Source organism: Neovison vison, chromosome 2 (genome assembly GCF_020171115.1).
Source record: "Neovison vison isolate M4711 chromosome 2, ASM_NN_V1, whole genome shotgun sequence".
NCBI classification, from domain to species: domain Eukaryota; kingdom Metazoa; phylum Chordata; class Mammalia; order Carnivora; family Mustelidae; genus Neogale; species Neogale vison.
Window position 1 is genome coordinate 195,602,267 of NC_058092.1, and position 72,089 is coordinate 195,674,355.

Here is a 72,089-nt window from a genome sequence, read left to right on the forward strand (position 1 = left end):
ACACAGAGTGATGGGGATGGCTTCCCAGAGGAATTCTACCAAACATTTAAAGGAGAATTAATATTTATTCTTCCGAAGCTTGTCCAAAAACTAGAAATGGAAGTAAAACTTACAAATTTGTTCTACAAGTCCAGCATTACCTTGATTCCAAAACCAGACAAACACTCTGCTAAAACGGAGAATTACAGACCAATATCCCTGATGAACATGGATGCAAAAATTTTCAACAAGATACTAGCTAATTGAAGCCAACAGTACATTAAAAAGATCACTCACTATGATAAAGTAGGATTTATTCCTGAGCTTTAGGGGGTGATTCAATATCCACAAAACAATGACATGATACATCACATTAATAAAAGAAAGGATAAAAACATATGAACCCCTGAATAGATGCAGAAAAAGCACTTGACAAATACAGCATACTTTCTTGATAAAAACCCTCAAGAAAGTTAGGATAAAAGGAATATATTTCAACATCATAAAGACCATATATTAAGATCCACAACTAATATCATCCTCCATGGGGAAAAACTGAGAGCTTTTCTCCTAAGGGTAGGAACATAAAGGGATGTCCACATTCACCACTGTTGTTCCAACATAGTAGTGGAAGTCCTAGCCTTAACAATCAGACAACAAAAAGAAATAAAAGGCATTAAAATCAGTAAGGAGGAAGTCAAACTTTCACTCTTTGCAGATGATATGATACTCTATATAGAAAACCCAAAAAACTCCACCCCAAAATTGCTAGAATTCATACAGGAATTCAGCAAAGTTGCAAGATATAAAATTGGCATACAGAAATCTGTTGCATTTCTATACATCAATAATGAAGTAGCAGAAAGAGATATCAAGGAATTGATTCCATATAAAACTGCACCAAAAACCATAAACTACCTAAGAATAAACATAACCAGAGAGGTAAAAGACTGTACTCTGTAAACCATAAAACACTTATGAAAGAAATTGAAGAAGCCACAAAGAAATGGAAAAACATTCCATGCTCATGAATTGAAAGAACAAATATGGTTAAAATGTCTACACTACTCAAAGCAATCTACATGTTCAATGAAATCTTGATCAAAATAAAACTAGCATTTTTCACAGAGCTAGAGTAAACAATCCTAAAATTTGTATAGAACTAGAAAAGATCCCAAATAGCCAAAGTAATGTTGAAAAAGAAAAAGAAAAGCAAAGTGGGAAGCATCACAATCACAGAATTCAAGCTGTATTACAAATATTCAGTGAGGGGAAAAAAGACAGTCTCTTCAACAAATGGGGTTAGGTAAATTGGACAACCACATGCAGAAGAATGAAGTTGGACCACTTTCTTGCACTATACACAAAAATAAGTTCAAAGGGGATGAAAGACCTAAATGTGAGACAGGGATCCATCAAAATCCTAGAGGAAAAAACAGGCAGCAACCTCTTTGACCTCAGCCAAAGCAACTTCTTACTTGACATGTCTCTAGAAGGGAAGGGAAACAAAAGTGAAAATTATTAATGATGTGGTATGTATCATCTTCTTTATCCATTTATCACACACAATGAAATATTACTCATCCATCAAAAAATAAAATCTTGCCATTTGCAATGATGTGTATGAAGCTAGAGTTTTGATGAGCACTGAGTGTTATATTTAAGTGATGAATGACTAAATTCTACTCCTGGTACCAATACCACATTATGTGTTAATTAACTTGAATTTAAGTTAAATAAAATTAAAATAAAACCTGTAATCCCATTTTTAAAAAGGAAATTTAAAAAAAAGACACAGAGCAATAGAATAGATTAAACACACACAACACACACACACACACACACACAAGACCCATGTATATGCTGCCTACAACAGACTCATTTCAGACCTAATGACACCTAGTGATTGAATGTGAGGGGTTAGAGAAATATTTATAATGCAAAAGGATGTCAAAAGTAAGTCAGTATAGCAAGACTTACGTAGGACAAAACAGACTTTAAAACAAAGACTCCAGAAAGAGGTAAAGGACACTGAATAATAATAAAGGGGACTATCCAATAAGAGGATATAGCAATTGTAAATCCAACAGGGAAGCACCCAAATACATAAAACAGTTAATAACAAACATAAAGGAACTAATTGATAGTAATACAAAAATAGTAGTTTAAAACCCTACTTATATCAATGGACAGATCATCCAAACAGAAAATCAACAAGGAAACCAGCTTTGAATGTCAAGCTGAACCACATAGATTTAACAGCTATGTTCAGAGCATTCTATCCTAAAAGAGCAGAACACACCTTCTTTTCAATTGCTCATGGTAAATCCTCCAAAAAAGTTCACCTATTAGGCTACAAAACAAAGCTCAACAAATTAACAAAGATCAAAGTCATATCATGTATCTTTTCTGGCCAAACAATATAAAACTAGAAATCAACATGAAAAAAAATCTGGAAACATCACAAACATATGTAGGTTAAATAACATGCTACTAAAGAATATACAGGTCAACCAAGAAATCAAAGACACAATCAAAAATTACATGGAGTGAAATGAAAATGAAAACACAACAGTCCAAAACCTTTGGGATGCAGCAAAAGTAGTTCTAAGAGGAAAGTTTATAGCAATACAAGCCTACCTCAAAAAGTAAGAAAAAATCTCAGCTAAACAACCTTACACCTAAAGGATCTGGGGGGGAACGAACAAACAAAAAAGAAAACCAGCAGAAAAAGGAAATAATAAAGATTAGAGCAGCAATAAATGATATAGAAATGAAAAAAAACAGTAGAACAGATCAATGAAACCAGGAGCTGGTTCTTTGAAAAGATAAACCTGTAGCAAGACTCATGGAAGAGAGAGAGAGAGAGGACTCCAACAAGATCACAATTGAAAGAGAAAAGCATCCCCCAACACCATAGAAATACAAATGATAATATTATGAAGAATTATATGCCAATAAATTGGGCTACTTAGAGGAAATGGATAAATTCTTAGAAATACAACCTCCCAAAACTGAAGCAGGAATAAAAAATTTGAGCAGAGTAATTATCAGCAAAAAAATTGAATCAGTAATCAAAAAACACTGAAAAAACAAGAGTTCAGGACCAGAAGACTTCACACCCTCTTGTACTGTTAGTGAGAATGCAAACTCACTCCAAAGAATGGAGGTTCCTCAAAAAATGAAAACTAGAACTACCCTACAATCCAGTAATTGCATTGTTTTTCATTCAAGCAATACAAAAGCACTAATTCAAAGAGATTACCCCTAGGCTTATTGCAGCATTATTTACAATAGGCAAATTTGTGGAACCAGTTCAAATGTCCATCAATAGATGGATAAAGAAGATATGGTATGTATATACAATGGAATATTACTCAGCCATAAAAAGGAATGAAATCCTGCCAATTATAATATAGATGGAGTTACAAAATATAATGCTAAGCAAAATAAACCAGTCAGGGAAAGATAAATACCACATGATTTCACTCATATGTGAAATATTGGACCTTCATGGCCCAGTGGGTTAAGTGCCCAACTCCTGAATTCAGATCAGGTCATGATCTCAGGGTCGAGAGATCAAGCCTGCTGTGGTACTTAGCAGGGAATCTGCTTGGGATTCTTTCTCCCTCTCCTTCTGACCCTCTCCATGTTCAAGTTCTCTCTCTCAAATAAATAAATCTTTAAAAATAGAAATAAAAATTAAACAGAGAGAGAGAGAGAGAAAGAGGGAACTTCCCCCCTCCAAAAAAAGACTTTTAACTATTGAGAACAAATGGATGGTTACCAGAGGGGAGGTGGGTGGGGAGACGGATGAAATTGGAGAAGGAGATTAAGAGTAGACTTATCACAATGAACACTAAGTATTAAAATTGTTGCATCACTATATTATACGCCAGCAACTAATATATGTTAACTATACTAGAATTAAAATTTTTAAAAAGCAATAAAATGAAAGATTGATTACTATGATCACATAAAAACAAATTTTAAATGGCAAAAATAAACATAAGCAAAGGCAAATGCCATCCTGCATAAACATATTTACTACCCATACCACACAAAAAAAAATCTGCTAAACCCAGTAAAAACTCTTAAAAATCAGGAAAAAAAAAAGAACAAAATGGAAAAGTCCATGATAGAAAAAAATGATTAAAATACATGATTAGATATTTTACAAAACAAAGATGTAAGCCAACAGCTCTTAATGACATGAAATTTGCTCAGTTTCTCTGATAATAAGGAAAAATAAATGAAAACTATGTGAAATAGAATTTCTTAACTGTAAGGTTGCCAAAAATCCAAAATACTGAGGGCAGACTCAGTTTTGGTTGAGTGTGGAAGAGCCTCTTTCCTATCCTGCTACTGGAATTGAAAAAGGAGATAAACTGCAATGGAGTAGTTTGAGAATATCTAGCAAGAGTACATATGAATTCACCCTTTGACAATGCAATCCACTCCTAAGCACACAGAATACATATCTCCTCAAATATGCCCAAGATTTATTTACTGATGCACTGAATATAAGCATAAGATTCAAAACTAAAATATCCACGAATAAAAGTCAGGTTGAATGAACTACGCTCATGCAATGAACTACTATGCAACTGTGGAAAACAAAGCAAAAGGTATTAACAATATGGACCAATTTCCAGGAAAAGTGAGGGGGGAAAACACCAAGTGGTTTTTATAGTGCACTGGATAGCATGTGGGTGATACAAGGAAAAGGAGTAATTTTTTTAAGTAGTTTAAGCAGTAAATATATGAACAGAAGGTAACATTTTCTCTTTACACCAAGAGAGAGGAACTGACATGGAAATTTGCTAAGGGTCTGAGCTACAGTGAGTAATAAGGCGCAAGTGTGTGGTTTTAAAAGAGGATGAAGAGCGATCCAATTTCCACTTCAGAGAGATGTCCCATACCATAAGGAATGATTCAGGGAGAGACATGAGTAGTCCTGAGAGACCAGTTGGAAACTGCGGCAACAATCTAGGATGCATGATTAAATGCAAGAATCTGAGGGAAATAGCTCCTAGAGAAAAATGTGAGAAAATGCCCCCCAAAAAGTCCTTGCCATGACTGGGAGGCCACACTGAAGGTGATGGCTTTACAGTTAGATTAGTAGGCAAATGCTCAAAATGATTCCAGATTTAAAAGAAGTTACTCTTTTTATGTCATCATGGCCAAACAGGGCTGCAGATGCTTAGCTTAAACCCAGGAAGTGGTTCCACATTCTGGAACCCTCTGACAAACCTTCTCAACCTAGAAAGCTCAGCCTACCCACCACACAGCTCTACCATTGGGGAAGATTTCTGGCCCACTGTCTCCTGGACCTCCTTCTGAAGGGTTCCATATTTCCTTGTGTATATTCCTACCACCGTACTTGCCACATAGTCATGAAATGTTCTGCTTATATACCACTCTTATCCACATAATATGGCCATCTTAATGGGAAACTTATTTTACCCATCGGTGTCTTCAGTGTTACAAGTCAAGCCCCCAGCATGTGGATAGCGCTCAGTAAGTATTGCTAAACGAATGAGGAAAAGACGGAGTTCAATTTGGAAAGGGAAAAAAATGTAAAATTTGCTTTTGTTGTTGTTGTTGTTGTTGTTAAAGAATGAACAAGTAGATTGAATTAAATCATCAAGCCTGGCTGAATGCTTTAGCCTGGAAAAGATGTGAACATTTTTTAGATTTATTTTCTCTGGAAAATGAAAATACTAATTATTGGTAGAAGTAGTCACTGAATCCTGTCTTCTAATTTTCTTACTGATAGCTTTCTTAATGATACTCATGAAGACAGTCCCCATAGAGCTGAGGAAATCATCCAAACTTCATCAATCCAAAATCCTAGTAAGGACGATTAACTAGATCAGACTGCTGCCTTCACTTTGGGTTCTGTCAGAATGAGTTAATAGTAGGCCCCCAAAATCTATGTGCTGAAATCTGTCCCACACATAATCTGTGCATTCCACTGATGGTGTCCATGCTTCAGTTTTAGGAACTGGAAGTTTTGTAAACCCAAATGCACTCATTTATACCCTAGACCTTTGCAGCATTTTTCAGCCAGACCATTATTGTAACATTTTTCTCTCCTAATTGAATTTTAACAAGTGAATTCATTCTTTAAAAAAAAAAATTAAAGAATGAGGAAGTACAATGTAGAAAATATTATTTTTTCTAATTCTGAGAATTTATCTTACAGAAATGGCCATAAATAGAACTATTTTGTTGCATACTATTCAACATCTCACTCTTTTAAATATCAGAAAATAGGGAAAACCCTAAGTGCCAAACAATGGAAGCATATTTAAGAGAACTATGGTAGGGACGCCTGGGTGGCGCAGTTGGTTGGACGACTGCCTTCGGCTCAGGGCGTGATCCTGGAGTCCCGGGATCGAGTCCCACGTCGGGCTCCCAGCTCCATGGGGAGTCTGCTTCGCTCTCTGACCTTCTCCTCGCTCATGCTCTCTCTCACTGTCTCTCTCTCTCAAATAAATAAATAAAATCTTTAAAAAAAAAAAAAAAAAAGAGAACTATGGTATACTCTGTGTAAGCTTTTCAAACCTCTGATTTCTTTTTCTTCTCTCCCTACCCCATCAACCCACTCTGCACTGACAGTGAATTTTTTTTGTAGTCCCTCATAAAGAAAAATAGAAGTTGTCAGAAGTAAGTAGCCCCTTTTCTCATCAAACTAACAAACTAATTGCATCTGCCATCTCCTTCATTTTTCTCAGAGTTACAAAAGAAGACACATCAAAAAACCAAATTCCCCAAATGGCCCTGAATTTTTCTAATTCCATTTTCTTAGGGGACTTTCTACTCTGTTCTTCTGGATTATTCTGCTGACTCAAGATTCTTTTTAAAAGGCAAACAAGGGTGCCTGGGTGGTTCAGTTGGTTAAGTCACTTCTTTTAGCTCAGGTCATGATCCCGGAGTGTCTGGATCAAGTCCCACATCGGGCTCCGAGCTCCATGGGGAATCTGCTTCTTTCTCCCTCTGATCTTCTTCCCTCTCACTCTCTCTCTCAAATAAATAAAATCTTAAAAAAAAAAAAAAAAAGGCAAAAATCTGCCTTTGGCTCAGGTCATGATCTCAGGGACCTGAGATTGAGCCCCGCATCAGGCTCTCTGCTCAGCAGGGAGCCTGCTTCCCCCTCTCTCTCTGCCTGCCTCTCTGCCTACTTGTGATCTCTGTCAAATAAATAAATAAAAATCTGTTAAAAAAAAAAAAAAGAGGCAAACAAATGCATACTCATTTTTGCTACTACCCTGTCTTACCCTAAAAATTAAATTTCATAGTAATAAATTCTAAGCTGCTTCCACTTCCTGCCTCCGATCCCCTCCTTAGTAGATATACCAATAGGGTCTTTGCCCCTAACAATTAACTGAAAATAATCTTCTTTTTATTTTATTTGAGAGAGAGAACAAACAGGGAGAGTGGCAGGTAGAAGGAGAGGGAGAGACAGGCTCCCTGGCATCTCAAACACAAATGTCCAGAACTGCACACTATTCCTCACCCACAACCCACCACACACACACACACACACACACACACACACACACACAGATCTATTTTCTCATACTGGAAACCTGGAAATTATACTGAATAAATTCTTCCTCAATTCAGTACTGTCAGTTTCACCCCTGGGATAGGTCTTGAATCTACTAAATCTTCTTTATATCGCTGCATCATTTCTCCAACCAATACTCCTCTGCTGAACCATTGTTCTACTAGCCTTCTAAATGAATACCTTATGTCTAGCCTCTGATCAGGCCATTCTCCATGAATCTTCCAGAGAACATGTTAGATATGGCCTGTGCTTCTCATTGTAGAGTTCTTCATAATCAGATTCCTGTCCACACCTCCTCTTCCATATCAGGACACTCTTCCATTTGTCCATTATGTACCACCCACACTGATTGTTAAGATCATAGGTGATACCAGAGATGCCTTCCTTGATCACCCAGTGGAAACCAGGTTCTTTGTTATAACTTCTCATTACACTCAAACTTTGTTTTGATAAAGTACCAAGTATGACTCAAAATCCACCAAGAAGAGTGCTCAAAAATTAGATTTATTTGGATGATATCAAATTAATTCTGCCTCTATCCAAACTCCCAGGCAAATGAGAAATTCAAATTTAATAATCCTTGGAAGTTCCCAACATGGGGTTATGACAAAATATTAGGGGAATCACACAGCAGCAGAAAGTATAGGAAGTTTTTTTTCAGTTATTGGTCATCTGTGTATACAGGTTAGTATTGAGATGCTCATTGCCCAAGTTCATATGGTCAATGCTTTCTAGATACAGAAAGGATTACTACTGTGCCATTCTGGGGCCAAAAGTCCCTGGGAGAGCATGTCTAGGTACACCACACTTTTCTCTGAGGACTTGCCATTCTCCTGAAGTCCTTGTGCTCCAGAACCCCACAGCCCTCTCTTCCTCCTATCAAGAATCTCAATTCACAACTTCTTTGCTTCTCAAGGTATTCTCTCATTTCTCCCCACATTTGGTTTCCCTCCTTAATCTCAAAGCTTTACTTTCTGGTCCTTGCTGGAGGAAATCTATCCAGTATGACTGAACCTCCCTTAAGCTCATGGACCTTAGAATGGCTCTCAGCACTGCTTAGGAAGCCAAGCAAGCTTCTCTAGTAAGCTGGCTTTCCTGTTGTCCAAAGTAACTCCTTGGTGCCTTTTTCTCTCTCCCCTAACTGCTCTCACATCCCTCCGGACTTCAACTAATGATTCTCATCATACATCATTAGGAAAAATAAACCAAGCACACAAACATCCTTAAATTCCCTTACCACATGTATAAACCTACTTGAAGCCAACTTCTTAATTCTTGTGACAAATAAGGAAATTTCCAAATTCCCATTAAATACCAATTTATCCACCTGCCCTGTGGATTCTTTTTCTGTCTTCAAGAATTTGCTTCTTCAGTTTCCCATTCTCTGTTGTATTACCAATCTCTCTTCTCATCTGCATTTTTAATTAGCATACAGACTTAGGACTTTTCATTTTAGAGTTAAAAATAACTCTCCTGTATTTTTCAGTCACTGTCCCATTTCTCTGATTCCTTTGATGGCCCCATCTAATTGTTCTATTTTCTATAAATACTACCTTTAGTTACTTACCTCACATTTGATACCTCCTCCTACATCATTCTGGGTTTTGTCTTTATCATTAAACAGAAATGCTGCTATCAAAATAACCAAAAAAGTACATGTTGCCAGATCTTATTGACATTTTTTTCCAATTTATTTATTTTCAGAAAAACAGTATTATTTTTTCACCACACCCAGTGCTCCATGCAAGCCGTGCCCTCTATAATACCCACCACCTGGTACCCCAACCTCCCACCCCCCCGCCACTTCAAACCCCTCAGACTGTTTTTCAGAGTCCATAGTCACTCATGGTTATTGACATTTTAAAACATTTTCAATCTCTCAAAACCCCTCTACATATTGTATCCTCCTCAAAACACTCTCCATTTTTGCTTTTATAACACACTTCCCCAATTTTCCTTTAATCAGCCTTAACCATATTCTTTCCATTACCTTTTCAGGTTTCCCCTCTACCAGATATATAAATACTTAAGCTGTTTACATTCTGAGAAGACAAGTATTATAGGACCCACCTCTTAGAACTGACTGACTTCCTGGACCCTCTTCTGTCTAGGCTAGAAAGGCATTGGTTGTTCTGGGGTTAGAACACCAGGTAATCCTAAAGCCAAATACTTTCAAGGATCTCTTTCTTCTGTTTTCCTCCTTCTGTGAGGTAATACTAATACTACTCCTCCACTGAACCATTGTTCTACTAACCTTCTAAATGAATACCTTATGTCTAGCCCATCTGCAACCTAGAGCAGACAAAATAAATGTTAAATTTAGTTCATTTCAGCACAGATGACCAACTTTATTGGATAGTTGACTTTTAATATGCTGACACTTCTAACCCCCAAGACTACTACGCAGACTCTTCTTGCTAAAGCCTGGATTCTAGTGTCCCATGTGTGGCAGTGCCCAGGTGATTATTCTTCTAGAAAATTTGACCAATTTAACACCACCTATAATAACAATGCTCTGTTGAATGCTGCAAATAGACACATGGGTCTCTGTGTTCACTTGTACTCCAGATATTTCCAAGGTCACCTGGTGGGAGGGCTGGGACAGGCACTATTTTGAGAAGTCATAGAAGGATAGGGGACTGTCCATCAAAGGGATCCAGGATCATTTTCTATAGCTGCCCAGTTAAAAATCTGCATGTGACCCTCAGACTCCTGACAGTCCCACATTAAAATCAAAAACACCTACAACACCTTTTCCATAGCTGCAATGTCTCCAGGGCTGTTAGAAACTTTCACAATTCCTTGAAACCACTAAGGAACAACTGCTGTGAAATGTATCTTTCACCTTTCTGTCTCGAAATAACAGATTCCAATTACATGATACTTACTGGCTTTCAGGGATTTTTAATGCTAGAATTGGCAAGAAAGTTTGAATGAATTTGCAACCCTATATTCTTTTTTCTTCTTTACATACTTAGAATCCTTCATTTAGTTTCAGGGAAAGACCTGAGGCAAGACTGACCTAGAAATTTCTACAGCTTAGTATAGTCTCTCTGTGGACCTCTGCACCATATATGTTCAAACTGATTCAGCGAACAATGTATAAACACTGAATGATGGCTGTGGATCACAGAGACTCAAAATGCAGGCTTAATCACAGTGAAAGAACAAATTGGCAATGGAAACGTGTTGTGAGTAGGGCTGAAAAAATCTCAGAAATAAAGTTAGAGTTTTCAAGATGTAGACTAAATGGTTAACTATCACTTGGGCTTTGGAACTGAAGATATCAGAAACTCAATAAAGAAAACACATAATTTAAAGAAAAAGGAAGGCTTTTCTTTGTGTACAAACCCTATGGGAAAGAGAAAAAAGACCATCCAACCCAATAAATATAAGTATTGGCCCTACATACAGGAGAGGAGGGAAAAATTTAATCTGTGAAGCAGTCTTGACTTGTGGGCTTAACTTACTTGAAAGAAGAAAGCTCTTGACAGAGAAGAATAAAAAGAGGACCTAGAGGGAGAAAGTGTTGCCACAAATATTGCTTGCAGAGAGTTTTGGCTACAGTGGAGTAACAAAACTTCCTCAGACCTTGTAAAGCAGGAGAGCTGAGGGAAGAACAAGTTCAGGGAAAGGAATAAACGGCAGAAATCACACCAGCTGTCACCAAGAACCTAAGGGTCCAGTCTTTGGAACAACAGAAATGTAAGAGAGAAGACACTTTTGTGCCTTAAGAAAGTATTTTCTCTCAGGAGGTGTGACTTATTCAATTAGACTTTAATTTCTCTCAGACAAATAAATAATTTTTACATGGAGTAGGGGATCAAATAATCTTAAAGTGTCACAGCAAATTCCAGGCGTTTAACATGGCCGACAGTTTATTATTTGGATGACATCATCTGGTACCCATTGTTCAAGTCTCTAATGAGCTTGTTTATGAAGAGGCTGCATCTAATTTTCAATGAGAGACAGAATCATGGCTGCATCTCAGTCTGATATACCTGTGGCCTTGTTGATATATGATGTCCTGAAGAGATCTATGTCAGATGTTTCCAGGGTAACAATTAGACAGACTTGTAATTGTCTTAAGAAGCTGAACCACACAGTCCTCCCTCCCAAGTGGAAAGTAACAAAGAAACAGGGGTAAGAATGACAGAAACAGATGAAATTCTCTGGCACCCAGGCTCTTTCTCTACAGCAATTAGCCATACCCTCAGGATGACTACAGAATGGGCTCTGAGGTCCATTACATTAACAAGAAGAAAAAGAAAGAAAATATTGGTCCTTCCAGGAGAGGCTCAAGACTTTTCTCAAACCTCAAGGACCACAGTGAAGGTTAGATTTTAGGATAACTATTGGCTATGTTCATGGTTAGAGCAAGATATTGGTACAATCTTACGTTCATAAGATAGAGATAAAACTTTGTTTCAGCTTCTTCTATCACCTTCTTGTAAATAGTTTGAGAAAGCAACATATAAAATTTTAGTAAGCTTACACAAAAGTGTAGTTTGAAGATGGGATTGTTGCGATCAGATGTACATTTTGAAGGTGTATCTGGGGCAACAGTATGAAGGGTGGATTGATCGGTAAGAACTAATTGGCAGGGAGGTCAAGTAATAGATAAGACAGGATAAGTCTCTGAGTCTGCAAGCTGACCATTCTTTGTAAGCATATGTATTTTAAGGATTTGCTTTAATGTTTTCTCAAACTCTTAAAAAAAAATTGTCCCTATATTTTCATGGAGCTAGGAGAACAAAATTCATACTACTCATTGTTTCTGTAGACTTCAGTCACATGTATTGGGCTCCTCTGCTCTCTTAACCTAGACCAAAGTCCTATTCTGTATGGTTTGATTTCTCACACAGTGTCTCCATCCTCTGGTTCCTGTAGCTTATGTATTCTCTCTCAATCTCCACCACCCCCACTTTCTGTCTCTCTCAGCTTTCTACACCTCACTGCAATCTTTCTTTCTTCAGATACAGAAACCAGTGTAGCACATAGAGAAGAGCCATGGGGAAAGGGTTTTTGCTGGGTTTCCAATACATTTTGTAATACTGCTCAGAGATTAGTGGATCTTTGAGGCTGCCTAACTACATTCTTGAGCTGTCCATGGTCATTTGTCCCATAAATGTATTAATCAGGGTCTTCCAGAGAAACAAATGCATTAGGATAGAGATTTACACAAGAAGAAATTTATTGTAGAAATTGACTCATACAATCATGGAGGCCAACAAGTCCCACAATCTGCCATGTACAAATTGAAGAATCGGGAAAGTCAGTGGTGTAATTCATCTGAGTTCAAAAACCTGAGAACCAGGAGTGCCAGTCTGCAAGAGCAGGAGAAGATGAATGTCTCGTCTGAAGCAAGGACAGAAAGTTTGCCCATTTCCCACCTTTTTATTTCAATTCAGACCCTCTACAGATTGGATTATGCTCAGCCACATTGTGAGGACAACCTTTTTTACTCAGTCTACTGATTCAAAGGCTAATCTCTGGAGACATCCTCACAGACACACTCAGAAAATATGTTTTAGCAGCGACTTGGTCATCCCTTCACCCAGTCAGACTGACACATAAAATTAGCCATCGCAATGAGAGCAGCAGAATAACTCATTTACTTCCTCCATGTACAAAGACCACCTACTTCCTTCCTCTAAAGGAAGACTTGCTTTAGATTGGTTTCTGTTAGTATTGATTTCACACACATCAAAAGTAGAAAGTTAAGAGCAACAGTAATGACACTTATATTAACTTCTCCTATTTCTGATGTTCTTTACAAATTACATAGCATTTTCAAATGAATTATATTATTTGTTGACCAAAACAACCATCTGTAAGTAGTTTCACCGATCTAGAGACTGGGACTCAAGAGAAGTTATCTGCCTCATGTAAGACAACTAAAGGTGACAGAGCTGGGGTTGTCCAGTGTCTCCTGCTTCCCATCCCAGTTTTCCTACTTCTTCACCCTGGGAAATATGTAAATATGAAGTCAACTGGCCCTGCTTTATCATTTTGAAAGGTAAAGAATCATTCACTTTGTCTTACCACCTTAGGTTTTCCTAAATAGTTTTATCACCAAGCACCCTGCTTTACAGAATTTTCCAGTCTTCCAAAGCTTGTTACACTCCTCAGTATTCATGCATCATTATGATTTTCCTGTAAAACTGAATCATCTGTGTATTTAGTGTCCTCATCTATGCTGAATTGGAGAGAAAAGGGCCTCTTTTGATGTGTCACATTTCTGTAATTCTCACAGGTCATGGCTATTTAAGCCCTCCCATCTCTCCATCAGCTATCTCATAACTGTCTCCAGGGATCTTTGACTTAAAAAAATTGCATCTTAACTTTTATTTTCATATCCAGCATCCAAAAGGAGAAGGGGATAGATAATTTCCATCATTCAACTGCTGCCACAAAATAAGCCAGTTCACTGGAAATGTTTACATTCTGTGGGGTTTTGTTTCCTGTAGGGAAAAATATTTCTGAAATCCATACTTGCCCAGAACGCTATTATAGAAACAGCTGTACCATCCTGCAGCCTTGCTTTTCTATGCCTGCCCTTCCAGGGACAGAAGTGGCTCTAGAGCCGTTCATCCAGCTGCTCCCTCCCTGCATCTCCAACCAAGCAATGTGACTGGGAACATCTGAATTTCTTTCCTTGGCTCTTGCCTTGTTCACTGGATTTTTTTTTTAATTCATTTTTGGCATAACAGTATTCATTATTTTTTCACCACACCCAGTGCTCCATGCAATCCGTGCCCTCTATAATATCCACCACCTGGTACCCCGACCTCCCACCCACCCGCCAATTCAAACCCCTCAGGTTGTTTTTTAGAGTCCATAGTCTCTCATGGTTCACCTCCCCTTCCAATTTCCCCCAACTCCCTTTTCCTCTCTAACTCCCCATGTCCTCCATGCTATTTGTTATGCTCCACAAATAAGTGAAGCTATATGATAATTGACTCTCTCTTCACTCAGCATAATCTCTTCCAGTCCCATCCATGTTGCTACAAAAGCTGGGTATTCATCTTTTCTGATGGAAGCATAATACTGTATAGTGTATATGGACCACATCTTCCTTATCCATTCATCCGTTGAAGGGCATCTTGGTTCTTTCCACAGTTTGATGACCATGGCCATTGCTGCTATAAACATTGGGGTACAGATGGTCCTTCTTTTCACTACATCTGTATCTTTGGGGTAAATACCCAGGAGTGCAATGGCAGGGTCATAGGGAAGCTCTATTTTTAATTTCTTGAGGACTCTCCACACTGTTTTCCAAAGTGGCTGCACCAACTTGCATTCCCACCAACAGTGGAAGAGGGTTCCCCTTTCTCCACATCCTCTCCAACACATGTTGTTTCCTGTCTTGTTAATTTTGGCCATTCTAACTGGTATAAGGTGATATCTCAATGTGGTTTTAATTTGAATCTCCCTGATGGCTTATGATGATGAACATTTTTTCATGTGTCTGATAGCCATTTGTAGGTCTTCACTGGAGAAGTCTCTGTTCATATCTTCTGCCCATTTTTTGATATGCTTGTCTGTTTTGTGTGTGTTGAGTTTGAGGAGTTCATTATAGATCCTGGATATCAACCTTTTGTCTGTACTGTCATTTGCAAATATCTTCTCCCATTCCATGGGTTGCCTCTTTGTTTTTTTGACTGTTTCCTTTGCTGTGCAGAAGCTTTTGATTTTGATGAAGTCCCAAAAGTTTATTTTCGCTTTTGTTTCCTTTGCCTTTGGAGACATATCTTGGAAGAAGTTGCTGTGGCTGATATCGAAGAGATTACTGCCTATGTTCTCCTCTAGGATTCTGATGGATTCCTGTCTCACATTGAGGTCTTTTATCCATTTTGAGTTTATCTTTGTGTACGGTGTAAGAGAATGGTCGAGTGTCGAGTTTCACTCTTCTACATAAAGCTGCCCAGTTTTCCCAGCACCATTTATTGAAGAGACTGTCTTTTTTCCACTGTATATTTTTTCCTGCTTTGTCGAAGATTATTTGCCCATAGAGTTGAGGGTCCATATCTGGGCTCTCTACTCTGTTCCACTGGTCTAAGTGTCTGTTTTTATGCCAGTACCACGCTGTCTTGGTGACCACAGCTTTGTAATAAAGCTTGAAATCAGGTAACGTGATGCCCCCAGTTTTATTTTTGTTTTTCAACATTTCCTTAGCGATTCAGGGTCCCTTCTGATTCCATACAAATTTCTGGATTATTTGCTCCAGCTCTTTGAAGAATACCAGTGGAATTTTGATCGGAATGGCATTAAAAGTATAGATTGCTCTAGGCAGTATCCACATTTTAACAATGTTTATTCTTCCTTTCCAAGAGCATGGAATGGTCTTCCATCTTTTTGTGTCTTCTTCAATTTCTTTCATGAGTGTTCTGTAGTTCCTCGAATGCGGATCCTTTAACTCTTTGGTTAGGTTTATTCCCAGGTATCTTATGACTCTTGGTGCTATAGTAAATGGAATCGGTTCTCTAATTTCCCTCTCTGTATTTTCATTGTTAGTGTATAAGAAAGCCACTGATTTTTGTACATTGACTTTGTATCCTGCCACATTGTTGAACTGCTGTATGAGTTCTAGTAGTTTGGGAGTGGAGTCTTTTGGGTTTTCCATATAAAGAATCATGTCATCTGCGAAGAGAGAGAGTTTGACTTCTTCACTGCCAATTTGGATACCTTTTATTTCTCTTTGTTGTCTAATTGCTGTTGCTAGGACTTCTAATACTATGTTGAACAAGAGTGGTGAGAGTGGGCATCCTTGTCATGTTCCTGATCTCAACGGGAAGGCTGCAAGCTTTTTCCCATTGAGGATGATATTTGCTGTGTTCACTGGATTTTTAACAAAATCATGAGTCCTGTCTTGGGCTTTGGATTCCATACTCAGTCTTAATTTGAGCACGTCTGGGCCTTGTCACATAGTGAGAAAAACAAATGTTCGTAGACATACTGTTAGACAACAACATGACATTAGCCAAGTTAGTTAATTAAAGAAAAGTCTAAATTAACCAAGACTGAAAAACAAAATTATATAGTATTGATCTTCTCAACCTAGATGCAAAGTCATGTTCCTTACCCCTTCTTCTTGCAATTTCTCTTAGAGATCCCTACTACAGACAGTGGGGGCAGCCATGTTTGGAGGCTGTGAAGGATAAGAGTGTTCCATAGGTGAGCTAATTCTACAAGGATGTTTGCTTTCTACGGCTCTCTCAGCCATCTATTTCAGAAATCCTGAGCAAGTCTTTACACACATCTCTCAACAAAGTAAGCAGACAAAACAAAACCAGCTTTATCTGCTCTTTGTCTCACAACTTACCCTGCCAGATTCTGACTTAATAAGTGGGGTACTATGTTAAAAAAAAAAAAATCACAAAGGTCTACAGGAGATCTTACTAATTCAAATCTGCTACAGGATGTTTTTATTGCTTCTAACAGTTTAAATATTCTACATATTTCTTTAGCACTCTGATTTGGACATCAGAAGAATATACTGGGGAAGTAATGACTAACCACCTACAAAATCAAAGTCCAAGCTTCGGTTTAACCCAAAATATTCTTTGACACTTCCAAGTTTGTCCACCAAAAGAACAGAGAGAATTCTCTGGCTCTGAAATCAATGGAGACACTACTGTTTAGAGTATCAGGTACTCATTCTCTGATAGTTTCTCATGCTCTTAGGATGGCTTATGGGGGCCTTGCTGCCCAGGTACAAGTTACTTCTCATGGTACGGGAGATCAGGAAAAAGAGGAAGAGAAATAGGGACAAAGACTAAGGAAAATGCTATATCATGACATACTAAGCTACACTATGCTAGTGAGAAAAAAAAAAAAAACACAAAAATCTCAGTGGCTCAAAAGAACAAAGATTTACTTCTTGCCTGTACCACATGACCTCCTTTGACAGGATGGAGTCTATGGTTGTATCGTTGCATGTTCACTTGAGGATCCAAACTGAGGCAGAGGATACCATTTGGAACAATGTATTTTCCTATTGCCGTGAGAAATTGATACATGCTATAGTTAACACTTTCTCTGGGAAGTAACACATTTTATTGGCCACACAATAGTCCCATAATCACACCTAATTAGAAGCATGTTCCTACATCATGCCCAGAAGGAAAGAGCTAAATATTTATCATAATCCTAATGATTACCATAGTTGAAAAATAAAGAGGCAAGGTCAAGGAATATCCCTAGGTCTGAGCTGGGAGCATTGGGCCCTGGAGGGAAGTATGTGAGCTAAGAAAAGGCAGCGTCTACATTAAGTAGGGTGTTTATGTTTACAGTAGGGAATCCAACAGACAGAATAAGTAATTTCCCCAAAATTCTCTCAGGAAAGAAGTGGCAGAACAAGGCTCTTTGGTTTCCTGTGCCCATGTCTGCTGTCTCCATGCTCCAAACTGTCCCACTGAGTAATTAATTGACCATTTGATGTCTGTTCTAGGTACTTCCAAACAAGCAGAGTAAAAACCTAATATAGGGCACACAAGAAATTACTGAAACTACCAAATCAGTATAAATTAAAGTTTAAGTTGTGTTACAGCAAACCTAAGAACAAGTGCTTGATACAGACAGGGATCACCCTGGGAAGACTTCCCAAAGGAGATAGGATTCATAATTGCTCTCCAGGGATCAACAGGATTTGTTTAAGGGAAGGAAAAAGCAGAGAACTTTCAAAATCAGCAGAACAGCAGGAGAAAAAGCAAAAGGGAAGGAGAGAGCCCAGCACCTGTGAGAACCCCTGGGGGAGACTGAGCTAGGGAGGATGGAGACTGCAGGCAGGGACACAGGCTTAATGGGCACACCAGCAAGGATTCCTCCGCAGGAGAGCTGGCTTCATGCAGACAAAGACAGGGAATTATGAATGGCTCCTGAGCAGAGGCATCCTGGTGAGGCAGGTGCTTAAGAAGGTTGTGTAACAGCAAGATGATTTGGTGGTGGGCAAGAGAGAGCTTCCAGGAAAACCCCACTCTGAGAGGCTATCACAATCATCCTGGTAATAAGCAGATTTGGAGTTGGCTTTTAAGTTGTCTGAACTCGTGAGGTCAATACTTCAAGTCTTGATTTCAGTTCATTGACAAGGATTGGGTGCTCATTTTTAGGATAGAGTATGTGAGCCAGCATCTGGGAATGGATCCTCCCCTTGGTCTCCAGGGCAAGGAAGAGTTAGTGGGTGAACCTTTGGCATGGGGGTCAGGCGGGAGCCATGCGGCAAACCCCTGCAGCAGGGAGGTGAAGTCACAGCAACAGCATACTGAACTCACCCTTGAGCAAGCCTGGGGATGGCCTCTCGGAACTGAACAACCTGGACAATTCTGGCCTTGTCATTCTCTCTCTGAACCTGAAAATGAGCCTTGACCCAGACTCACTGCTCCTACTCCCTATCATTGACTCCACCAACCAGCACAGCTTTGCTAGAGCCAAGGAACCTTATACACAGGAACCTTGGGAGAGCTCAACGCCCTACTTATTGCTATTACTGTGATTAAGGGGGGCAAACCTGCTCCTAGCAATGCCTCATTAAAAGGACACCACCCATGAGAACACAGGAGCCAGTAACCACCTTCCAGTCAAGCATCAACACCTTACCCCCAAGAGACAGACAGACAGACAGACACACACACACACACACATCCATGAACATCACACACACTTATTTCCAGGGACCTCATGCACACACATCACTGGGACAGGGCCTGTTTCCCTCCCTTGCCTCCTCTCCCAGGCCCTCCCAGCCAATATAGCACCGCTGATGGTCCTCTCCTCAGTCTCCTGGAAGTCCAGCCACCAAAACAGCTGGAGGGGACAGAAGAGTCAGGCCATTTCCACCAAGGTGCAATAGCAAAACTGAGCTGGGACTCATTCACATTCAATTTACACTCTGCTTCCTTCTGATTTTATGGTGCTTTTACTTTCATGGCCCTGAAAAAGCATCTTTGTCAAAATACACATCATAGTATTAGGCCTGCGGAGGCGGCACTTTACAACACCCTCCCCTGCGAGGGCATAAATGGGGAGGGGTGTGACATAACTCCTATTTATCTGTTGGCGACTGGCTCCCACGGTAAGGCAGAAAAGATCTTGCTGCTTCCATTAGGAAGCTTTCTCTTCCTGAGGATGGTAATTAGCTAAATGCTCTTAAACCCCAGTATGGAAACAGCTGGGTATATTTCCAGGTGATGGTTCAAAGCTTTACTTGTAGGGATCTCTGCCTTTCAAGATGTTAATTGCAGTGTGGGAAGAAGAGGGAAAACATCCAGTAAATAACAAAGGTAAAGATTCAGGCAGGAACACATGCTGGGGGCAGAGGGGAGGGCAGTGAGGACAGTTCCTGATATAGGTCCTTCTCTGGCAGGATGGACCTTGGGGAACGTCTGTTGGCTCCAAGCTGAGCCCAGGCCAGAGCCACATAAGACTCTGGGAGAATGAATGGTGAGGTCCAATGCCTCATAGGCATGCCAAAAGAAAATTATTTTTTCAAAATGACATCAACTTTATATATAGGCTGGATTAAAATGCCTTTTATTTCTAGACTTTCTCATTACAAAGCTATGGGTTAATTTATTTAAGCTGACCATTCCCCCTTTTCTGGCAGAGGTGGTATTCTTCCTTTACCCTAAGCATTTGTTTGCTCAGTCTCTTGGACTGGCATTGAGCTTGACCCTGGACACAGTGTCTTGGTGATACATAACTGATCAGAAGGAGGAAGCCCATCAAGAGCCTGTAGCCCATGACAGGATTTCTGGACAGTGTAACAGGCTTCTCTCCAGGTAGGAAGCTAATGCTCATGAGGAGACCTCAGCCATGGGGCAATAGTTGAGGTACCCACCAGTCCTGGAGCCTCTGTACTCCAATGTCACCTCCCTAGACAGGTCTTCCCTGAAAAATCTCTCCCTATAAGAATTCCTCCCTCTCAGTCATTCCCTAGGTCACTACCATGATTTATTTCCCTTTATAGCACTTACCTAAACACATTATACTGCACCCTAATTCTTTTACTGTCTCCATTTACTGTATGAAGTTATATGGTAGGCTAAATAAAGCCTACAAACAATAAGGCTGATGCTGAACACATACTTTCCTTCTGAGAGTCTGAAATTTTTGATATATCCTAGGAAGAAGATGCCTATAAACAAGCCCCCAATCATACCATAGGCATTGAGTCTAATGAGCTCCCCAGCAGACAACAGCTCAGGTTGTCACGACTAGATGCTAGAAGATTGTGCATCATCTGAGTCCACAACAGAAAGACTCTTGGAAACTTACACCTAATTTCCTCTGGACTGCATCTTAGATACTTTCCCTTTGCTGATCCTGCTTTGTATCCTGTTGCTGTTATAAGTTTTAGTCATGAGTATAATTGCAGGCTGTGTCCTGTCAGTTTTCCTACAGAATCATCAAACCTGAGGTTGGTTTGCAAGCCAGAGCTGAGAAAAAAATATTTTCAAAGGCTTTATCTGATAAAAAATACTACTATCTAAAATAAATGAAGCACTTTCAAAAAAATAATAAATGAAAAAAATCAATTTTATAAAAAAATGAGGAAAATATATGAATAAACATTTCAGCAGAAAAAAGGTGTATGTATGATAAATAAGTATATGAAAAGATGGTACATATTACTGATTGTTAATATCATTAAGAGAACGCACATTTTTGGGACTCAGTGGGTTAAGCCTCTGCCTTCAGCTCAGGTCATGATCCAGGGTCCTGGGATCAAGCCCCGCATTCGGCTCTCTGCTCAGCAGGAAACCCGCTTCTCTCTCCCCCTCTGCTTGCCTCTCTACCTACTTGTGATCTCTCTCTCTCTCTTTCTCTCTCTCAAATAAATAAATAATCTTTGAAAAAGAGAGAGAGAGAGAATGTACATTTTTACCAATGAGATATCACTACATACATATTAGGATGGCAAAAACGAACTGGGTATTGATTAGCATGTGGAGAAGCTGGGAATGTATAATAGTACAACGACTTTGGATAACTATTTAGTAGTTTCTTAAAAAATTAAACATATACCTACCGTATATCTATCCATTCCACTCCTATGTGTTTACCCAAAATAAATGAAAGCATATGTCCATATGAATGCTGGTACACACACACTCATGGAAGTTTTTTTTTTTTTTCAATAGCTAAAAACCTGGAAGCACGCCAAATGTCCAACAACAGAATGCAATATAATTACACTGACCAGAACACAAGTGTAATTTTATTTAAAATTTAATTCAGTATTCATTGTAGATGGGATGGACTCAGTAGGATACAAGCTCTAAAAACTGCATACTCTGTATTCTATACATGTATTCTATGTATTTGTGACTATAAGCGTAATCACAGTCGTGGTGTCAAGTCTAAATCTGAACTCCTTCACAAACATGAAGTTCCTGTCCAAATGGACTTCCTAACCAGCCACACAGCACCATCCCCATCTGCCCCACAGATGTGGCTTGTAGCAGAACTGCTGTCATGCCCAGGCCTAAGGCTCCCCATTTCTTACCTTTGCTTCCGAGTCCTCTCAATACCCATATTTACTAAATCTCTACTTCATCAAAGTTCTACACGAGACATAGTGAAAGATTCTAGACTGTCTCAGTGGAATCTTCCTCTAGTTTGAAATATAAAGTTCAAAACATAGCAAATACAACAACAAAAGTACAAATGATGGCAGTGTATACCATACGAGGCCCCAGCAGGTAACATTTGATACAATTTTTGATGCCCTTGATGACATTTGAGGTGATGAATGACTCTCTTGCTTGTCAAATGTTGAAAGTCACCAAAGAGGATAACAAAATGCAATAGTGGGGTGGGGGAATGGGTATCAAGATGGTCCAAATGGCAGTGAACATTTTTTTAAAAAGTCAACACTGAGAATATAATAGGAAAATAATGTGGCTGGCTTATCTCGCCTTTTCAAGAAGACTCTTGGAGCACCACTCTTGCTGACATTTTTTGCCATAATACTTTTTTCCTTCAGAAAACACATCCAGAATCTGAAATGAAAAATCTGTCAAGCATGTGGTTGTACCACAGAGGATGGTCCGCTGGGGAATGGAAGAGCTGGCATACTGAGAGAAGCATCAATTTCCGGAGTCCTAAAGCCTAATTTTTGCTATAGGCTGCCCTCCATTAAAAGGAACTTGGAAAGAAAATCAGCAGAAACTGGTTTCAGTATTCCACAAATACAAAGTGGTATTTTTCAGGCACTCCCAACTTAATGGAAAGCTAAGTGTTTTTAGTTATTGCAAACTTTTTTAAAGTTTACTTTTATTAATAATGTAAAAATATCACATTGTTTTCTCTCCCAGTCCAGTTTCTATTTTTTGACTGAAATATATTCCTCTTCAACCAGGAAATGTCACTCGATAGATACCCATGCCCTGTCAGTCCTCCTCAGAGGCATATCCCTGGTTCTTAGACAAAGAAGTCATAGGATAAATGAGGCCCCCTTACATCTGAGACAAAGGCATAATATCAGAGAGGGGACTTGGTCATTAATCATGGACCCATTTATTGATTGTCTATATGAGGTTAATCAGGCAAAAAGTTTCCTGTGTGCCTCTCAGGCTACACCTGTTTCCCAACCCCCTTAGCATCTCTGTTCCCATGTGATTCCCACCTTCAAACCCAAGCCATTCCTAGGCTAGAATCAGGTAGGATCTTGTACAGAAGAGACCAAAGATGCAAACTGGTACAGCCACTCTAGAAACCAATATGGAGTTCCTCAAAAAGTTAAAAATAGGAGTGCTTGGTGGTGCAGTCATTTAAGTATTCAACTCTTGGTTTTCAGCTCAGGTCGTGATCTCAGCATCATGAGATTGAGCTCTGCATCAGACTCAGTGCTCAGCATGGAGATGCTTGAGATTCTCTCTCTCTCCCTCTACCTCTCAAGTTCATTCACACTCTCCAAAATAAATGTCTTTTTTTTTTTAAGTTAAAAATTGAACTACCCTATGACCCAACAATTGCACTACTAGGTATTTAACTAAAGAACACAAAAATCCTAATTAAAAGGGATAAATGTTGGGATGCCTGCATGGCTCGGTGGGTTAAAGCCTCTGCCTTCAGCTCATGTCATGATCTCAGGGTCAAGGGAATCAAGTCCTGCATTGGGCTCTCTGCTCATCAGGGAGCCTGCTTCCCCCACTCTCTCTCTCTACCTGCCTCTCTGCCTACTTGTGATCTCTGTCAAATAAATAAATAAAATCTTTTTAAAAGGGGGGGAGGATAAATGCACCTGAATGTTTATAGTAGCACTATCTATATGGCCAAATTACGAAAACAGTCCAAGTATCCACTACTGATGGATGGATAAAGAAGAGGTGGTGTGTGTGTGTGCTCCTCTGCCTGCTGCTGTCAAATATATAAATAACATCTTCAAAACAAAGCAAATATTACTGCTAGCTAGAAGAAAACTCTATTTTTAACTGTCTACTTATGCTCAGATACAGTTAGCCCTGACGTTACCACTTACATATTTGTCTGGATTCCGCATAAGCTCATTAGATCACTGGACTGCCTATTCTTTGACTATTTCTTTCCCTTTGGACAACCCCCTAAATTGGCCACCATTCCATGTTCCAAAGGTGGGTCAGTTTTCAGAGGTCCTCCACCAAGGAGCAGATCTGGCTCCAAGTTCGGATCCCTTCCAGCCTACTCCAACCCTACTGCAACAAACTAGGTTATCTACCCTTGAACTGAGAAAGTGATACCCATAAGATGTTTTATGAAATCCCCAAAATACCTGACTTTTCCACTATTGTTTTATGGTGATTTACATTTTTCTGAATTTTTTTATCCAACTTATTCACCTGAAATGAAAACACATCACCATGTAATAGTCTACAAGGACCTTTGCTCCCTTCTGGCCTTGCTCTGTGGTTCTTCCTGCTCAAAAAAGTCATCTTCCCTTTGATTCTTTGTTCATAAACAGAAATCTATGAGATTGTACCTTTGGTACTCGTCCCCAAAGAGACTCTACAGAGCCCATGGTTCACCCTATTCTTTGCAACCTAAATACCCACAACAATGAAAGTGCATTGCTGGAAAGGTTGTGACTCTAGGAAAGATTTAGAATATATTGTCCAAGATTAAAGAGCCAAGTACAGATTCAAAAGAGTGTGTGTGTATGTGTGTGTGTGTGTGTGTAATAATAATACTTTTTAGGATCCTGCCCAAACTATTTTGTATATTACATGTTCCATTTAACAGAAGTCAGCTATTATTTACTAGAAAATTCATACATAAAAAAAAAATCAAGCCATGGCATCTATAAACATAGCTAGATTGGAGTGAGTGAGCAATTACATTTCAGATAAGTTCAGGGATCTAGGAACTTCTGAATCTTGCTCTCAGACCACTCTTCTTTAAGATATGTGACAAAATGTTCTGATCAGAGAATAACACAAAGAATATTTTATAATTGTTGGAGCTTAGGTCCTGAGGCATAAGGGAGGAGCCTATCTGACACAGGCCACAAAAAGGAAAGGTCATCTTCTGCCTAAGCTAAAGAACCCCACAGGCCCTGGAAAGATTTGCTTCATCTACTTTTGCTGCAAGTTCCATAGCTGAGTTACATGATTCACTGCTACAAGGAGGGAAACACTTTTGCCAACAAGAAGCAAGAGACCCAGTGAAGACCCAGAGTGTTTGTGGCAGGCCTCAGTCAACTGGCCCTTGGCCTTTTTCAATTCAAAAGTCATACATATTGATTAGTTATTGGGGGGGGGGAGGATTCTTCAGAATGAGGCTATACAGAGAAAAATGCAGATGGCTGGGGTTTCTCTCAGAGAATCAGTAACTGAAAGGCTGTCTCCTCCCAGTTAACAGAGAAAAAAGTGTCCAAAAGTCCATCTCAAAACCACACAGGTCTCCATTCCTCTGAGAGCTGCAACCCTTGGAATTGAGGCCTAGTAGAATGTCCCAGAACCTGACCCATTCAGAAAAACAGCATTTAAGGGAAGAAGGAAGTGGACAGTAGTAGCTAGATGCTTCTCTTGACTAATAGTGTGCTTAATTTCATTTCCAGTTATTCCCCCATAACTAATCAGACACAAGAGCTCTATACCACAATATGAGACACTGTGCCATATCAGTAGATCATTATGGACTCTGTCTCTTCAACTATCACCAGCACAGGGGTCATCTCTATTCTCAGCACCAGGCTAGATCTGCTAAAACAACCAAAAACAGAATGTGTGTCTCTGAACCAAATAATATTTTTCGTATTTCCTTTCCCTCTGACAGTAGATGCATAATCACATGGTCAAATCACTTTTACCAAGAACATTCCTCGACCATGAACTCTCATACTGAAGGACGCCAAAGGTCACATGATCTAACCTGAAATAATGATATGAGAGATAAGAACTCTAAGAAAAGTTAAGATTTCAGTTGGTTTGAGGGTTTTTCCCCCCATTAGGTAAACTCCTAAGAAATTTAAAGAAGGGGGAAAATGCTTAAATTGTAGGTGTTTTTAAAATCACAAATACAGCAAAAAGCAAAATAGTCTCCCTGCTGAAATGTATTTCCAAGGAGCAACACTGCCTCAAGTCAAAGGTGAGAGTATAACTCAATAGGGACCTTTCGAAAGGAAGGAAGGGCCCCAGCCATGCACACCAGTGAGCTCCACTACTCTTCAGCCTGCTAACTCAACCATAACAATGTTCAAGCCAATCCTACAAAATGCTGTCATAGGGATAGGAAGTACTCCCCATCCCTAGGAAAACTCTGCAACAGTGCAACTGCCCTAAATCAGGAAGCAAATGCCCTTCAGGATGCTCTGGGTGACTATGCACTGGCCAAGCTACAGCCTACATGCAAGCTTCATCTTTTCCAGATTTTCCCTACATTGTGAATGGGAGTACTACTTTATCTGTCTCTACTATTCCACCACACTGAACTTCTTCTAGGTCCCCAAAGACAACCCCAAGGGCCTCCTTCCCACATACTGTTGTCTGTGTGTTCTAACCTGATTTTCAACAAAAGTACTTCCTAAGGGATACTTTTCCTGTGTCCCCAGACAACTTAGTTCCTGCTGTCACATTTCCAAGGCACTTCTCTTCACTGCAATGGAAACTTGTGTTTAATATTGGACTTCCCACTGAACCATGCATTCTACAAAACCCAGGGACCATGCCTGTCTTGATCATCTCTTTATCCCAGACTTCTAGCACAGGGCCAAGCACATGGTATTTGTTTAAGAGTTTTCCAAATGAACAAATGAATTCATAATTAACCAAGAAAATATATTCTAATAGAAAGTACATGTGAGACAGGAAAGTTCTCCAACTTCCAGAGAACTGCATCTCAGCTGGAAAAAGGTCTTAAGTCAAAAATAAAAAAAAAAATAAAAAATCTTATCAGTTTTAAATGATTCTCCAGTCATACCATCTCTGTGCAATTTCTGCCTTGGGGTCTAGGTAGGCTTTGTCGGGAAGATTCAAATCCATAAATGAATGCTATAATAGAGCAATAGATGTGAAAAAAAAAAATTCAGCTCTCATTTCTTGGCAGTGTGACCTTGAGGAAGCCATCTGACCTCTCTGAATTCAGTTATTCACCTATAAAAAGATAACAATGATTCCTGAGGTATCCTATATGAAAGAATTTGCCAAATTACAAAAGGCCAGACATGTAAAAAACTATTGTAATGTTGAAAACACATCAGAATTTCAAATAGAAAAATACAGAATTGCAGGATCGGAGAGTCCAAACAAATTTCCCTTGCAACCCGATGAATAAATGACAAGGCCAGAGACTGTGAACATGTGGTCTGGGAGGACTCCAGTCACCTGGCCCACCAGATAGCACCACTATTCCGGCCAAAGGAGAGGCTGGATGCTGATTTTATTTAAATGGATTCCTTTCCATCAGATTGTCTCATGATAAAAATATTTTCCCATATTCTCCATGAATTCACAATGAAGTTCAAGAATGTATAAAAGCCACTGAAGCAAGAACACAAGCTAACTGAATCTGGGCTTATGAGTGAGGATGGCCTCACACTTGTAATTCAAGCACTGCCTTCTGAGAGGCTAAGTAGATAGGTTTTAATATTAAGAGAAAATTGTCACATTAGGAAAACCTAAGAAGGTAGTATTATAGTCTCTGGAGATGTCCCAGTTCTGATGGAATCAAGGACATTTTACTACCAATGAGAACCCTGATAGCAGCACCCCATCTCACCCCATCCTATGCCAGAGTGGGACAGTAGAATGGGGAGCTGAAGATTCAACACATTGTAACTTATTTACCTTGAATCACTCAATCTCTGAGATTTAGCAGTGGTCATAAGCATGCATAAAAGAGCCATGTGGAGACATAACTAGAAGTTCCAACCTGGAGAAGGCACTGCTGGGGACCCAAGGCACCAAGTACTGGAGGAGAAGCAGAGATAGAAGCTGGTGGCTGTAGTCTAGTGGAACTGGCTCAGAAAAGGGCTGCTTCTCATTTGCTACAACAAGGACCCTCATGGTGGGAGCAAAGAGTCTAGGCTTAGCTATCTTAGGTCACTGCAGAACAAAAGCTGGCCCACAGGGCTAACTTTCCATTGGTAACAGCTCCTTCAGGGACTTTGTAGAAAAGCTGCCAGTAGAAATCCAGAGGCTTCCCACTGTGAGCTGTTCTCCCAAGTGATAAGTCAGATGTAAACCAAGAGACCTATGGATTCCTCATTAAAGTGTACTGTGACAGGGTGTCCCTGACTCCAAGTTCTTGCTCACTGCTAATCATTTCCTATATTTCTTGCCCCCGTCATGGAGTTAGCCAGAAAAGAAACCCAAAGCCCACTCAAATCTGGCATCTTGCCTTTGAAGAGATTAAAGTTTAAGTGAGGCACTAATGATACACCTATTACCAAATACACAAAGTGAATGCAAATGTTCACAATCCTATACCTCTGAGCCACCCCAAGAACTCCAGAGAAATTCACTCTGCTGCCTGTACATTTGTTTAGTGAAGAAACATCAGAGGAAGAAGCTGTTTAGCTTTCAGAAACAAATCCTCTAATAATCATGGGAACTGTCAGCTTTGAAAAATGGAAATTCCGTGAAACTCCTGTGGGGTCCCCCCAGTGTTTTGCATATGGTTTCAGAAGGGGAATCTTTATTGATATTCTGCAGAGATTCCAGCAAAATCTACCCAGGGTCCCCAACTTCCTGCAAATCCTCCTAATGAATCCCGAGGCAAAGTGAACAGTTATGATATTCCCAGAGTAGAGTAGGCTTCAGACCAAAACATCAACTGTCTCTGTGGAAAAGAGAAATAAATCCTATTATCTCCATGTGCTATACACACTTCTTATTTTTCTGCCTTGCCTAGGAGGATTCATCCGTCTAGATTAGGCGACTTGAGTTTTGGGATTCTTTCAAGAAGCTTCTTCTGCCTGTCTGATACTCAAGCCCTAAGATAGCATATAAGAATGAAATGGCCCAACTGAAAGGGGCTTTGGGTTTTCTTCTGAACTACGCACAGAGACCTGTTTTATTATGAGGGCTCTGAGCCCCCATGTAAGGCTTGAAGCTTAGGAAGCAAGAACAGGTTATGGATAGGAGAAGGCTGCAAGCCTGAGTACTTCTAACTCCCTATTCTAGTTCACTAACATACAACAGCAAAAATCATTCTGTCCTCTGCAGCTTGTTTTGATAGTCCTTACATTATGTATCTTGTATCTACATCCATATTCTACAAATTGGTCCCATAATTTCCCCACCTGAAGTTCTTCTCACTAGGAGAAAAAAAAAGGGGGGGGAAGCAAATGGACCTGACATATACAGAACATTCTACCCAAAACAACAGAATTCATATTCTTCTCAAGCTCACCTATAATGGTCTCTGGGACTGGTCACATGCTAGATAACAAAACAGGTCCTAGTAAAGATAAGAAGACTGAAATCACACTATTTGATCTGACCACCATGGAATGAAACTAGAAATTAATTACAGAAGGAAAACTGGAAAATTCATAAATATGTGAAATTTAATTACACACTCTGGAACAACCAATAGGTCAACAAAGAAATCAGGAGAAGAATTAGAAAATATCTTGACAAAAGTGAAAACACCATTCAACAGACATATCAAAACTTATGGGAGGTCTCAAAAGCAGTACTAAGAGGGAGGTTTAGAGCACTAAACATCTAGATTAAAAAAGAGGAAAGATCTCAAATTACCACTTTACTTTCCACCTTAAGGAACTAGAAAAAGAAGAGCAAAGCCTAATGTTAGCAGAAGGAAAGAAAAAATAAAAATTAGAGCATTAGAGAAGAAATAAATGAGATAATTAAAAAATGAACAGAGTTCATTTTTTGAAAATATCAACAAAATTGAAAAACTATTAGCCAAGAAAAACAGAGAAGATTCAAATAAATAAAACAAAAAATGAAAGAAGAGCCATTATAATGGATAACACAGAAATACATAGGATTGCAAGAAACTACTGTGAACAATTATATGCCAACCAATGGGCCAACCTAGAAGAAATGGGTAAACTCCTAAACACCTACAACCTATAAAGACTGAATCATGAAGAAACAGAAAATCTGAACATACCAAAAATGAGTACAGAGATTGAAGCAGTAATCAAAAACCTCCCAACAGGGGAAGCCCCAGACCAGACAGCTTCACTGGCAAATCCTACCAAACATTTAAAGAATAATTAACACCAATTCTTCTCAAAGTTTCCAACAATATTGAAGAGGAGAGAACATTTTCAAATTCATTTTATGAGGCCAGCATTATCATGATACCAAAGACAGAAAAAGACCCTAAAGACAGAAAAAAAAAAAAAAAAAACAAAAAAAAACTACAGGCCAATAATCTTGATGCATTGAGCAAATCAGATTCAACAAGATCATACACCTTGACCAAGTAGGAGTTATACAAGTAGGACGCAAGGATGGTTCAACATATAAAAATCAATCCAGGGGGCACCTGGGTGGCTCAGTGGACTAAAGCCTCTGACTTTGGCTCAGGTCATGATCCCAGGGTCCTAGGATGGAGTCCCATATCAGGCTCTTTGCTCAGTGGAGAGCCTACTTCCTCCTCTCTCTACCTACTTGTGATCTCTGTCAAATAAATAAATAAAATCTTTTAAAAATTTCAATCCAGGGGCTACACCACACTAAAAGGACAAAGAATCAAAGCATATGACTATTTCAATACAATGAAATAGGAATGAAATGGCCCAACTGAAAGGGGCTTTGGGTTTTCTTCTGAACTACGCACAGAGACCTGTTTTATTATGAGGGCTCTGGGCCCCCATGTAAGGGGGCTCATGATGTTTTCATGATAAAACATCAACAAACTAGGTATAGCAGAAATTTAGCTCAACCATAATGAAAGCCACATACAAAAGTCCCACAGCTAATTGTATACTCAATGGTGAAAACTTGAATGCTCTTCTTCTAAGATCAAGAACAGGGTAATAAAATAAATTGTAATTCAATATACTACTGGAAGTCCTAGGCAGAGTTTTCTATTTTCCAAATAGAAAAGGAAGATGTAAAATGACTTCTTAGCAGATGACATAATCACATATAGGAAATCCTAAAGATTTCACGGAGGAAATAATCAGAACTGAGAAATTCGGGAAAGTGCAGTTACAAAATCAACATAGGAAAATCATCTGTGGTTTCTACATGATAACAATAAACAAAAAATACAAAAAGGAACTTAAGAAAGCAATCCCATTCACAGCAGCATTTAAAAAGAATAAAATAGGAGTAAACTTAACCAAGGAGACCAAAGACCCTAGACTAAAAAATACAAAACATTGCTGAAAGTCATTGATGAAGTAGCAATTAAATGGAAAGCCATCTGATGTTCATGAATTGGAAGACTGAATATTTTTTAAAATATCCATACTACTCAAAGTGATCTGTAGATTCAAGGCTATCCACATTGAAATCCCAACAGCATATTTTGTAGAAATAGGAAAAACAGTCCAAACATTCATATGGAACCACAAAAGACCCCAAATAGTTAAAAACATCTTGAGAAAGAATAAGGCTGGAGGTCTCACACCAATTGGCTTCAAAACATATTACAAAGCTACAATAATCAAAACAGTATGGTATTGGCATTACAACATAGAGACTAATGAAACAGACCCAGAAAGAAACCTACTCATACACAGTCAAATTATCTTCAATAAATGTGCCAAGATACACAATGGGGAAAAGATAGTCTGTCAACAAATGGTGCTGGGGAAAACTGGCTATCTACATGCGAAAAAAAAAAAAGAAAGAAAGAAAGAAAAAGAAAAGGAAATTGTATGCTTATCTTACACCATAAACAAAAATAGAAGTATTTAAGCCTTAAATGTAAGACCTGAAACTATAAAACTTCTAGAGGAAAACATAGGGAGAAACCTTCTTAGCACTGGTCTAGGCAATGATCTCTTAGAAATGATACCAAAAGCATAAGCAACAAAAGCAAAAATAGACAAGTAGAACTATATCAAACTAAACATTTCCTGTACAGCAGAGGAAGTCAAAGAATTAGCAGAGTAAAAATGCAACTTACAGAATGGAAGAAAATATTTGCAAACTCTGTATTTGATAAGGGTTTCATATCCAAAATATATAAGGAACTTCTACAACTCAATAGCAAAACAACAGACAACCATATTAAACAGATGTGCAAAGGACTTGAGTAGATATTTTTACACAGGAGACATAACAAATGACCAGTAGGTATTTGAAAAGATACTCAACATCAATACAAACCCAAAGCACAATGAGTTATCACCTCACATCTGTTAGGATAGTCATTATCAAAAAATAAATAATAAAAATAACAGAAAAATAAATAATAAAAATAACAGAAAAATAATGTCAGTGAGGATATGGAGAAACTGGAACTCTTGTACACCACTGGTGAAAATGTAAAATGATGCAGCCAGTACATAAAACAGTATGCAGTTTCCTAAAAAAAAAAAAAAATTAAAATTAAACATAAAAATAGCAATCCCACTTCTGAATGTTCATCCAAAAGAATTGAAATCAGAATCTCAAGAGATATGTGCACTCTCGTGTTCATTGCACCATTATTCACAAACAGCCAAGAGGTGGAAACAACCCAAATACCCATCAAAAGATAAATGAATAAACACCTTAGTAGAAAATGTGGTATATATTATTTCGCCTTTAAAAGATCCAATCACCCCTAAGGCTAATAATACATTATATGTTAATTTTTTAAAAATTTTAAATAAAGATACTATCATATGCTACAACATGGATAAATCATGAGCACATTATACTAAGCAAAATGAGTCAGCCACAGAAGGAAAATATTGCATGATTCCACTTATAGGAAGTATCTAAAGTACCATATTCATAGAAGCAAAAAGAGAATTGTGTTTGGCAGAGGCTGGGAATAAGGGGAAATGGGTAGTAGGTATTCAATGGGCGTCCAGTTCAGTCACATAAGAAGAAAGAACAAGAAATGAAAAAAGACCATTATTTTAACAGATTTAGTCTTGAATCCAGTGAGAATCACAGCGCTCCACAACTTCGCGAGCAGTCAGGCCTAGAATTCTAAACAGAATTCAGGTAACTGCCCTTGCTTTTCCCAGCCTCACTCAACCAAAATTTCATGCCTCTCATCATGCATTTGATCTTACCCCGTGTCCAAGCCATTTGCAATCAAGGCTACCATATCTTGGCATCAGAAGGCTCAGGAGTCTGGTATTGCTGCCCTGAGCTTCCTGTCAATGATATCTGAAATGAATTTGGGGTACATGTTTGCACACTTAGCCTAGTTCAGCTCTTATAGTTGTTAAACCATTCTTCCAATGTTAGACTTCCAGTTTGCTTGCATTTTTCATTTATTATAGTTCATTAAGTAATAAGCATGCTAACAAAGTTACTGTGCATATCTCTGCTAATATTCTTAGAAAACATTTCTACAAGAGAAATTACTGTGAAGACAGATACTATCAAAATTGTTTCTAGAAGTGTTACTATCAATTTACACTCTCACCAATTATTTATGAGTGCCCAATTCATCTTGTCCCTGTCAAAACTGAGGATTATAGATTTTTAAATTACTCTCAAATTTCAGAGGTGAAAGTGCTTTCTACCTTGAACGTATTTTTTTATTATTATTATTGGAGAGGTTGAACTTTTTTCCATAGTTCTTGGACTAACGTAATTCATCTTAGATCATCAAAGATGAAATATGGTTATTTACTATTGATATAATCTACATTCCCTCATTTACATGATGATAGAGAACTGTAACTGGTACCATTGTGATTGAATATATTTTATATAATCTTTATATTTGTGCTGTGCTACGATGATACATACAAATCAAAAGCTGCTTATAATTTATTATAAATTGCAACTTTAATCAATATAAAACCAGGTTGCCATGTAATAGTCCCTTCCATTCTTTGTGTTCATTTGATTTGTAAATGTTGATATGTACTTTTAACATTTTAATATTATTCCAAAGTAACAAATCTTGATTATAACTTTAACCAAATTGTAGAATCTGAGTTCTTAGTAGGAGACTGAATTAATCCCTTCATAACTGTTATAATAACTGATATGTACATTCTTATTTTTGCTACTTTGTTTCAAGCTGTATGCTAATGTTTGTCACTTCTTTTATGCTCCATCTTTGGTGTTATAGAATGCTATTTTTATATTCTATAGGGATTGGGAGATAGAAATCATGCTTTTAGTTATTAATAGTCTGAATACTATAAATACATAATTAAACTTCCATTTAATAATGAAGAATGAATTACAACTTCCAAATTCTCACAAGCACAGCAAGAATTTTTGTGCACACATCTTTCCTATTCATTCTGTCCCTCTATTTGTAGCAGTTAATAATTTTTTCCTGAATAATATAATGGGCTGATATTTGGCCACAGGCTTCCATATATCAAATGGCAGGTGTCCATTCTGAACATTCAGTTTTCCTCAATTACTGGCTATAAATATCACCAGCTGTGGACCTAGGTTATTACTATACAATGATTACATTTAGAATAAAAATCATCTTTGTTAAGCAATAGTTAAGGTTTTATAATGCAAATAGCTAATGACGCTTTTTTAAAAATCCTAATACATAGATTAGATACTCTATGTTTTTCTTTCATGTTATATGTTGTCATTCTTATAAAAATTGAAAAACATGGATTACACCATTAAATTACTTGTTTGTATTATAACAGTTTGATAGTAGTTGGTTATCCTCTAAGATAAAGGAGAGTATCTTATAGTTGCCTTCTGACACAAGGAACAATGTGACTTGGCATGGAATTCTTTTTCTGTTTAAGAAATATTTGAAAAGACAAGCATTTGGGAGAAAAATAAGCCTGATTATAGTTCACTTTATAAAACTGATTTATTTTGCCATTCTATGCTGCTTCTTTCTCCTTACAATGAAAAACCTTGACAGTCCTGACTAGTAGTTGGCCTCTCTCATTAATTTTATCCACTACTCAATAAGTTCATTTGAATTATAGAGTCAGACTTTTTCAGTTCAAGGACAACTTCTGTGTTGCCTTTGGTAATTATTACTCTTAACAGAGTTCAACTTGATTCCTTTGGAACAACTAAAAGCTAAGGTTGTATCTCCAATACCTGCCTTCTGTACTTATCATTTTCTTTATCTCTTTGCCTTTTCCTCTATTCTGAGAAAGGTGTTTTTTTCTTTTTAGTTTATTATTCACATTGCTGAGTCTATTTTGTATACTGTCAGTTCAGCACTCTAAGAATCCCAATGTTGATTTATTTCCAGTGTAGCATTTTGGCTTCTTGAACTATTTTTTTTTTAATTTAAACAAGTTTCCTTTACATTTACACCTCAATAGTAGTCTTTCATTGCATTATGATTTCTGTTATCTCTATTATAGACCAAACTCTTAAAACTCTTTGAAGACACCAAGAGTTGTTTTCAATGTTTTCTTTGTTGAAAAAGAAAACTCATCACTTTTAGAGATACTTTCTTCCTTTCAATCTGTAGGGTCATACTCTTTTTAATATTATGGTACGATATATTTTTACAGAGCCTATGATTTTTTTTTTCAGTTTTGAAGCACCATTTACAGATAATGAAATTCATCCATTGTAAGCATGAATGTGATGAATTTTGGTAACTGTATATAAGCAGCAATCCTCCACCACAATCAGGAAAAACAATATTTGTACGATCTACAGTGTTTTCTCTTGCTCTTTAATTGGCAGTCTTCTTTGCCATCCCTTGTTTCCAGGAAACTATGAACTGATTTCTGCACCTCTAGTTTTGCCTTTCCTGGACCTCCTTATCAATGGAATGATGTGGTATATTTTCATGTGTTTGACTTCTAACACTCAATATAATGTTTCTGGGAATTATCCATTTTGTTCTGTGTATTAATAGTGTGTGTCTTTTATTGTTGAATCTAGTCTATAATTCCACATTTTCTTCATCCATTCACAAGTTGATAAACAGTTGGGTTTCCAGTTTTGTCCTATTACAAATAATGAGACTATGTGCTTTCACATACACTGTGTAGACATACATTCTCATTTCTGTTGAGTGAATACCTGAGAATGGGGTTTCTGGTTGATGGAGTAAGTATATATTTAGTTTTATAGAATCCTTGCTGTCATCCTATTTTCTGAAGTGGCTGTACCATTTTATGTTACCACCACCAGTAAAGTATGAGAATTCCAACTGCTTCACAACCTTGCTAATGTTTGGTGTTCAGGCTTTTTAATTTTACCTATTTGAGTGGGTTTATAATGACATCTCATTTGTATTTCTCCTACCACTAGTGAAGTTGGCCACCTTTTCATGTACTTATTAGGATGGGTCTATCTTTTCTACAGTTTCTCTTAGGAACCCCCACCCTGCCCTTTTGTTTTTGTTTTGTTGCTTTTGCCTTTTGACCATTGAATGGAAGAGTACTTTTTATATTTTGGATACAAAGCAAGAATTTGTTTTGCAACTATGTTCTCTAAGTTCATGACTTGCTTTTTCATTTTCTTAATTATATCTTTCAAGGAGGTGAAGTCTTTAATTTTTATAAAATCAATGTTATTATTTTTATGCCTCATGCTTTTTGTCTTAACCTTACACAGTCACAGAAAATGTCTCCTATTGTTTGTTCTAGAGGTTTTATAGTTTTAACTCACATATTTGGGGTTTTGATTGATATCAAGTAATTTTTTACATGGTGTAATGTCGGGGTCAAAGTCTGTTTTTTCCATCCAAGTATTCAGCTTTCCCAAGACCTTTTTGAAAAGAGTATCTTTTCCCCATTAAATTACTTCAACACCTTAGGTGCAAGTCAATCAGTCACACATTTACTTCTAACCTCGCTATTCAGTTCCACTGATGAGTGTGTCTACCTTTACCACAGGACCACCCTGTTGTGGTATTGTGTGGTACTGTGTCCCCTTAGTGTAAATATTTATACCAGGTAGTCTTAAATTCTTCAATATATTTTGTTTTTCAAAATCATTTATGCTATTTTAGCTTTGGTATTCTTTGTTTTTTTCACTAAATTTTTAAAATAAACTTCTTGCTTTCTGCAAAAGCTGCTAGATTTTTGATGAAAATGGAATCAAACATATATGTTTGGAGTGAATTGATAGCCATTGATGCTTTAATTCATAAACACAATATATTCCCTTTATATTTTCTCTGCATTTTGCAATATTTTGAAGTTTTAGTGTCTATGTCCTAGTTATCTTTAACTTATTCCTAAGTATATTATTTTGGATGGATTATTTTGTTTGGATTATTCATTGCCAGTATATAGAAATATAATTGATTTTTGTGTCTTCAACTTTGATAAACTTATTCACTCTAACCTACTTATAAATACTTCACAGTTTTTAATGTACATAACTACACAGTCTGCAAATTAGGACTGCTACTTTTTCATCTTCAATCTTATTCACTTTATTTTCTTCCCTTATTTCACTGGTTAGGACTTTCAGTATAATATTAAATAGGAGAAGAGAGCAATTCCATTGTCGAGAAAAGAATTTTAAAACCTCTGACTATTATTATGGAATTTTTGCTTCAGGTATTTCGAAGCTCTGCCATTAGTTGCATACATGTTTATGATTATCATGCCTTCCTGAGGTGACCAATGTAAATTTTTAAATTTCCCCTTTATCTTTAGCAATATTTTAATGTTAAAACTATTTTATCTGATATAAATAAGCCATTCCAATCTTTTAATGTTCAGTTGGCATGTTATATCTTTTTTCTATCAATTTACTTTCAATTTTCCTGTGGTTAACAATATAACGCATCATTTCTAAACAGGATTGTGCCCTGGATTTTAAGAAAGTTAAGTTGTGGAGAATCTAGTTTCCATTGTTTTTCTTCCCTGGTGAGTGTTAGTTCTGTTTTAATAAGAAATTACCTTGGGTGAACTTGAATTGCAAAGTCTGTTTCTTATGTAGTATTCCGCTCTCAGTTCAGACCATTTATCTTTATCTGAGTCACTTTGAGTCTTAGAGAAGATTTGGGGATTTCCTATACTGGATCTTTCCCTCCGGGATCCACCCACTCTTTTCAGTGGTCACAGGATCCCTGGCTTAATTTTGTTCATTCTCCAGGCCAAAATACTGCAGATTTTCCCCCTAGCGTCCTTACAACATTGCTGGTGTGGCTCATTAAAGGTGTTGGACCCAAGCTAAAAACCATAAATACAGGAACACATTTCATCAAACTTCCCTCCTCTAAGTGTATACTCCATGCCACCTGGTCTACAGATGTTCACTCTCTAGTGCCTCATGGTGCTGTTTTTTAAATGACATATACTTCTTAGTTATTTTCTGGGAGAGATCCAGTCTAGTAGAATCTTAGACCATCATTATCTTCAGATCTCTATGTATGTTCCCATAATGACTGCTTTTTCCTTTAGCCTTAAATGGGGATATATTACAATAGATCTGACATTTGCTAAAATAGTAAGTATAGTGTTTCTAGATCATTCCTACTGTCCATTTAGGTTCTTGAAACATCTTACTTTCATATCCAATTAAAGAACAGTTTGAAGCAAGCAGTTCCTGGTTCACCAGAATGTCCAACCAGCCATTGATCCAAGGTCTCTTGTTCCAAAGATCAGGTTTACCGTCCAAACATGTCAGTTATTGTTCAGATATTGTAGCTCACGAAAGCACTGCTATGTCCTGCAATATTTTATGCTTCTATTCCTGTTTATCCTTCTTTTACCACCTGCTATGAAATTAGTGTGTGACATTGTTTGCTGCTCTATTCGATCCTAAAAATTTTGATCCCTCACAGACCCAAATAAAGAGAAGATGATGGTTTTAAAAATATCTCCTAGGCAACCAGGGACCTACATCCTTTTTTCTAATATGTAATGCCCCTGAACACCAGAGCTAGAGGTGAATCAACTTATTTCACTCATTCTTTGTAGTTTGTCCTGTTTTTCTTTAGAAGATGAAGTATGTAACATATACTAAAAATACAGTCTTCATAACCCGTACTGCCCCATGATTTAGTGAGTAAAAGTTCTACCCCATTGACCTTAAAAAAATAAAATAGTTATCTAACCAGCAAAATGAGTTTATTCAGGAATAGCAAAGAAATTGCAATGCAAAACAAGCAAACTGTGGTGAACCGTGGTCAAGTCCAGACAACAAAGGAGAAGAGTGTTCCTTTTATGAGGAAAAAGAAAGGGGCATACAGGAGGGGCTATTTTGGATGAAAGCTCTTTGGAGGAGAACCAGAGTTCAGGGTAGCAATGATTTCTCATGAACTGCATGTGTCAATTTCTCATTGGCTAGGTTGTTTTGTGATGGGCAAGGAGAAAAACCTTCCTTCTTCCTGATAGGATATGTAAAGTAAGTTTCTTTGTATTCAAAAATAAAAGGTATGATTCTTCCTGCTGAATTTGTGAATGGTTGCAAGTGGAGGTACATGAGAACTTCCTGACTCCATCTTAAGGTGTCCTTTATTCATTTTCACAACCCAATGTTAACACATCACCTTTCTTATGTTTTAGAGAGCAATGATTGATATTTGCCTTGTTGTGAATTGTCATTTGTATTTATTTATTTATTTTCAGCATAACAGTATTCATTATTTTTGCACCACACCCAGTGCTCCATGCAATCCGTGCCCTCTATAATACCCACAACCTGGTACCCTGACCTCCCACCCCCTGCCCCTTCAAAACCCTCAGATTGTTTTTCAGAGTCCATAGTCTCTTATTGTTCACCTCCTCTTCCAATTTCTCTCATTTGTATTTAATGAGAAATCAGGAGATATGTCAGGCCCATGTAGTCTGGCATCACATTAATCCAAGATTATCAATAGCTTGATTTCTGATTTGCTTTTCCAGACTTAGATTTGGCTTCTATTTAAATGTTTACATTGATTCCCAGTGTGACCTTGGCCAAAGCTTTTCTAGATGAGGACTATAAAATTACTCATCTATGATGAGATGAGGAACTTACACTACAGAAAACAAACTAATAGTTACCAGAGGGGAGGTAGTAGGGGATGGGTTAAGTAAGTGATGGGGATCATAGTTATCATGATGAGCACTGGATCATGTATAAAATTAATGAGTCATTATATTGTACACCTGAAACTAATATAACACTGTATGTTAACTATATTGGAATTAAAATTTAAAAACCATCACAAAATATCAAAAAAAAAAACCCATACTACCAAAAAAAAGGAAGAAAAATGTTCATCTGAGTGAACAGTATAATTAACTATGGATTTTATTTACATTCCTTCATTCTGATGGCTTTTTACAAACCTAGGACTGATGACATCAGCATAATCAAGCTCTTAGACTGATGAAATCAGAAATTTCAGAATTCCTCAATAATGCACTCTTCATATCTCTAATTGTAGGTTGACACTGAGGAAAAAGCATTCTTGAAATGCAGTAGAATATTTATTCATTCAACAAATATTTTGAGCACCTACTATGCACCTAGTACAGATACATAATTGACACATCAGAAAAACAAACAAACAAAAATACCAGTCCTTGTACAGTTGTCACTGAGTGGAGGGAATGGGGCCCAGATAATAAATGATATGATAAATAAATGCTTTAGATTATATTTTAGAAGATAACGATTACTCTGGGTATATTTTAAAAGAGCAAGAAAGATGGATGAGGAAGAAGAGCAGTAATGAACAGCAGGTTACAATTTTTGGGTGGCCAGGAATACCCTCATGAAGAATTGAACAAAACTTCAAAGAGATGAAGAAATCAACCATGTGAATAACTGGGCAAAACAACATTCCAGGAAAAAGAAAAAAAAAAAAAAGCAAGCAAAAAGACTTTAAGAAATAAGTAGGCCGCAAGTGTTTGCGGAATCACAAATGCCAGCGTAGCTGGAGTAGAGGGAGTCAGGTAGGGACTAGAAGGAACCAATAGGAGATCAGATCACATAGGGCCTTGCAGATGCTTGGGGTTTTGTCATGAGTCAGCTGGAAGATTTTGGAGGATTTTGAACAAAGGGCATATGCCATGACTTTTATTTTTAAAGGCTTGATCTAGTTGCTAGGGGAAAAAGAGCCTGAAGCAGGGCAAAGGTAAAAGGAGGGAACTTGTTAATAGTCCAGACAAGTGATGACAGATGCTCAGACCATGATGGTTAAAGTAGAGATGATGAGAAGCAGTTGTACTAGGAATGTATTTTGAAGATGGAGTCAATGATGTTTCCCCCCTTTTTTTTTTCCAGATCAAGTGTGAAACAAAGAAGAGTCAAGGTGTCTACAATGAATTTATAGGGAACAAGAAGAGAAATGGGCTTCTGTAAAGGAGATAGGGAAGGAAGTGTCTGAAGATATTTGTGGGTGGGATGGAAACATTCTATATTCGTTCTTCATATTTAAGTGGAATTGAGAGGAGAGAGTTAGAGATGTACAGGTCTGGATTTCAAAAAAGAGGTCTGGATTCAAGGTAGAACTCTAGGAGTCATCAGTATATAGAAGATATTTAAAGTAATGGGAGTAAAAATTATTTCATGAAACTCCCCAGCAATGTTTTAAAAAAGAATTCTCCTTTTTCTCCATGTCGTACTCCAAACCATTTCAAACACATCCTACAGAGAGATGCTGCTTTTTACAGGTTTGTAGGGCCCTGGCTCTGGCACCCAGCCTGGTTGCACCTGCTGATACTGACTGGTTGGCAGGTACACATCACCAGTCATCAGGAAGTCATGCAGATGACAGATTTGGCTCTGAGTACCTGAAGCAATTACACACACCCTAGTCCTGGCAGCTCCTCCAGAATAAAGGCAGGGAGGCTGCCAGGATCTCACCTTGATGGTGTGAATACATAACTGTGCATCACCTAATGAGGAGGCTGTGTGCCAATAACATTCTTGCTTGTCAAAAATTGTAGACCCTAAAGAGAAACAATACCAAAAGCTGAGAGACCCTACTAAGGCAATTTGGATAAAGAAGTCACACATTTCACAAATAACTAAATATTCATTCTTAAGGTATTTTCCCTAAAAAAACAGAATGAGTATTTATGGAAACAAGAGAAGGCAAAGATGACTTAAGGCCAGGAAGGACTGGAGAGGATCTATGTTAAAAAAAAGAAAGAAGGAAGGAAGGAAGGAAGGAAACAAACATGGACATCTCCTATGCAGGTTTCCTGGAATCAAGAGAACTCAGGTATATTTTGCAGGGACAAAAAGAATAAGCCAAAAGCAAGTAAAAATAAGGTTGTAAGCACTAACTGAACTCTCTGGGTGGCCCTCAAATAGGTAGCTCAAAGTCCAATAGTTAGTGTTGAAAGAGGTGCCTTGAATTTGGGCTTGCTTTGTCCTAATGTCCATCAGCTGTGGTTTAAAAGGTCATCAGAAAAGGAGCCTATGAATCAGCCATCTCCAACATCCCATCAAAACATCCATTAAGAAGCTCAGAAAAACATGAAAAATCAGAAAAGGACTAAAAACAGGTCTTAAAAGTCAGCGAATTGCTAGAGAGGAAAGTCACGTAAATGTAAAAAACTGATAACAACATACGAAAATATTCTGGGCTGTTTTCCCTGGTGATAGGTACTATGACCTCTCTTCTACCACAAACTACCATGGGCAAAGGACTTGAACAGATATGTCTTCAGATAAAACCTACAAATAACCAGCAGGTATAAGAAAAGATGCTCCATATCACTAATCACCAGAGAAATACAGATCAAAACCATAATGAGATATCAACTAAAACCTGTTAGGATATTCATTTAAAAAGAAAAAAAAAGATAACAAGTGCTGGCTAGAATGTGGAGAAATTAGAACCCTTGCACACTGTTTGTAATGCAAATTGGTGCAGCAGCCTGGAAAACAATATGGTGGCCTCTCAAAAAGATAAAAGTAGTATAACTATATGATCCAACAATCCCATGTCTATGTATTTATCCAAAGGAATTGAAATCAGGATCTTGAGATTAAAAATTGGCCAAAAGACATGAACAGACATTTTTCTAAAGAAGATGGTCAACAGAGATATGAAAAGACACTCAAAATCACTAATCATCAGGGAAATGCAAATCAAAACCACATTATACCTGTCAGAGTGACTGAAATACTAAAATCAAAAAGACAAGACATAACAAGTTCTGGTGAGGATGTGGAAAAAAGTAATTCTCATGTGCTGTTAGTGGGAATATAAATTGGTACAGCCACTGTGAAAAACAGTATGGAGGTTCATCAAAAAACTGAAAATGGAGATACCATATGATCCAATAATTCCACTACTGGGTATTTATCCTCTGAAAATGAAAATACTAATCCAAAAATACGTATGTTACTCTTTGTGTATTACAGCATTACCTATAATAGCCAAGATATAGAAGCAACTTAATTGTCCATCAATAGATGAATGGATAAAAAAGATGTAAGATATATGTGTATATATATAGATATATACAGACATACACACACACACCCGTATACACAATGGAATATTACACAGCCATAATAAAGAGGAGAGCTTGCCATTTGTGACAACATGGATGGATCTATTGGATACTATGCTAAGTGAGGTAAGACAAATACCATATAATTTCATTAATATGTGGAATCTAAAAAACAAATGAACAAATGAGCAGAATCAGACTATAAATACAGAGATCTGATGGTTGCCAGAGAGTAGCATTTTGGAAAAATTTTAAAAATGGGTGGAGAGGAGTGAGAGGTACAAGTTATGAGTTATGGAATGAATAAGTCAGAAGAATAAAAGGCACTGCATAGGGAATATAGTCAAGGATATTCTAATAGCACTGTCTGGTGACAGATGGTAGCTACACTTGTGATGAGCCTGACATAACCTATAGGGATGTTGAATCGCCATATTGCACACTTGAAGCCAACATAACATTGTGTGTTGACTGCACTCAAAAAACTTTTTAATAAAAATTAAAATAATAAAAAATAAATGCAAAGACACTATAAATTGACACAAGGTAACTTTCTGACGCAAGGACTCTGCTTTTAAAAGCAGTCTGGAAGCTATTTCTGCTCTTACCCTTCTTTCTTCTCCCCACAGTGAGCAAGAATAAAGAGATGGACAAGCACACAGTTTAGATATAAAGAGAACATCATGACAAGGTTTAAGAAAAGCATATAAGCCTGCCTTCTTTGGTGTCCCCACTCTGCCACCTTTCCCTTCTCCACTGCTTTGTTCATACCTTTACTAGAGCTTAGTCATTCTCTATTAACTGCTTATGCCTCTGCTTCCCCACCAGGCTGCATGATCCTGGAGGGCAGGGACTTTTGATAATTTTGGGTTGTCCATGCTAGCATAGAGCTTTGTATATATTAAGGTGAATCATATGAAATTGCTGTTTTCAAATATTTGGGCCTACAGAAAAAAAAAAAAGGAGCTATTTTCATATAACTCAACCTGATAGGATTCAATGAGTGTGTCTCTAACAAATGATGAATTAAGAAGAACCAGAATCTCCATAGGGCAACCAAAATCAGACTTCTACATGCAAGAAAGACAGACAAATATCTATAGAATTTTAAGAATTGAAAGCCTAAAATTTATACACAGACTTTCTTTCAGATGTGAATGCTACGGAAAAATGGTCTCAGATATTTCAGTTCTCAGAAGTCATGCCATTCCTGTAACATTTATGAAAAGGTAATTTTGAAAACATTCTAAACAGCCAAGATATTCCAAATGGCACTGGGATATTAGTGTTCGATAAAATTCCTGGCAGAATCTCCCCCAATGAATATAAATATATAAATATCCACAATAAAAATTAATCAGAAAAGCCACCCCAAGAATTATTACTTCTGAAAAGCACACTAGGTTTTGAACAGGCCTGACAACTGACCTAAAAGAAGGCAGAGGGCCAGGACTGCCTTTCACAATAGCATCTAGAGGAAGCTAAGAAGTAAACTAGTGGCTCAGGCTATCTGTCTACCTCTGTGGCAGGGGGAGATCTGGGGAGCTGACCCACCTGCAGGCATCCAAGTCCAGCATGAAGAGTGGGAATATCCCTCCTCTTCCCTCACCTGTGGTTCAGGCAAAGAGCTGGTCAGAAAAGGTGGCAGAGAGGTTCCAAGATATATTTCAGGGTACCTCCCCCCCATATCAGGTAGAGCCCAGGACTTCAGACTGCATGATACTCAGCTCTAGGAGAACAACAATAACAAGACCAGACACTGCACTGGGTCTTAGGGATCTGCCTCTATTCCCTGAGAATGGACAGTCCATCCCAGACCCAAGCAGATCTGAACAGGAACATCAGAGCAAAGGAAGAAGACAACGGAGACCCCTGGTCAGGTTAAATTGAGTGCTAGAGTGCTCTAAGAAGCTCCTGCTTCACTTCAGTGCCAAATCTCCCAGATCAGAGAATGGAAGTGTAGCTAAGCCAGCGGAGACCCCTGCTCAGGTTAAATTGAGTGCTAGAGTGCTCTAAGAAGCTCCTGCTTCACTTCAGTGCCAAATCTCCCAGATCAGAGAATGGAAGTGTAGCTAAGCCAGCAGATGGGAATCAGATGTGAGGATATAGGAGCACACAGAGTCACACTTTAAATGCCTCTTCATCATTGGGGTGCCTGGGTGGCTCAGTCTTTAAGCATCCAATTCTTGATTTGGGCTCTGGTCATGATCTCAGGGTCATGAGACTGAGTCCCACATTGGGCTCCCTGCTCAGTGGGGTGTCTACTTGAGATTATCTCTCTGCCTCTCCCTCTGCCCCTATCTGCACCCCCACTCTCTCACATGCATGCTCTCCCTAAAATAAATAACACTTAAAAAAAAAAAAGTCTCTTCATGGCTGAAGGATGAAAGACCAGCTCCCTGACTCACAGCTCCTGGAACATCAGGTCCCACGTGTCACCTCTAAGCACTCCAATAGACATGTGTGTTGTCTCACCGAACTTCACCCATCTCGGGGAGCTTCTGTCACACAGAGTCAGTGACTCCCTCCCCCTTGTGACCAGCTCTAAATCACACACCACGCAGCTCTGTGATGACTTATGTCACCATCCTGAGTCTCCAGTGCCTATCAGAGAGCCAGACTATAGAAAGATACACAAAATACAGGACATGAGGAGTCACATGTGAGCTCTTCTAAGCTGTTGAGGACCAAGCAGGGTGACTACCAGGTGAGCCTGCTGAATTTATTGGCCTATGAGGAAAAAATGGGACTTGAGGACTAGAGCTTGGACTTTACCCTGACTGCCTTTCTTTGATTTCCGACTGTAAATTCTTCACAGAAATTCTCATCTTCACCCTCCTCAAGGCAGGGAGGTGACAGGTGCAACTTGCTGGCATTGAGGGATGCTTATAAATGATGACAAGAACTCAGGGCTTGAAAAGTGTTACATTTGGGTGTTATTTTTTAACTCCAGGAGACAGCACCCACGAAATATATTTTCTGATTTTATTGCCTCCATGCATAAATAAATAAATACGAGGCAACCTGATGTAATGGAACCACCATAAGTTTGGTTTAACAGATGTGGCTTCAGATTCCAGCTCTACCACTTAATGAGGAAGTGAGGTGATGGGTTTTAAAGCCGGGACATTATCCTCTAGCCCACAGAGCTGCGAAAATCATTGACAAATCAATGGGCTCCTATTATACACCCAGCCAAGGTCTATCCCTTCCTCCTGCACTAGGGAGCATCCCCCACCTTTGTGTCCGATTCCGTTCCAGAGCCTCAGGAACCTATGCATCAAGACAAAATACTTTTTAACTTCAAAATTAATATTACATAATGCCATGAACAGCAGAATTGCCCTGATCCTTCATGTTTCATATTCAGCTAAATGATCTGGAGAATCACCCAGGAGTCCTGGCATCCACTGGCTGTGGATTTTAATGTGAAGACTCTAATGCCTCTGCCAAACCTAAAAATGCTGTGAGATGCTTTGGTGCCTCTGGATGACCTTGACCTCTCTGCAAATGAGAAATAATGGTTGGAGTCACCTCTGCAAGGCCTTCAGATGCCCAGGCCTCGGACCCAGCCAGGACAGCATTGTCTGTAGCACCTATGCTCCCTTGTCAAGCCTTCCCTGGGAGTTTGGGAGGTTCAGAAAGAGACTGAAACAGGGTACCAGCTGGACAAGTTTAACTACAAGGCACGTAGGGACCTCAGAGGCTTATCCACACAGAAGCAGAGCAGCTGGGAGGGAAGGAGCCCGAGCTGAATGGATCTTCCAGGGGGCATGTTGGCCTGCCAGTCGGCACCGTGTCTAAGCGGGTGATGAAGCAGGTTTTCCCACCAACGGATCTTGCTCTCAGAGGAGTTAAAGCTGGTGGCTGCTGAAGCAGGACTGCAGGGGGTTCTTAGGCCAAGCGTGATGACCTGGGGGAGGGGCGGTCAAGCAGCCCTGTGCCTTTCTCTGTCCTAATTCTGAAAAGCTTAACCCAAGCTGACCTCTTCATTCCTTCTGGCTACACTGCCTGTGGGTTGTTCTGCTGTTTCTTTCCACTCTGTGCTCCTATTAGTAACCCACAAATGAATTAGGATCAGTGAGCAACGTGGGGAGGTATTACCTAGGCTCCTTTTCTGAACACAGGCAGTCTCTCTCCAGGTAAGAAAATTTCAGCTGTCTCAGGGCAATTCCCCTCTCAACTCAAGCTGATGCTTCAAATCCATCCCTGTCATCCCTGATCCTGCCTTCCTTGGTTCTAACTTACTCCCAGAAGACCTCAGTCTTCTGGGGAATGACTGTGAGTAAGGCCGGAGGAGGAGCTGAGGGTATATGGATGGGTCTCGTCCTGTAGGTGTTAAAGCTGGGGGTGTAGGCTGAAACCGGGGCAGGGCTCTAACTTAGCAGGAAGAGGAGGCTAAGCAGGTGTCCAAAATTGGCCAAACTGGAAATTAGAGCATTTAGGGTCCTAAGCATACCCCGATCTTCCCCCAAGATACTCAAAATATCAAGTAGTATACACAGTAACTTGGTTCATTTCCCTTCCACTGGTAGGAAAGGATCTCCCTGTCGTGACAAGGATTAGCCTGAGCATGTATCTCCTCAGTAGGTTTTTAACCACTTGCTAACACACTTACTAGTCATTTTGAGACACTAAAGTAAAGATAAGCTCCTTTAGCATGGGAAAGAACACTCCCTGATCCACCCTTGTGTTCCCCAGTCACTTGCAGAGCTCTGAGTCCAGGACACAGGCTCACCAAGAGTTGTCAATTGGTTGGTTGTGACAGTGGGTCAGATAAGTTGCTTTGAAGCTGTGTGCACAGATCCACAACCAAGACATCCTGGAGATGATGCACAACAGGTTTCTCATTAACTCTGTAGCCAGAATCCCCACTTTCACCTCCATGGCTGCAGTTCTGGTCCCTTACGCCTCAGAAGCAACTCATGGTTGTCTAGAGCTTTGACTGTCCCCATTGCAACTCCCACAATTTGGAGTCGCCAAGAAAGCTTAGGATATGCAGGGATAGAAAACCCCAAGGGACACGTTTGTGTGGGTACCACCATGGAAAACTCCACATGGAGAGTTACTTGAGATTCAAGTTGACCTTGTAACTGCCTGCAGCCTCTCTAAATTCTAAAGCCACCTGAAGGATTTACCTTCTTAAGGAAAGGCAATGCTCAAGCATGGCTATACTCATCTCTTTTTAAAGGAGCCAAGAAAAGGCACTGAAACATATCATGGATTTCCAGTGACATAAAAAGACTAAGACTATTAACAATGAAGGCTACAACAGGAATTGAAGAGTGTTCATATTCAAGCTCCATATTTGAACATCCCTCCAGCTCCCAGACCTTCACCCAGATTAAGTGTGTCCTTTTCCTTTATCTAAAAATGTTTCTGAGCCACTCTGTTCCTGAGATAAGAATTTCCTCCTCTTCCTGAGGGGGAAAAATACCCATTTCCCTTTTCTTTCTTTCTTATTCACTGTCCTTTAATACAATGCCACCACCTCCAGTGCCTGTCATCCTCCGGCCCAAGACAGTGGTCAGGTCAGCCTCCATCAACATCCTCTAGCTAGTCAGTATGTCTGAATGCCACAGTCTGCATTTCTGCTCCGTGAAGCCACCAGGCAATTCTGAGGGTCTGTGTATTGGACTGAGGATGCCTGTATCAGAGAGACATCTGCTGGAGCCAGCCTCACACCACAGCTGTACGGTGTACGGTAGCCCAGAGCGTCAGATAATAAGTGCCCACGGGCACAGTGCAGCCCAATGGCTTCGAAGTTATCTTATGCCTGCATGTCTAGTTGGCCCCATTGTCTGCCAGCTCTGAATAAAAAGAATTTTCACTGGGCATCCCTTACCAGCAGATACAATGGTGGGTGCTTTCTGTATACCACTATAAGACCTCGTCATCACCCCAGAAACAGCTGGTAGAATCCTCGTCCAAACAACAGGCACGTGTGATTCTAATGCTGCTATCCAACTTTCTGTGACTGCAGATCTGAATGCCCAAGGTCTGTCTAGGTAGAGTCCTTGTTCATTGTTCTGCTGGGTCTTTATAAACAATTCATTAGCCCATGGCATCATCCACTGTTTGACATTTCTTTCCAAACATATGTAACTGTTATCATAAGGGGTAGGAAAAAGATGGGACTCTCATCAAGCATTTACAAAGAGCTAAGCCTATTTCAATCACCATCACAATGAGTCCTCCAACAAACAAGTTGCTATCTCTGCTTAATAACGGAAGGTTCAAGAACGCTGATTAAGTTGATGAAGATCACACGGCTGATAAGCCATTGGCCTGAAATAAAAACGCAACACTCTTTTCCCAATTTACTTGAGATTTGTCCTTTCCACAGCTTAATGCTGTGCTCACACTTCTACAAAGTTGGCCCTCAGCATGTATGGAAAGTAATTTTTCATAGGCAAAGCCAGCTTACTAGTAAGGAACAGAGAGCCCCGACATCAGCAAGAGTCAGAAAGAGAAATGGAGGCTGAAATTCCATCTGGACAAGAATTATAGATCAGCAGAGCACATTTTTTTTAATAACTAAAATGCATCACTACTTTTTTGTATTTCTTTGTGAAACATCTTAATAAGCAGGGGGTGGAAAATAGAGTGAGGCCACGCTGCGACCATCTAGTTTGCAAGAAATAACAAATGAGCTCAAACCACCGGGAGATAGATTGGTGCAGAGAGAGAGCAGCCCCTGATTCCAAAGTCAGGACTTAAGTGGCTTTAGCACCTGAATCAGGTGGACTCCCCACAGGGAACTCTGATGATGAAGGGGGGAAAGCAGCCACACGGGGGAGAAGGAGCAATCACAACAAGGTCAAAGTAGAGACAACCTGTGAAATTCAAGGTCACAAAGGAGCTGTGCAATGAAGATGCCAAGGAGATCGGAAAGGAAGTGGCCGTAGAAGGCAATGGAGAAATCCACGGACAATGCCAAAAGTAGTGAAATACTCCTTCCACAGGAGACCAAAGAAGCCAGGTCTGCAATATGCAGTATATTATGTATTTGTACATAACATGAAAAGCCATAGTCTACACACATGCAAAAAAAATCTGTGTAGATGTGTTGGCTAGAGTTCCCTGAATCTGCCCAGCAGACTTGCAAGCAGGGTGGCCCAATCCCCCAGATAGATGTGGGCCACACTGAGCATAGACACCCATGGAGTGTTCATAACAGAAGTCATCCTAGCCCCATAGCAAGGATGCTGGATGCCCATTCCTCATGCCTCTCCACCATGGCTCTGTTAGGAGTCACAACAACTAGGTCCAGCAAATTGGCCCATGGAGTCTTCAAGACTGTATGACCCACTACCCTCTCCAAATAGCTGTGAGCACCACTACCCCTACCTGGCTGTCAATCAGAAGTAAATCTGTCTTATCACATCATAGCTCATGTAAGTGTCTGGGCACTTACTAGTAAGTGTTCCAGTGGGGTAAGTTTTCCAAAGGGCACATTTGTGCATAACTTTGTCTCCCTGGAACTTATCATTTTAATAGGAAGGATAACACCTTTAGCAGAGAACAGTTATTTATATTACAGTATGAACCAGGATGAGCTCTTTCCTTATGAACAAAGAGCAGTAAACTTCCTGAGGAGGAGATCTGAGCTCAAAGAATGAGACTTACTCCTGCCCCATCCACACTGTATATAACCTTGACTTCTCTGAACCTCAGCTGTCCCCCATGTAAGATGAACATTAAAAATTCTCTTGTGAGGGTGGGGAAGACTGGGTGATATCATGGTCATACACATATGGATGTCAATTGGATATTATTCCATAAATGTTCCTCCAAATTTGAAAACTGTGAAAGCATTGAAATGGCAATTACAAATTGGGAATTTGATCTACCAGCTGAAACTGATTCCAAGCTTGGGAAGAGCAGGAGTCCAGCTCTTCTCATCATCTTTTATTGAGCCTACTATGTAGGGGCTAAGTTTATATAGTATCTCAGTGAAACTTGAAAATAACTTCCTGCAGTAGATATTATATCCCTCTTTGGCAGACAGTGAAATCAAGGCTCAGAGAAGTGAGGTCCCTTTGCCAAAAGTCTCACAGCCAGTATATGAGACAATCAGAATATGGACTCCAGTCTCTGAGACGAAGAACATCATTTACTTGCCTTTCAGCAAATAGCCCATGGGACTGAGTCCTTCAAGGGAACTCTGGCTAATCCTGCTCAGGCTAAATTCCCTAACTTCTCAGTTAAACTCTTTGACTCCCAACATCTAGGAATTATTTTATGTGTCTTATGAGTGCTCTAAACCTCAAAGCCACTGAACTGGAGAAAACAAATCACATTTCCTTCCAAGTGCTAGCACTCTGGGTGTCCCTAGTGCCTGTCTTGCTGAGAAGGATGTTGTCTCTAGGCCCAGGAGACACCCTAGGGGGGAAATGTCAACACTGAATTAGCTGATTGGATTCTTGCCTCATAACCTGGGGACAAGCACACATAGCTCTTTTTTTCTGTGTGCACAGACATCAACTAAAATGTCTACAGCTAAGTAGATCCCTTGTTCATTGATCTGCTGTGCTTTGTAAATGACCCCTCTGATACCACAAGTTCAGTATCATTAAAGGAGCCATAAAATCAAATATCCACTAACCTATCACTAATACAGACAATAGCTTAAACCTTTCTCTTCTCAGTGGTGGCCTGGGGACCCACAGTCAGGCTCAGACCTCTGTAGGCACCATTTCTCATGGGGCTTAGTACTAAAGTCATAGCTACTTCACAAATGGAAACTCTGTTGCCAGGACAGAAAATTAATGGTGTCAAGATTACACCATCCATGTGGGGCCTCAAGCCAAGGCCAGAAGAATGGAGTAAAAACAAAAACAAAACAAAACAAAACCAATAACAACAAAAAAAGTTTATGTTCAGAATTGTTCAGAGCTCATTGATTCATCCAAATATATTTAATAAATACAAACTGTCAGGTGCTTGGTCAGGGGCTCTGGATGAAGCAAATGGGTTCTTTAAATTGGTTCCAAGACTGTGGATCTGGTTTCATTAAAAGATAGACTGAAAGAGAATGATAATACATTGTGATAAGTGTATTCATCAAGAAACGCACAGACACATTTAGGACAACATTAACCTATTTGCTGATGACCTGGTAGACTTCATCAAGGAGGTGTTGCAAGAGTCGGACCTTAAAGAGAAGAACAATTTCCACTAGAGATCACCCAGATGTGGTAAAGGAAGGAGAGAAGGACAACTTCGAGTCTGGAGTGATTTATCATAGGCAGAGAGAGCAGGACAGCAACCTAATAGGTCTCTAATAGGTCTTCCCGGACAGCAGCTAGCTGAAGAGGGAAAAAATGGTAAAAGGTTGCCTGGAGTAAGAATCCAAGGCAGAAATGACCATGTCAGGGGCCAAAGAGCCAACAGCATTCCCAGGGACGAGCAGAGCCCAGATCAGGCACCAGGACACTGTCTTCTGATGACACCTGCGAGAAAGGTCCTTCACTACGCTTGAAGGGGAAGGGGAGTTTGTTCCTATGGGATGTTAAAAGTCCACATCAACACCTATAAATCACATAGCCTCTTGAAGGACTGCCCAAAGGGCAGGAAAAGAAAACTCAAGTTGGGAAAAGGAGGGTTGCTGCCTCTACTGTGATCCACACAGCAGACACAGCTGGGCTTGTTACCGCTTGCAATGTGGTTCTTGCCACCAGCAGAAAGATGAAGTTTTCAACAAGAGCCTTGCTGATGCTTTTCTCTGTTCAAGCCCAGACAAGAAAAATAATCATCTGTTAAAACAAAAGGGGAAAAAAAACTATCCTCATTTACAGATTGTTTTCATTAACATACAAATGCCTTAAAGGAAGGAAGAAAAAAAAGAAACTTCTTGGCAGGATTAGATGAAGCAGTTCAAGAAGAGAAGAGTCAAGGGAAAACAGAAGGAACTCATAATTCGCAAAAGCCCAGTGATTCTAAGCCAATGATGAAGGAACTGCTCCAAAGTCAAAGGAAGGGGGATGTCTCCATCCTGAGTCACTCAATTATGTTGTGGGGATTCCTGAGGGGGTTCTTTGGGCTGTGGTTTTCATCCTCCATGCCCTGCCAGAAAAGCAAAAGCACACAGGGTTGGCTTTGGTTATGGTGCCACTGATAGGTCCCAGAGAAGCCTAGTTCAATGACGGCAGTGAAAACTAAGCTGGTCTCCTCCTATACACTTTTCAGGGGGCAGAGCCTCTCTAAACCTTCCCTCATTCCCCAAGTAATTCTCTCCCCCACCCACAAGTTCCAAGAGGACATTATTCACATGCCTATCACAACACCTCCTCCAGTATGCAGCCTCTCCTTGTGTACAAGCAAGCCTCCCTCCCTGGGACAAGAGTCCCTCTGGCAGGCACTGATTTTAGTCCATACCCGCTGCACCTGATATAAGACTTGGCACAGAGTGGGAACTCTTTTCAGGGTGGCTGAGTATAGTAAGAGCACGTGCTGAGTCCTACAGTTGGAGCACTGAGCAATGTTAATCAAGCTCATTATATAACCTGTGTCTCTAAACCTCCACTGCCCCAGGCAATCTTCAGTGTCTTGTTCAGATGTGCCAATTGAATTTACTGATTTCTTTTTAACAGATTTTTTTTTTTAAGATTTTGTTTTATTTTATTTTTAAGCAGGCTCCATGCCCAGTGTGGAGCCCAACATGGGCTTGAACTCATGACCCTGAGATCAAGAACTGAGCTGAGATCAAGAGCTGGATGCTTAACCAACGGAGCCACCCAGGCGCCCCGAACTCACTCATTTCTTTTGTCCAACTGCTTCCCCTGACTTTCCTCATTCAGTTGGTATCTTTGATGTCAGCTCCTTGGACGTACTACTAACTCCTCATTTTCCCATGCCTTCCTTATCCCTCCATAGTAGAAAATGGTCAGTAAACCTTTAAGAGCAGGTAACACAAGGGGTCCATCTAGCTTCCATTTCCTGGTGTGCCTGCACTGAATATAAACAATCAAGCGTGGGTATGGTACATAAACAATGAATCTTGGAACACCGAAAAAATAAAATTAAATTTAAAAAAATTAAAAAAAAAAAAGCCTCCCTTATGAAGAGTGGACTTCATCTCATCAGTATTTAGCCCACTGCCTGCCACTGGGCAGGAGAGAAGGGCAGTAATCTATGTCCTTAGGCTTCGCTCTAGCCCTGGGTGCAGCCAGCCTCCAAAATGGCCTCCTATGGAACATAATGACTGGAGCTCGCATGATTCATGATTAGTGTCTCTGTGTGGCCAGGACTTGCAAAATGGCCTCCTATGATTCCTGCCTCCTAGCATTCATGTGTGTGTGCAGTTCCACACAAACACACACACGATGTACCACAGAATCCAGCAGGCATGCTGGTGTACAACTCCTCAGATTATGTTGTAAAAGACTGTAGCTCCTGGCACGCTTCCTTTGTCTCTCTCACACACATTACACATGATACTCGCTCTGGGGGCAACCAGCTGCCGTATCACGAGAAGCCTTGGACAGTCGGTAAAGAGGCCCACGTGGCAAGGAACTGGGGTATCCAGCCAACACACAGTGAAGAACTGAAGCCTCCTTCCAACAAGCACCTGAGAGTTCTTGGAAATATATATACCCCGAGCTGAACTTTGAGGGGACTGCAGCCCCAGCCCGGAGTTCAGCTTCAACCTCGTGAGAGACTCTGAGCCAGAATCCCTCAGCCAATCTGCTCCCAGCTCCTGACCCTTACAAACTATGAAATAGTATCTGTTCTGGGTTTTATGCTACTTGGGGTTACTTGGTTATGCAACAAGAAAACACACTGTGCACTTTACACCATGCAGACAACCCCAGTTTTTTTTTTACTTCTAGAGAAACTGCTGGACACTCGCTGGTGTGGCAGTGAGAACCTCTGCCCCAGCTCATAAACACAGGGCTGAGGGAGCAGAGTTTAAAGCTTACACCTGCCTTGTGGGGGGCTCACCTCCACCATTTGTCTCACGCCCCACTCACTGCCCACTGCCACTTGGACAGAGCCAGGGCCTTTTCTCCAGGCCCCGGCATCTGTCACCTCTATTCCCTCCTCCCACACACATACCGTGCTTGCTGTCTGAGTTCTGAACCACGACGCAATCACGGCACTTCCTTCATCACGTTTCATTCATTCCCCTGATTCTTTACAGAATAGTGTTTTATTACAGTTAGAGCCCAATACTTCCCTACCCCCCAAGGTAACCTCCACCTGCTCTTCCAGCTGTTTCCATTTCCCCTGGAGAGGAGGAGGGGAGAAGAAAGAGGAGACAGAGTGTTTTTGTTTCTGTTTGTGTTTTCCTTCAGCCGTCAGGCTAGTCGGATGGGAAAGGTAGCATCCCCACTCAAATGCCGGCCCAGAGGGAAAGGGGTGGCTCAGGACTTCCCTTAAGCAGGTGTCAGGGTCCCTGGACATCAGAGCTGGCATGAAAGGCAATATTGATAGGAAAAGGGGGTGGACAACCACAGGTGTCTCCCCGCAGTCCAATCCTGGCTTCTAGGAACAGTTTCTGTCAGGAACACAGCCAGGAAGCCAGGCCGGCAGGCGTCCTGCAGTGTGTCCATCGAGCAGGCTGGATCGGCACTCAAGCCAGATGCCTAGCAAGCTGAGCAAGGTCCAAGTGTAGCAGCCCCCAGGTGTTGGGGATTCAGGCAAAGGCAGGCACCATCATGTCCTGGAAAGCCCGGACTAAATGTGCTCTGCTCCTGAGCCCTGGCCTGGGCACGAGGGTGGGCTGGGCTGAGCCTACAAGGGAGAAGCTCCTCGGACACAGCCCTTCCAGAACAGACTCAGGACCTCACTTAACATTTCCCTTGAGGGAGTTTAGCTCCTGCCGGAAATAGCATTCATCCCTTTGGTCATGAGGATCATGGTTACACACACAGTTACAGAAGCCAGGCCTTCAAGTTCACGGGCAAAGAAGGACGGCTCGGGCCAGCAGGGGGAGATGTACTCAGTCATCACGGAAGCCTGAGCAAGTTCTTTTTATTTCCTTCCGTTTTCTGTTTGTTGTGGTTCCGGTTATTTCCTTTCCCTTTCATTTCTCTTTCATTTCTCTCCCTCCCACTTCCCTCCTCTCTTCTAGACACATACCCCAGTCCCCATTATGCTTTCCTCTCCTCCCTCTCCACTCTCTTCCAACGCGCCGTCTTCCTGCCTCTCCTGCCACCTTGGGTGATGAGGCCCCGCCTGCAGTTTTCCAAACTAAGGACGTTCAGAAGGGAAGGTGTAAATGCTGCTGACTGCCGTGGACGGCCCTCCACATCCTTGCCAGGCTCTTCAAACTCACTTCCCAACATCCATCTTCCCTTCTCCCAGGCAGCCTCTCCAGAAAAGGCCCACCTCCACCCAACTATAACTCCCTGTGTGTACCCCGCTGTGGACCCAGCCAGGACCCAGCCTCCAGCCCTGCTTGCTAAGACCTGGGTGATCTGGCGCTCGTCCGATTATTCAGAGGTGAGTGTGAGACGGTGGCCCAAACAGGACCTCAAATGCTGGCTGTGCCCTTCCTCCAAACCAGGTAATTCGGGGCATATTACTCACCCTCTCCCACTCTCGGTTTCCCACTCTACAGAATGGCTACTCTAACAGAACCAGGGTTCCTGCAGAGGCCAGTAAGACAATGTAACAGCATGCCTACCCTGGTTCTTGGAGCATTGTAAATGCTCCTAAATTACCAGGCATTTCATCTTTCACTGGGTCCCTTCCTTCGCCCTGTCTCTCTCCAAACAAACTGAAAATCCCTTAAGAATGTGTGCCTTAAATTTGAAGATCTTCCTAGCCTAACTCTACTATAATGCCCTCATATGCTGCCAGTGTGGGGAAAGGTTGAGATTCTGAAGCTAATGGAGGCAGCAGTACTAGGCACTGGTTACAAGAAGGGGCTAGGGGGAAGGGTAGTCTCACAGATTCACTGCTGGGAAAACAATTCAGAGTTTATCTTTGGCAAAAATCTCCCCACTTGGTTGGCCAAACCAGACCAAGCCTGCTCACCTACAACCTCATCTTCCAGTCTTATATGGGGAACCACACATGTTTCAGAAAACCTCCACAACCAGCTACAAAGGTCTCAGTACCCAAACGTCCCCCTCAGGGCCAGTGTGGCTGCTGCTCAGGAAGGCTGTTGGAGCAGAGGAGTCGCACCATCGAATCTGGGCTATTTAAACACCAGCTCACAGGGGCCTCCCACCCAGGCTCTGACCAGACTTGCAAAATCTAACATGAAATGCCTCAGAATTAGTATGTACTTGTGGTTTGATTTCCTAGAATTAAGAACTGGCCAGAGGAGTAAGGCTGAGTTCTTCACTCTTAAAGTAGGCAAACCTTCAGGTAAAAGTACTTAGCAAACATCACTTAGAGCACACTTGGATAACATGAGAACTAACAGCTGGAGGGTCCAAACATTGCCCACAATTCTGCCCAGGCCAGGAAACTAAAGATGCCTTTATTTGGACCCCAAAGGTATCTGTTACCTTTTTGGGGAAAGAAGAGGTTAGGGAATTCAACATCCTACTAGGGGCCCTGATCGTCACTTGTCTCTGTAATCCAATTGAACAGTTCTGAGACTGGCATGCAGAGAGAATGGCATGCAGAGCTCTAATGCTTAGGAGGAGAGAAGAAAGAACTGCAAAAAGCAATGAGTGAGTTCTCTCATAGAAAGAGTCATGCCCTAAAACATAGTGCTCTGGTTTGGGGCATTTATTCTTCCGGCCAAACCCACCTGCCTAGATCTGACCAGACTTTCAGCAATGAAGCTGCAAGACCCCTACCCTGCACAGCCCTCCCCTCCTCATGGGTACCCTGCCCACTGTTCAAAGACACAATCAGTGACTCTCTAATCTTGACAGTCACTTGGAAGAACACTGTGTCATTTCCAGCCACAGGAACCCCTCTATTTCCAAGGTAACTAGGACTAAGATGTTTATAGGCTGCTTCTGGAAAAGGCAGTGAATCAAAAACAAAAACTCCCCAGTTCCCCAATGGAGTGATAAATGCAGGTAAGCTGGCAACTGGCCTTTTAAATATCTCACAAAATGCACTTGCTTTGGAACCACAGGAAAAAAAAAATTAGCCTGATTCTTTTCCTTTTATCCTTTTACTTCAGAATCGGCATTGTTTCTTTAGATTTTTATTTTCCTTTTCCATGCAAAGGGCAGGATCATTAACAACCCTCGGGCTTTCCCAGAACTGCATGAATCTGATTTGGGGTATTTCCCTTAGGTTAGAAATGGTAAGCAGTGAGCCAGCTCCAAGCTCCTGAAACGGGAGCCTGTGTCACTCACTTCTCATGCAAAGCCCCAAGGCTCCCCAGCGGAACTGGAGACTCAGATTGGCCTTGTTCTTTTACCCAGGCAATTAATAATGCATTTGGCAAACACACACACACACACACACACACACAACTTGTTTGCTAGGCTCCAGAGACAGCTGCCAACATTGCATTATTAAGTCTAACCTGCTCAGCTAAGGCGCTCTGCTACAGGATCTGCTGGGCAGGAGCTGCGGGGGTCTTGCCAAAGCTCTGCTCTCTCTGGAAAGGACGTTCTGGCTGATTATTTGCATAATCAGACCAACTCCCCCAGCAGGTGTACAATACTTTGCAATTTACAGAATGTTTCTCAACAGTTACTTGAGTTAGTAGTTCAAGCTCCTATCTCCCATTTGCATTTCCAAAACAAAGATGGACAGTAGATGAGCTCCACCCTAGCTTCTCAGGTGTGATCTTATTTCATACACGATTGCTCATTTGATTACAGGTAGGTTTCCAGTGGGTTTTCCTGTCCTATTAACGTTCCAAAACTTGGAATACTTCTGTCTACCAAACACCTACCAGAAAAAAAAAAGAAAGAAAGAAAGAAAAAGGAAAGGAAAAAAGACTCCTCTCCAGAAACAAGTTTTAGGTATATATGTTTCCTATTTAAAGTCCTCTCAACCCTCTATTCTTCAAAAGATACAATTTAAAATCTTTAGCCAAGGGGCGCCTGGGTGGCTCAGTGGGTTAAAGCCTCTGCCTTTGGCTCTGGTCATGATCCCAGGGTCCTGGGATCGAGCTCCGCATTGGGCTGCTTGGCAAGGATCCTGCTTCCCTTCCTCTCTCTCTGCCTGCCTCTTTGTCTGCTTGTGATGTCTGTTAAATAAAGAAATAAATAAATCTTTAATAAAAAAAAAATCTTTAGCCAAATTCTCTATGTTGTTGCATGTACACCTAAGTGATTAATTCAAACCACTGTGGAGTAGCGTTCCATTGGGTACACAAACCACAGTGTTTGCATCCATTCTTTTCCTGAGTAGTGGTCCTTTTGGGCTATTGTGAACAGTGTTTAAATGAAGGTGACTTGCATATTCATACCATAGTTTCACTGGGCTAAAACTGTTTTTATAACAGGTAGAAACGTAGAATGGCTGCCTCCATTTTGCTACTATTTCCCTTGCCCCTGAGATCTATAGCTTAGAACTTCTGCTTAGCCCCACATGTAAGCATGGTTAGCTAAGATTTGAAAAAATTACTTTTTAACCAAAATCTGCCTCACCCAAGTAGATATGTACATACAAAAATGACTATGCTATGTTTGAGATTTACAGGAACAAAATGACCAGATTCTAATAAGCAAAGACCAACTGAGGACAAGGGTACATGACCTTCCTTGATGCCTTTAGACATCATTACCTTTTGACTTCAACCCCTTCCTCTTTCCCCCTCTTCCTAACATTAAAAAAAAATAGAAAAATCAAAATCAAAATCTCGTGTTCAGAGAGATAGTCCTTGAGGACAATATTCCATCATCTCTTCAGTTTGCTGGCTTTCCAGATGAAATCACTTTCCTTACCCCAACCTCTTGCCTCTTAATTTACTGGTCTATCATGTGGTAACAGAGAGCTAGGACTTGATAATCTGGCAAGTCAGCCATGAGCAACTGCCAACCAGGTGGCCAACCAGACCTGCCCCAGAGATTTTTCAGGTGAGTCCCTAGCAGTGGCCAAGACAATTTGTTGGAGGAGTTGCTGCTTTGACCTGCTGGAGTGGGACTAGCTACCCCTGCACCTGGCTGTTGGGGCAAGGAATGGACAAACCTCTACAAGTCAACAGTAGGCTAAGTCTTCCCAGCATTAGAACCAGGAGCTCCCTTTCCCTTTGTTTGGGTTTTTCCTTTAAAAGAAGCCACTTTGCTTGCCTTGTCAGGGGCGCCCTTTGGGAGAGGCAAATAGTTGTGAGACTTCTACCCAATTTGTTTGTGGACCAGTTCATTCGCATTTGATTTGTTTGTTGCCACAGCTCGTGGTATCTTTGGACAGAACCAGCCATATTAGATTTGCTTTGTAAAAGGCTTTGAATGTTCACTTCACAAATATTAGTGACTCTTAGCTTTCCTCCAAATAGGGTGTTTGGTTCTCTTCACTTGTCTAGGAAGTTGCCTGGTTCAGGTGGTGAAGCTCTGACCTATGGGGGAAAATCAGAAACTAAGAAGCCATTTGGATCAGTTGGTGAAACTCCAACTTCCGGGGAGGCATGAATGCTGGCGGAGGTACAGCAAACTCTGTTCCGTCATAGTTCTGTTTCATCTGTGTTCTGCTTTGAGTTTTTGCCTAGAAGACGGGGAATGCCCCTCCTGTCCCCAAAGGAAGTGCATTAGCACATATTTTGAATAAAGAGTGCAGGAGGCTGAAAAGGAACCAGAGAAAAAGCCTACTCTGCATGAAGGGGAGACAGAAGATGGAGATACAGGAATGTTAATCCAAATTTTGAATATGCCTCTGTCTTTGCCAGCAGCACCCCTGTTGCCACCACCTCCACCACCCCCTGTTCCTGCACCTCTATGCCTATAGCCCACACAGCCCGTTCCTGTACCACTCCAGGCGCTATTTGCTCCTGCTCCTTTTACCCTCACTATCAAGGAACAAAAAGCATCCCAAGCTGTTGGACCACCTCCTCATGAGGTTGACACAGAAGCTTCTATCATACAGCATGAAGGGCCCCAGGGGCTCCCCTGGATTTAAGCCATCCATTTCAGATTTCCCCACAGAAGCCCCAGGTAAAATGGACAGTGAGTAGCAAACTGATTGATTGTTTAGTGGACACAGGTGCAACATATTTAGAATTAAAGCTAATTCAAGGTTAGCTTAATTAAAATAAACATGTCTTTAGAGTTATCTGCATCAAACATAAAGCTTTTATGCTACCAAGGTTTATTAAAGGTCAAATAAGTTCATGTTATCTCTGTTGCAATTTATCAGCAAAAAGACAACTGAAAATGATGGTTCATTACATCTGTCTCATGAAGTCTTCATGGGTAATTATTAAGAACAAGTAGGTTAATAAAAAGTTTCATAGGTAAACTTTTAAATAGCTTTCAAAATCATTGGTAACTTGAAACTTTGCTAAGTTAAAAGGTATATTCAGTTAAATTCATTGGATATCTAGGTCTTTTACAAATACATTAAAATACTGAAATATTAATCACTAAACATAAGATAAACAAAACTTTAATTATAGAAAAACTACAGATAGTTGGTCTTTTGTTGAAAGTTGTACTATGAAAAAACTAAGAAATTATAAAATGTATTTACGAACTTGCCAATCTAAGAAATTCTGGTGAAGAGTTCACAATTGGTTACTACTTAGTTTTCCTTGGAAACTAAGGTTTCTAAGGGTTAAAATTCTCCTAAATATAATTAAGACTGGGTGCCTGGGTGGTTCAGTCATTTAAGCCTTCTTGATTTCAGCTCAGGTCATCATCTCAGGGATGTGAGATCTAGACCCATGTCAGGCTCCAGCTGGGCATGAAACCTCCTTAACATTCTCCCTCTTCCTTTGTCCCTCCCCAGCACTTGCTTGCTGTCTCATTCAATAAATACATAAATAATAAATAAAATATATGATTAAGACTACTAGAGATGATAAGGAAAACAGCTCTGCATGTAAGGAAAGCAAGAGATGTGTAGCAAAGGTGTAAGGAATGAGAACACATTTTTGTTGAGGGAAAAGGAAGTACTTTTGTCCTGAAGGGAGATTGGTTGCTTAGAGAGGAAAACCTAGAACAAAATCTGAATGAAAAAAAGTTGTAGAAAGTTTGTGAAGGGGAATCTTCAGGAAAAAAAAAAATTATGCATGGTTAGGACTAAGACTGAAATGAATGAGTTTTTAAAATACACCAAAGTTTAAGTTTGGAATTTGGTTTTTCCCTTGTTAAAAAGACAAAGTTTTCATTCTTCTACATATAGTTGTCCAGTTTTCCCAGCACCATTTATTGAAGAGACTGTCTTTTTTCCACTGTATATTTTTTCCTGTTTTGTCAAAGATTAATTGACCATAGAGTTGAGGGTCCATATCAGGACTCTCTACTCTGTTCCACTGGTCTATGTGTCTGTTTTTATGCCAGTACCATGCTGTCTTGGTGATCACAGCTTTGTAATAAAGCTTGAAATCAGGTAAGGTGATGCCGCCAGCTTTATTTTTGTTTTTCAACATTTCCTTAGCGATCCGGGGTCTCTTCTGATTCCATACAAATTTTAGGATTATTTGCTCCAGCTCTTTGAAGAATGCCAGTGGAATTTTGATCGGAATGGCATTAAAAGTATAGATTACTCTAGGCAGTATAGACATTTTAACAATGTTTATTCTTCCGATCCAAGAGCATGGAATGGTCTTCCATCTATTTGTGTCTTCTTCAATTTCTTTCATGAGTGTTCTGTAGTTCCTCAAGTACAGATCCTTTACCTCTTTAGTTAGGTTTATTCCCAGGTATCTTATGGTTCTTGGTGCTATAGTAAATGGAATCGATTCTCTAATTTCCCTTTCTGTATTTTCATTGTTAGTGTATAAGAAAGCCACTGATTTCTGCACATTGACTTTGTATCCTGCCACGTTGCTGAATTGCTGTATGAGTTCTAGTAGTTTGGGGGTGGAGTCTTTTGGGTTTTCCATATAAAGAATCATGTCATCTGCGAAGAGAGAGAGTTTGACTTCTTCATTACCAATTTGGATACCTTTTATTTCTCTCTGTTGTCTGATTGCTGTTGCTAGGACTTCTAATACTATGTTGAACAAGAGTGGTGAAAGTGGGCATCCTTGTCTTGTTCCTGATCTCAATGGGAAGGCTACAAGCTTTTTCCCATTGAGGATGATATTTGCTGTGGGTCTTTCATAGATAGATTTGATGAGGTTCAGGAATGTTCCCTCTATCCCTATACTTTGAAGCGTTTTAATCAGGAACGGATGTTGGATTTTGTCAAATGCTTTTTCTGCATCAATTGAGAGGACCATGTGGTTCTTCTCTCTTCTCATATTAATTTGTTGTATCACATTGATTGATTTGCGAATGTTGAACCATCTTTGTAGCCCAGGGATGAATCCCACCTGATCATGCTCTTACACCGTACACAAAGATCAACTCAAAATGGATAAAAGACCTCAATGTGAGACAGGAATCCATCAGAATCTTAAAGGAGAACATAGGCAGTAATCTCTTTGATATCAGCCACAGCAACTTCTTTCAAGATACGTCTCCAAAGGCAAAGGAAACAAAAGCGAAAATAAACTTCTGGGACTTCATCAAAATCAAAAGCTTCTGCACAGCAAAGGAAACAGTCAAAAAAACAAAGAGGCAACCCACGGAATGGGAGAAGATATTTGCAAATGACAGTACAGACAAAAGGTTGATATCCAGGATCTATAATGAACTCCTCAAACTCAACCCACACGAAACAGACAAACACATCAAAAAATGGGCAGAAGATATGAACAGACACTTCTCCAATCAAGACATACAAATGGCTATCAGACACATGAAAAAATGCTCATCATCATTAGCTCTCAGGGAGATTCAAATTAAAACCACATTGAGATATCACCTTACACCAGTTAGAATGGCCAAAATTAACAAAACAGGAAACAACATGTGTTGGAGAGGATGTGGAGAAAGGGGAACCCTCTTACACTGTTGGTGGGAATGCAAGTTGGTGCAGCCTCTTTGGAGAACAGTGTAGAGATTCCTCAAGAAATTAAAAATAGAGCTTCCCTATGACCCTGCAACTGCACTCCTGGGTATTTACCCCAAAGATACAGATGTCGTGAAAAGAAGGACCATCTGTACCACAATGTTTATAGCAGCAATGGCCACAGTCGCCAAACTATGGAAAGAACCAAGATGCCCTTCAATGGATGAATGGATAAGGAAGATGTGGTCCATATACACTATGGAGTATTATGCCTCCATCAGAAAGGATGAATACCCAACTTTTGTAGCAACATGGACGGAACTGGAAGAGATTATGCTGAGTGAAATAAGTCAAGCAGAGAGAGTCAATTATCATATGGTTTCACTTCTTTGTGGAGCATAACAAATAGCATGGAGGACAAGGGGCATTAGAGAGGAGTAGGGAATTTGGGTAAATTGGAAGTGGAGGTGAGCCATGAGAGACTTTGGACTCTGAAAAACAGTCTGAGGAGTTTGAAGTGGCGGGGGGGGGTGGGAGGTTGGGGTACCAGGTGGTGGGTATTATAGAGGGCACGGCTTGCATGGAGCACTGGGTGTGATGAAAAAATAATGAATACTGTTTTACTGAAAATAAATAAATTGGAAAAAAAAAAGACAAAGTTTTCTTGGATTGTTGGTCTACTCTTGATAAATTGTAAATAAACGTTTTTTATGACCAGGAAGATAAAGTTTCAATGCTTTGTCTTAACCACATCTTTAATTACTTAAGAAAGTTAAAACATCTGGCCCCACATTGAGTTCCCTGCTTGGCAGGAAGCCTGCTTCTCCCTCTCCCACTGCCCCTGCTTCTGTTCCCACTCTCACTGTGTCTCTCTCTGTCAAATAAATAAAATCTTAAAAAAAAAAAAAAGAAAAGAAAAGAAAGAAAAGAAAGTTAAAATATCTCAATATTAAAGAAGCTAAGTTTTGCCAAAAACAATATGACCTTCTATAGAATAACTTATTGCCACCTTGGCTAAATGGATAACGTTAAGATTTAAAATAATCTATAACCCTATTTAGGTATGTGCTTTAGAACCATCTGAGGTTTTTAACAAACTTCTGAAAAACTTGAATTCTAAATGAAGTCTTTTTGACTACTTAAGTTTGTTTATTTGGTATTTTAAGTTACATGGGAAGCATTGTCAAACAAATGATAAGTCTTCATAGTTAATATTGTGTGGATAAATGCTATAACTGTTCTGGAAATTTATAAAATTCCTAAACTTTTAATATGTTATATCATCAGATGCAATTCTAATTATTAAAATATATGTCACAAAAATAGCTGAATTTCCTTGTCAACTTCATTATAATGAACTCTAATCTCATTTTTAACCATGGCCCTTTTTTAGTCTTTTGTAATTTACAGTTGCTGCTTTACCTCAGTGCCCTTGTAAAGGTGTTTCAGCTTCAAAGAGATCCATGAAAATTAATTTGACAAGCACAGGTTCCTCATATCTTTAAGATCATAAAACTCAACTAAGAATTTCCCCAACTAATGGGAAAAACTGTATTCAGACAAGAATTATAATATGGGACTTAATGAATTAAGGAAGATGATTATAGTTTTTATGACTCTTATTTGAAACTTTGCTGGTTGTCTAATGTTTGCTTTTCCAGATTTAAAGAAACTTTTTCCTCTTAAGATATCTAGGACTTACAGAAATATGAAAAAAAAAATTCCTTTGTGGACAAATTGAAATTTATCTTTTCTCCCTAAATCCCCCCGAATTCAGGAACTCTCAGTGGGTATTCTTTCCTTCAAAGCAATATTAATTATTTGCATAAGTTCAAAAAGAATCTGCTCTCCTTGTAACAGGACACCACTGAAAACATGAGTTATTTGACCAAGGCCAAAATTAAAAATGCTTTAACTGAGATGCAAACCCAAATGGATGCAATAAAAATGAGGAGGATGGATAAAGAAAAGGAATAAATCTGTGATACAGAAGATAAAATTATGGAAAATCATGAATCGGAAAAGAAAGGTAAGAACTATAAAGGTAGACTTAGGGAACTGAGCAACTTACTTAAACTGTAATAACATTCATATCATGAGTCCTAGAACATGAAGAGAGAGAAAAGGGGGAAGAAGGTTTATTCAAACAAAATATAGATGAAAACTTCCCTAATCTGGGGAAGGAGACAGACATCATAATCCAAGAAGCACAGTAAACTCCCATTAAATCCAACAAAAGCCTACCATCACCAAGACATATAACAGTCAAATTCACAAAATATATGGACAGCTAATGAATCCTGAAAGCAGCAAGGGAAAAAGTCCTTACCTACAAGAGAAGACAGATCAGGTTCTCAGCAAATCTTTGCACAGAAACTTGACAAGCCAGAGGAGAGTGGCAGAATATATTCAACATGCTAAATGGGAAAAATATGTAGCCAATAATATTTTATCCAGCAAGGCTGCAATTCAGAATAGTAGAAATAAAGTGTTTCCTAGACCAAAAAAAGAAGAAAAAAAAAAATGAAAAGAGTTTGTGACTACTAAACCAGCCCCACAGGATATTATAAGGGTGACTCTTCGAGTGGGGAAAAAAAAAAAAAGACCAGAAGCAAAAAGACTAGAAAGGACCAGAGAACATCACCAGAAACACCAACTCTACAGGTAACACAATGGCACTAAATTCATATCTTTCAATAATCACTCTGGGGTGCCTGGGTGGCTCAGTGGATTTAGATGTCTGCCTTCAGCTCAGGTCATGATCCCAGGGTCTTGGGATGAAGCCCTACATTGGGCTTTCTGCCCTCTCCCTCTGCCACTCTCCCCACTCTCTCTGTCAAATAAATGAATAAAATCTTTAAAAAATAATAATAACAATCACTCTGAATGTAAATGGCCTAAATGCTCCTATTCAAAGACATAGGGTATCAGAATGGATAAAAGAACAAGGTATGTCTACATGCTGCCTACAAGAGATTCATTGTAGATCTAAAGACACCTGCAGATTGAAAGTGAGGAGGTGGAAAATTATCTATCATGCTAATGGACATCAAAAGAAAGCGAGAGTAGCCTTACTTATATCAGACAAACTATATTTTAAAACAAAGACTGTAACAAGAGATGAAGAAGGGCATTACATCATAATTACTGGGTATATCCATGAGAAAGATCTAACAATTGTAAATATTTATGTCCGCAACTTGGGATCACCCAAATATATAAATCAATTAATAATAAACTCATTTATAATAACACAGTAATAGTAGGGGACTTTAACACCTCACTTACAGCAATGAACAGATTGTCTAAACAGAAAGTCAAGATGAAACAAGGGCTGTGTATAACACACTGGACCGATAGGCTTAATACATATATTCAGAATATATGATCTTAAAGCAGCAGAAAATATATTATTTTCAAGTGCACCTGAAACAGTCTACAGAATAGATCATATATTGGCTGACAAATCAATGCTCAACAAGTACAAAAAGACTGAGCTCATACCCTGCATATTTTCAGACCACAATGCTATGAAACTTGAAGTCAGCCACAAAAAAAGTTAGGAAAGACCTCAAGTACATGCAGGTTAAAGAACATCCCACTAAAGAATGAATGGGCTAACCAGGAAATTAAACAATAAAAAAATACATAAAATCAAATGAAAATGAAAACATGACAGGCCAAACCTTTGGGATGTAGCAAAAGCAGTCCTAGGAGGGAAGTATATAGCAATCCAGGCCTCCTTCAAGAATCAAGAAAAGTCTCAAATACACAACCTAACCTTATACCTAAAGCAGCTAGAAAAGGAACAGCAGATAAAGCCTAAAGCCAGCAGAGGGTGGGAAATAAAGATTAGAGTAGAAATGAATGATATAGAAACAAAACAAAACAAAAAACAAAGACTGTAGAGAAGACCAAAAAACTAAAAGCTCGTTATTTAAAAGAATTAATAAAGTTGAAAAAGGCCTTGCCAGACTTATCAGTAGAAAAAGAGAACCCAAATAGATAAAATTATAAATGAAAGAGGGGAGATCATAACAGTCACTATGAAAAGTTATATGCCAACAAATTGGGAAATCTGGAAGAAATGGACAAAATCTTAGAAACTCATAAACTTCCAAAACTGAAACAGAAAGAAATAGAAAATTTGAACAGACCCATAATCAACAAGGAAATTGAATCAATAATCTAAAACCTCCCCATACAAAAGTCCTGGGCCAGATGGAGTCCCAAGGGAATTCTACCAGACATTTAAAGAAGAGATAATACTTGTTCTTCTCAATCTGTTCCAAAAAACAAAAATGGAAGGAAAACTTCCAAACTCAATTTAGAAAGCCCGCATTACCTTGATTTCAAAACCAGACAAAGACTTGGCTAAAAAGGAGAATTATACACCAATATCCCTGACGAACATGGATGAAAAAATTTTCAATAAAATAAAAGCAAATTTAATTCAACAGGACATTAAAGGAATTAACCTACCACAAACAAGTGGGATTTATTCCTGGGCTACAGGGGTAGTTCAATATTCACAAATCAATGTGATATACCACATTAATAAAAGAAAGGACATGAACCTTTTGAACCTGTCAATAGATGCAGAAAAACCATCTGGCAAAATACAGCATTTTTCTTGATAAAAACCCTCAACAAAGTAGGGATAGATGGAATATACCTCAACATCATAAAGGCCATATATAAAAGACACACAGCTAATATCATCCTCAATGGGGAAAAACTGAGAGCACAAATAATAAAAACAAAATAATGGCACAAAAACAGACACAGATCAAAGGACCAGAACAGAAAATCCAGAAATGGACCCACAACTACATGGTCAACTATTCTTTGACAAAGCAGGAAAGAATGTCCAGTATAAAAAAGATAGTCTCTTCAAAAAATAATGTTGGGAAAACTAAAAAGTGACATGCAGGAGAATGAAACTGGACCACTTTCTAACATACACAAAAATAAATTCAAAATAGGTGAAAGACCTAAATGTGAGACAGGAACCCACTAAAATCCTAGAGGAGAATGCAGGCATCAACCTCTTTGACATTGGCCATAGCAACTTCTTACCAAACACATCCCTGAAAGCAAGGGAAACAAAAGCAAAAATGAACTATTGGGACTTCCTCAAAATACAAAGTTCTGCACAGTGAAGGAAACAATCAACAAAACTAAAAGGCAGCCTACAGAAGGGGAGAAGATATTTGAAAAAGACATATCTGATAAAGAGTTAGTATCCCAAATCTAGAAAGAGTTTACCCAACTCAACACCCAGAAAAACAAATGGCTCATTTAAGAAATATGCAGAGGATATGAATAGACACATTTCCAAAGACATCCAGATGGTTAACAGGCACATGAAAAGATGTTCAACATCACTCATCATCAGGGAAATACAAGTCAAAACCATGATGAGATACCATCTCACACATGTCAGAATGGCTAAACTTAACCACACAAGAAACACTAGGTATTGGCAAAGATGCGGAGAAAGGGGAACCCTCTTGCTTTGTTGCTGGGAATGCAAACTGGTGCAGCCACTCTAAGGGAAAGTTTGGAGGTTCCTCAAGAAACTAAAAATAGAGCTACCCTATGACCCAGCAATTGAAGTACTAGGTATTTACCCAAAGGATATAATAATGAAGATTCAAAGGGGTACATGTACCCTGATATTTACAGCAGCATTATCAATAGTCAAATTATTGAGAAAGCCCAAATGTCCATTGACTGATGAAAGGATAAAGAAGATATGGTGTATATACACAATGGAATATCACTCAGCCATCAAGAAGAATGAAATCTTGTCATTTGCAACAATGTAGGTGGAATTAGATGTATTATGCTAAGCGAAATAAGCCAATCAGAGAAAGACAAATCCCATATGATTTCACTCATATGTGGAATTTAAGAAACAAAACATATGACCATATGAGAAAGAGGGGAAAGGGAAAGAGGGAAACAAACCATAAGAGACTCTTAACCATAGAGAACAAACTGAGGGCTGCTGGAGGGAGGTGGGTTAAATGCATGATGGCCACTAAAGGGGATACTTGTGATGAGCACTGGGTATGGTATACAAGTGATGAATCACTGATTTCTACTGAAATCAATATTGCCCTGTATGTTAACTAAAATTTAAAGAAATAATAAAGGGTGCCTGGGTGGCTCAGTGGGTTAAACTGCTGCCTTTGGCTCAGGTCATGATCTCAGGGTCCTGGGATCGAGTCCCGCATCGGGCTCTCTGCTCAGCGGGGAGCCTGTTCCCTCTCTCTCTCTCTGCCTGCCTCTCTGTCTACTTGTGATCTCTGTCTGTCAAATAAATTTAAAAAAAAATTTTTTTAAAGAAAAAATAAAGAAACCAAACAACAACAAAAAACTCACATCCCTGGTTTGCTGGGATAGGCCATCTCCTACCACCAAAGGATTTGCAATTGCCTCAAAAACAGTAAGATACCTAGGAATAAACCTAACTAAAGAGGTAAAAGATCTGTACTCTGTAAACCACAGAAAAAGCATTCCCTGCTCACGGATTTGAAGAACAAACATTGTTAAAATGTCTATACTACCCAAAGCAATCCCCCTGACCAGTCTGTTTCCCAGAAACCTTTTCATTTCCAGCATACACCAATTATCCATTCTTTCTTGCAAGTTTAATTCTGCCTTTAAGATGATACTGATTTGATAAAACATTTCTAGTGCCATAACAATGGCAGGGTCTTCGAGTATGTATTTGAGGTATCATGGGAAGAGGAGAGTCAGCTGACTCCTATAGCTACAGAGTCCTGGAATCTGGGGAGATGGAACCAGTGAGAAATTAAAACCTAGGCTTATGCAGGGAGTCTTTGTTGAAGAAGAAACATTTTAGCTGAGACCTGATGGACATACAAGACTATATAGATCCAGAAAAGAGGGAGGAGGCATGTTTGGTTGTAAACAGATCCTCACAAGGTGAATTTAAGGCAACTCCAAATGACAATAATTTGTAGGGGAAAAGATAAACAACAACAAGAACAGGAAAATCCTGAATAAAAAGGAGTCGGTGCACAGTAAATAAGAAAGAACTAGAGAGTAAAGGAAGAAAACTCTTTGGTTGAGAGCTCCCAAATGAAACAAGGCTGTTTATTTAGCTGTGTTCAAACACTGAGAGCATCAACCCGGAAAAGCCATTCCCAGAATAACTGGCCCCAAACAGAGTCTCTGTAATTGGTGCTATGATAAGAGGCAGGTGAAGTGGCCAGATCCCAGGCGGAAACTGGCCACTTTGGCGTAATTGGAGGAACGAGATGTCCTCGTACAGAGTCCTGTGTCTGAGCAATAAGGGCTGTACTGGGGACATAGAGCCCAAGGTGAAATGAACCACTCTAGCAAATGACACAGATGGTGGCTAAACTTCATCTCGGCCTTACAAGTTCAAGCCCACTTTCCACCTTGCAGAGTGAATCAGAGGCATTTTTATTCATGAAGTGAATAAAACCCAAGGATAACAACCTTCCTGTTGTACTTGTAAAGGTGCCTTTAACAGCTGGCAGAAGAGCTGTGAATAAAGTGATAAAAGGGGCTGGGGTGGCTGGATTCTGTCCCCATTCTTATTAGAGGGAACAAATTCACACATACACTAAAGCATTTTGTCTTTTTCTCACTTTGGCCCAAGAGGCAAGCAGGTGATAAAATAGTTGGTGAGCTAAATCCATTTTGAAA